The 72089-nt window shown below is 38.7% G+C and overlaps 2 protein-coding genes across 4 annotated transcripts in view; both read left to right on the top strand.

Annotated features, from left to right (window-relative positions):
• Positions 1-1768, top strand: part of NDUFAF4 (NADH:ubiquinone oxidoreductase complex assembly factor 4) — a 3957-nt gene extending 2189 nt beyond the window's left edge. For both annotated transcript variants that reach the window (XM_058836359.1, XM_058836360.1), the window contains exon 3: positions 915-1768. In XM_058836359.1, coding sequence (XP_058692342.1) covers positions 915-1229 — 315 coding nt within the window. In that variant the 3' untranslated portion in view covers positions 1230-1768. The remainder of the gene's footprint in view (positions 1-914) is intronic.
• Positions 1769-27094: 25326 nt separating this feature from the next.
• GPR63 (G protein-coupled receptor 63) lies at positions 27095-55985 on the top strand. Of its 2 annotated transcripts, XM_058836805.1 has the most exons (4): positions 27095-27206; positions 42239-42327; positions 47305-47382; positions 50419-55985. In XM_058836805.1, the coding sequence occupies exon 4, from the start codon at positions 50561-50563 to the stop codon at positions 51818-51820; it is 1260 nt and encodes a 419-aa protein (XP_058692788.1). In that variant the 5' UTR covers positions 27095-27206; positions 42239-42327; positions 47305-47382; positions 50419-50560; the 3' UTR covers positions 51821-55985. The 2 variants fall into 2 exon arrangements, with proteins under 2 accessions (XP_058692788.1, XP_058692789.1); XM_058836806.1 differs by lacking the exon at positions 42239-42327 and having other exon boundaries at positions 27195-27206.
• The last annotated feature ends 16104 nt before the right edge of the window (positions 55986-72089 follow it).

Below are 72089 nucleotides of genomic sequence, written 5' to 3'. Positions count from 1 at the left end.
GGGAGTCCTGAAGTGGCAGATTCCCAGAGACAAATGATCTAATTAAGAGTTGAAAAATCATTCATTATCCAAGCACAGTTTTAGCAAAAAGTAGAAGATATAGTGTACAGGCCAGACATTCCTTTTTGCTCAGAAACAGACACAGGTACTGTAGCATCCACATCAGTTTTCTGAGCATGTGAGTTAATACAGAGTGTCTGTGTAATAATCAGTGGTTGTGGGCACTGATTACTATATAAATACTTCTAAATTTAAGAAAGGTTGAATTGCGTCTTTTTTTTTCAGTGTCATTCACTGATTAAATGTTAATAAAAGGAAATATGAGGAAATGAAAGCTATTTTGGAGATTGGAAATATGAAGGGACCTTAGAGAAGAGGCACTGTGTGTCTACATCTTGCAGTAGTCATGGCAATTAAACTCCATATGACGCTGCAAAATAGCAGGAAAGCTTGTTCTCTAGACAGAGCAAAAGAAGGAATTTCTTTAAGGAGCGAAACTAAAATTTGAAACCAAAAGGAAGGGGAGAGAGACTACATGAAAAATTTTTCCAGTGGTATCAGAAGGATGTTGATTTGTTGTAGGATTTTTTGGTCCCTTCCAATGAATCAGTACCAAATACTAGGGTATCTGGATTTACATTTGCCCACCAGAATCTGTAGTTTGTCTCGTATGAAGGGCTGCCAAGCCAATACAACACTTAGACTGCAGTGAATAGGAGCTTTTCAGCATTTGGTTGGGAGCTGGCACTCTATGTAGAATGGCTGTGGAAGAAGCTAAGGCTGGCTAAGCTTTTTTTAAAAAATGGGGAAAGCTAACAGGAGATGCCATATTTAGGAAAATATATTTACAGCTTAGCTGTATGCATAGTAAACAGAACTGCTGTTGAGCTCTTTTTGTTTTCCTTCTCAATTAGGTAAAAAACAGAGATGGTGAACATCTTCCAAGTAAACAGAAGGAAAAGAGACTTACAAAATTAGGCCACTTGGAAGCTCTAGATGTTAAGAAAGTTTCCAAAGGCAAAATTTCCCTTGTGGAGGCTCTGACACTTCTTAATAATCATAAACTTCAACCTCAAATATGGACTGCAGAGAAAATAGCAGCAGAATACAGTCTGGAACTGAAGGAGGTCAACTCTCTTCTGGAATTCTTCATTCCTTTCACTGTGCATGAATTTCGTAAAGAAACCAAAAAAGCCATAACAAGCCGTAAACCAAAAATGTTAACATAAAAATACTTGCCAAAACCTTTTGTGATCTCACTCGTGTCTTCATTTTACTCTCAAGTATATTCCATGTCTGAAAACTCTGTTGATAATGTGTCATTCAGCAAGGCTCCTTCCTTATGCCAGTGAGATGTATTCAAGCAATTCCATTCTACATCGGATGGCTTCAGTGAAATGCAGCAACTACAGTTTTTAAACCAGAATATGACTAATTTGTGGTATGACTGCATGTCACATGGTTCTGATTATCCCATTCAAATGTTATGAGTTCAGTTAAAGCATTTTACCTTAAAAGATTGCCTTCCTCAGCAGAGACTTCCTGGCACAGCTAAAGAGGTGCTCTGTGGCTTTTGGCACTGTAATTTCATGTTGTACGGTTCTTTCAAGAACCTTGCTGTCAAGGTATGTGTATATAACAGACAGCTGTATTTCTTTTGTATAAGCATGGAATGGTATTTATACTTTGTAAAGGAGGTTAACCACAAGGGCATTTGGAAAATTCAGCTGTGTCAAACGTAAAATAAAAAGAAGGTGAACAGCAAGAAGCTCTCTTTCTGGTGTTGGAACAGTAATGGCTCATATGTAACTCTTCTTCCATTCTATTCTGATTTAGCTTAAATACCTCATTAAGTTACTCAGGGAGTTTGTAGGGTGAGGACCTTCTGGCATAAGTCCCTTGCAGCAGCCCGTGGCATTTGCTGTATGAGGAACAATGCTTCACATTAATATCAAGGTATCAAGGACATGCAACTGGATGTACTGATTGGACCCACTAGTTGGACTTCGTGAATGTTTGCCCATCCTGTTACAACAATCCTTTTACCCTGTGAGAGCCTTGTCTGATCCAAGTGTGGGCTAGATGAAGTCATGTTTACTCACAGCATATATCTAGACAGATGACAAAAGGGTGACACGAACTGTGAGGTAGTGGTGGATTTTAATCCCGATACTGTGACTAGTCACAGCTGTAGGTAAGTTTTGCACTGATGGTTAATCCTGTAGTGAAACATCAGATAAGATGGGGAGACGGGGCTAGCAGATAATCAGAATTGATATATAAGAATGCATTATGGTTGCCTTCCTTTAAAAAACAAACCCAGAATCTTTAATTTATTCCTGTCACTGAAGAAGGTGAATTTAAAGGGTATAAGTCAGTGCCAGGCTTACAGTGTAACTTTTCAAGAACCTTTGTCCAAGTCTTTGATTTGGAGTCTGGTAAATGTCTTACCAAGAAGATGATCAGCTTTGCTATTTCACAGCAAGATTTGTTCACCTCAGAGTTGGAGAACAGTATCTCCAGTACAGTTTGCCACAGTGTATTTGAAGGTTATGTTTGATTAATTTCTGAAGTACATAATGCTGTACAATAGTGGAAGATGACACTGTGTGCATTGTATAAAAATTCAAAATCGTTAGTCTTTGCATGTGCGACTTGTAATTTGTCCTCTAATACAGTGGAGTACAGAGCTGCACTCTGAAACTAATGCACCTGAGTGATGTACCACATTAAGATTGCTTTGCACAAAATACTCCTTTTTATAAAATGTTGTAACAGAAATACTTAATTGTTTGAGTACTGTTCATCTTAATGTGATATATAAGGTAACATTCAGAAAACAGCCATGGAATGCATTTGGTACAGATACTGTTGATATTGAAAATGCTGCAATTTCCTTTAAAATGAATTTTAATTACGGACTGAAGTTTATTAAAAACACACTACAACTAGTACTAGACAACAGTTTAACCATGCCCTTTCACCACCTTGATATGTATTTTGGCATCTTTTGTCTGCCTTCATGAAAGGTCTTGTGATGTGGCTGCACCAAGGCAGTGCTCAGTTTCACTCTGTTTCACTGTACGCTGCTGTGTTGCTTACACCCTCCAGCAGGCATGTACTTCAGGATGTTTGGTGTCATCATGTTCAGTGCCCTAGCCATACCTTCAGGACAAAATCCTATCCACAACTGTGATGATTGCAAAGCTGTTCCCTTGTTTCTATGGAGCCAGGATCTCTTCGTCAGAATATACTATCCACAGTGGGAAAGCAAATGTCCTACAGCAGAGTTGGTGTAGGGATCCATCTCCCTGCAAGCAGTGAACCTGTGGCCTAGAAGGCTTCTCTGGAGCAGAGTAGTTTCTGGAAAAGTTTGTTCACCCCAGGAAAATCAGATGCAATGCAATTTGTCAGATTCTTCTGCTGGTCATCTGCCCCACCTGCTGGGCAGCATCCAACCAGTATTACAAAGGTATTGCCAATGGTACAGGATCATGTAAAACTTTGTACCATTATCTATCCAAATTATCTGATGTCTGAATATTTAGCTTTCACTGTGTCTTCCAACATGGAGCATGTTAGTTGCTCAAAGCTCACAAGAGCCAGGAGCATGGATCTTCCCTCTTTGCTCTGGTGGGAAAGCCTGTCCCTGATTGAGTTTCCAACGCCACCATCTTGTCCTGTGTGGGATGCTGACCACAGCATGTGTACGTGCCTACAGTGTTCCAGTGAGTATGTGTTTGACTGTAAGGCCGTCTTTTGGGTTGATGTCTGGAACAAGACTATTCTCACTGTCACATCTTTTATAGAACTTATATAATTTCTTCCAGTTTCAAGGGGCATTTTACTCTTCAATTATCTTGCCTGGTTACTAGTTTCTAATTGGAAGAATAATGATATTTACGTTTGAAACATGATTTTGTCTGTGTCCCTTTATGTCTGTATCCCTCTATGTCTGTATCCCTCTCCTGTTTGGCTGTCAGCTTAAGAAAGAAGTATTCTTCAAGCAGATGTTTTGAAGAGGTAATTGTGGGGGATTTGTGGGAACCTGCAGTTCAATTTTCAGGTACTTCTATGCAAAGATTTTTTCATGTCTCATTGCCACGCATATGGCTAAACAAATTTAGCTCAGGTGGTTTTGGCCACCATGTCAAAACATTACATTTGGTAATGACAGGGAACAACCTGTCTCACTCAGACTGCTTTGTTATTATGGAATGATAACAATGTGTAGCAAGTATTAGCTTTGTGAGCCTGTAAGGGATTTGTTTCATTTCTAGTGTGGCACATGGTTGACAAACTGCTCATATGTGACATTACTATACCAGTTCTTCAAAAGTCACTGAATAAATCCCAGGCCGCTTTGGGCACTGATACAAAGTGAATACCCAGGAGCAAGCTGAGCCTCATTTGAAAATGAGGGTTACATTCCCGGTGAGACATAAAATTGAATTTCTTCAGGGGAGTTCCAGCAGATATACTGGAATTCCTGGCTTGAATTTTTTGTATGAAAATTTCTTTAGGGGGAGTTTAGTAGCTAACTTACCCAGGTTTTCTTGGACATAGTCCTGTTTCTCTAGCCTTATTCTATCATTAAGTGTATTCCCAGCCTTCTGCAACCAGTCTTTGCTGCTATGAAAACTTCATGTACTTGCGTTCTTGCTCTGTTCTAGATCACATGCAAATGTTGGTTGTATTCTGCCCTTTCAGTAACAACTATTTTACTTCTGCAGAGCTCTCTTGGCTTCTAAGAGTAGCACATCTGCTGAGGTAAAGATGAGAACACTGAGCACATTTTGCGCTGCAGAACTTACAAATAGGACAAGTTTTCAAAAGGAATTTAGCTTTCACATCTTCAAAAGCTACTCTTTAGGGATACGTGAATCCAAGTAATCAGTCTTACCACATACGTATTAATTGTAGCGTGGTTCCTGCAGGCTGATGGCAAGATAGCATGATTGGAGCTGTGAGGCAGGAGTGAGATTTAATTCTACTCCCCATGCAGTTTAGTCAGAGGGACCTTCAGTACAAAATGTGATTTTTCTGTAGCCTCCCAGCACATGGAACTGGTCTTTTAAGCTGCCATTTTTTGCTCAAGGGAGAAAGAAAATGGTATGTGAGAGGTGTATATTAAACTTACAAAATGGAATGTCTTATTTCTGTATTGGAAAATCAAATCAAAGCTCAAGTAGCCATACAACAGGCTCAAAATGCAAAAGCTTAAAAAGGTGGCTGTCTCATTTTGTTACATGTGAGCATCATATAACATACTTGAGATTGCATGAAGCTTTACATTTCACAGCTCTTTCTGAAGCCCCTTTCTATATGGGAGTTTCCTGACTCTTGATCAGACAGTGCCAGTGTTGAACAGACAGGGCAGGCATGACTAGAGCAGATGAGCTTCAGGTGCAGATTTTGGTACTTGAGACTGTAGCAAGTTATACACCAACTGATATGCTATTAGCAGTCAAAACACCCTGTTGGTGCCTGTTGTTAAATCTGTTTCCAGCAATCTACACGTCTAATGAATTTTGTTAACCTTTTACAATTTAGGTACTGTTGTGTTGTTACCAGAGCTAAGTACTTTCTGCTGAAAAAAGCCACAAATCCCATGGTTTAAATTCTCTTAGAAACTTAGCATTAGTTTTCTTGGTCTGAAACGGAGATTTAGATGTACACAGCAGCAGTGGTAAGAAACAGCAGCACATCTCCTGTGTCATGCTGGAGGGAGAGCTCTTGTGCCTCTGCAGGGTAGAGTGGGGTTTGATGTGTCTGCCACCAGGAGAAGAATTTAAAAAGTCTGCTAAGGTGACTCTTTTGTGACTGTTGTGCAAAATCTCCTTTCAGTGTGGGTTACTTCAACTGCTGAAGCTGTTTTCAGGTAAGAATGTTTTGGCCTCCTGAGAGGCCAAATAGTGCTGCATTACCCTGGAGGGAAGCAACTGCGATCAGACAGACTCCACAGTTATCTCCTATAAGGATTCCATGCATGGGAATAGAAAATGCATGATGTCTTGTAAGTATGTGGTCACTGTTTTAGTAAGCTGAGGGAAGTAATGGTATGGTTGCATGAATTTCTACTTTTTCCAAGTTATTCAGTGGCATTCACACCTGGAAGCTGTGATCACACAGGGACTGGGGAATCCCACTGCTGATGAGATGCATATGGTGAAAGCTAGAGTCAGACTTGCCAGGTCTGGTGGAACTGGAAGACTGAGTGTATAGTCACGTCTGGAAGCTCTACTTACACAGAGATTGGAGTCTGGATAAAGGACGACAGCACTGGTAACCTAGGTGAACTGAGAGTGCAGAGCTGGTTATAATTGCCTGTGTCGGAAGAGCAAAAATAGATAAAAGTGGAGTCTTTGAGACATTTTCTCTGACCTAAAGTATGCCCTTTTGTTAATTGCACAGGGCTTTGTTAAAAAAAAGAAATCAACACTATGGCTGGTCAGCAATGTGTTGAGTATGAAGTAGAAGCAGAGCATTGAAGCACTGGCAGAGCACAGTAAGCCTGGATGGTCAGATCCTTGTTCAGCTGCCATATTTATAGGAGTTGTGCATTGCATGTCAGCCTTCCTTGCCCTCTGTCCCAATCTCTGGGGTTCACAGCACAGCACTGTAGCCTAAGGATGCCACAGGCTTGATGATTAGGTGTCCCCTTGTAAAGTGGGGTTGTGGGTTTGCATCTCTCTTAAAGTCAAGCAGAAACTGAATGTTAGGTAGAGCCTATCTTAGCAGTCTTCATGTCCCCTAAGAGCTGGAACCTGTATATCTCAGTTGCATAATTCCTCCAAACCATGAATTTTCTTCATGAGAACCAAGCATAGCAGGGCTGAAGTCCCTCTTGGTGGGGCTCAGGTGGGGTAGTGTTAGGGGCTACAGCCTGGTGGGCAGGGGAAGAGGCTCACTGCTGGGAGGGAAGGGAAGGAAGCCTTCTTTGTCCCTTACCACCCCACCCAGTTCCCAGTGCTACAGCCCGCTACAGCCCACCTCCTCTCTTTTTGCTAGCTCAGGCAATTGTCAGACCACTTTATGAACCACTTTAATTCACCAATATGGTAGAAAACAAACCAAAAGAGATCTTTCTAAAACTGAGAAGAAGAAAGTCTTTACCACTGTCAGCATCAGTGGCTATCCTTTGGCTGGAACCACCATATATTCAGCTTACTTGTAATATCGGACATGTCTATAGGGGGAAACAAGTTTTTAAAATCGGGTATGTTTTTCTTGCACAAAATTTAGAGGCAAAAAGCTAAACATGCAGATGCACCAAAATACTGCTATGAATTTTTTGAAATGCATTATCCCCAGATTATTTATTTGAAAAGCATACTGTTCAAACATTTTTATTTTTTTAATTTGAAAAGCGTATTTAGGTGTGGTGCTATAATATGACATTTCTAAGAACAGTTCAATACAATACAAAATATTTTGTTCAGACACACTTTTTTTTTTACAAAATAATGAGGCTCTTTTTTCCCTTTGGTAAATCTCAAAAATAAATGTTAAGACTTGTGTTTAAACAAAGTTTGTCCCATTCTAGTTACTACCATTCCTACCCTAACCTAAATCCAGTCCTCCTCACACCCCTCTACTTTGTTGACAAATATCATGTCAGGTTTATAGTCCTGTTTCATAGACAGGCAATTAATTGTGTACATTGAGTGAGGCTGATTTACTGTCTACCTAAAGCTATAGAGAAACTGGAATAAATAGAAAGCAAGTGCATTGAATAGCAATGAATCAGTGTAAAACAGGCTACTGAAGATGTCTTCGGGAAGAAATAAAGCCAGACTCTTGGTTTTGCTTCTCTGCAGAGGAGGAAAGTGGAAATAAATTTCATACTGTGTTCTGCCTTTCTCAATTAGCTGTCACCAGTTAAAGATTTCCTTTGTGAGAACAAATTCACAGTTGTCATAACTTAACAAAGATAAATTTTATCAGCTCACTTCAGCACATGCAATTCTTCAATATTAAACCCTTTTTATATTGCCAAGTTTTCATTAATGTAGCAATTTGAGAAATTGAGCCATTTTTCTTGTGATTCTCTTAATAGGTTGACATTTAATCATGGCTTCTTAACTCTTTTGAAATAAATGTACGGTTGAGTACATTTTGAATAAAAATTACTTGAATTTTGCCATAGCTATGATTAAAAGCTGAGAAGATGCTAATAAAAGCAAGTCTGTTCTTTCAACAAACAGCATAAATACCTGCTTGTGATACATAGGGTCCATGACCATATACATACATACATAATTCTCTAGCCTTCAGAAAGCAGTGAAACTGCAATGTTTTGGAGGTACGCGAAAGAAAAAACATAGTTTTACTGACAAAGCAGTATGAGAAACTCTTGTTAGATTTTTAGGCTCAAAATGTGTGCTATCATTTTGATGCTGTGGAACCTGTTACAGAATTCAGCCCTTGCTACAGCATTGCACTCTAGCATAACATGTTTAATGTTACCAAAAAAGTGTAATTAGTTCTAAATCAAGAACAAAAGCTGAACTGAGTGTAAGCCATGCTCACTCCAATCCTCTTACGTTTGCTGCAACTTAAAATATACTTTGTGAAAAATGAACAGCTTCCTCTGTCTTACCTGCTCAATACTTCTGAAAATGAAAGATGAAAACCTAAATGTAGTTAAAGTCAAAATGCAGGACATATTGATATAAATTACATAGGGCTCTTGATGTGCTACTACTCCTTTCTCTCTTGAATTTAACACAGGCTCTGTGACAATTTCCCTTGGTTTTAGTTTTTAACAACATGAAATGCCTTTTCTAAAACAATATTTTCTCCTTGGTGAAATGATAGCATTTTTTTCCCTCTCCTTGACAGATTATCTTGGCTTCCTGAATGAGAGAGGGAAATGGTAGATAAATATTCAAATGTCAGTTTGAAGAATGTGTCATGAAGGATTTTCAAATGTTATGTCCTTTCTACACCTGGCACTAGACATGGATACACTGCGTTTTTCCAGTCTTCATCAAAGATTTGTTTCAAATGGAAGACAACTTGAATCTGAACTAACTTCACGTTCTGTTGGTTTTCAAGCTATTTTCAAGATAAGAAATAAAGGTTACTTAAGAGATAAAAATCCAGTGTGCATTCAAATTGGTCAAACTGTTTCTGGAGTTGCAGAGTGGTTATTTAAAGATGCAGCTGAAAATATGTGGCCTAAAGATGAGAAAACAGCTTATCTGTATTCCTTCACTAGATACACTAGACAAAAATAGAGTTTCAGGCTGTAGAAGAGATGCAGGCAAATGGTTTTGTTGCTGAATCCTTGCAAATAACCTGTCTCTGCAAATCAAACTTTTCCCAAAGCCCTGGTAAATCTATATAGGCTGCAGGTGGCCAGAGATTTTTTGTAAGAACATAATTAAATTTATTCAGGGATGTCTCAAGGGACCTGTTTGCATCATTTGGGAAGGTGACTTACTAGGATCAACTACTAAATGTAAACTATGAGAACAAGAATAACATTTCTCTGTGTTCTGCAAGGACACTTCACTCCGTAGCTCTTAGATAAGTCATTACACAAAACATTACTTGATTTACTACTATGTTTTTCTCTGTTTTGCTATTAGGAATAATATTACCTATTTTTTTTTTCCTGAGGTCTGCTAGCAGCAGAGTAGGAATAAAAAAATTATAGGTATGAGAAATTAATATAGACTTTTCCTAGGCATGCTTTTTACATATGTATTCCTTACCATGCTACCAAAATATTTCTATTTCACTTTTTAATTTTGCTCATAAAGTTGCAGATCATTAGCAGCATCTATAAGGTATGTAACGCTTTAAAAGGTCTGTAATACTTTCAAAGCTTGTCCTTATTCCATCAAGGTTATACAAAAGCAACAGGAATAAGGAGCACTGGGGTCTTACTGACCTGCAGGACCTAGAGGACAGTTTTAACCATGGCTGGGCAGCTTCCAAGTTAACTGCAGGTAGCCATCTGGAGACTTGGGATCTAATGGCAGGACAAATGATCTTGGAAGAAGGACTGAGCGTTTCATTTGGGAATGAGGCAGACCACTTGCTACCTCTAAACATTGGGCACCGTATTGGAAACATTTTTGAATTCATAGAAACTCAGAGTAATTTAGATTGTAAGGGAATAATTTATCTTGTGCAGTCACAAGATACTTGACTGTACTTGATTTGTACTTCCAAAGCTGTAGATTCTACAACTATGCTAACCCATTCCAGCGCTTAACTGTCTTTGGGGGAGAAGTAATTTCTTTATAGCTGGGCAAAATTTCCTGTTGCAACTTGTGACTGTTACCCATTGTTGTTCTGCTAGAAGACTGGAAGATGAAAGAGTGACTCCACATTGCTTATGTCTGGTCAAATATCTTTCAGCATCACCAGAATATTAAAAATTATCAGAAAGAAACTTGGTTCCATCCATCTGTGCTTCACTCCTTTGCTGGGAATGCAATCCTTCCAATTCCTGTTTCTAGTGGGAGCTAACTCTACCACCTCATCTATAAAACATGAATAGAAGGAAAGTGCACTATAATATTGCTTAAAAGACAAAGAAATCATTCAACAGAATATAAATATACAATTTAAGGATTATTCCTGCAATAGTAACACCATCACTCTTCCTGTCAGCTTGTGTGTTTTCTTTATACTTAGTACCAAGCAATGTATTTGTCTCTGGAAAGCAGCAGCCAGAGCTGTGGGTGGGTGAACAAGGAAACGAACAAAAATCCAGGCAAAATTTATCCCTGTTTTTCTCTGTGGTTTACCAATGGAAATAATATTGCCTTATTTTATTTAATGAACAGTAATGTAGAAAAATTATACATAAGCTCACAAATACTCCTCTTCTTTTAGCAACTCCTCTGTAGTAACGTTTTCTGTAATAAGGTTATAGGATCCACATTACAGTCTGAACACTTTCTGAAAATTGTTTCCATTTATTACATGCTTAAAAGATCCATAATTGTTATTCATTTTTTAAGGCATCAAACTTAATGAAATACTGAGAAGCAAATCTGTTACAGACTGTTATAATGCCTTGATTCTATGTTTTAATGGTATTGGTAGGCACACTTGAGGTGACATTTTACTTTCAAATTCTCCCACATTTTCTTAATGACACCACACAAAAAATTCCACAATTTCTTAATGCCTCAGGTCTACATCAGACACATAAAGAAATGTGGTTGCTATTTTTTTGATCATTGTCTTAGGAGCATATACCAAACTGTTGTCATGTCACTTAAATCACTCCAGGAAGACTCTCTGATAGTCCTGTGACATACACACATTCATCTTTCTGGCAGGTGCTGAAGTTCAAATCAAAGGTAAAAGAAAGCCAAAAAATTCTGACCTTCCACAAAATGACTGTGGGAGAACTGGTGAAGTCCAGCCTCTCCCAGTGCAGGGGTGCACCATTTTCCTCCTCAAATGAATGGAATAAGCTAGGCTCTCAAGTCTTGATCATGCAGCTTAGATATGAGTCTTTATTTACATAAATGGTCAGGTTTCCACAGAAAGAAATTATATATGTGATCAAAAACATGTACAGTTAGGTCTTCAGATTCAAACTAAGGTGTCTATAAATTTCTCAGGGATAAGACTAGTTCAGATTCTGTTGTTTGGGAATTTTTCTGGCTGACAAATAAAAACATTGAAATATACTCTCCTGTGAAAGTGTGAAGTGGCACCCTGTGAAGATTTCTGAGAAGTAAAAGGCATGAAAATGTTTAAATCATGTGCTATTGATCTGACCATGTGAGAACACTCGAAAAGTATAGATAATGTTAATAAAGTCAGTTAGTCTAACACCTTGGAGCCTTCCTTTTAACACATGGTGATACAGCATTATGGTTATGAAATACTGTACATCCTGAGTCAGTAAATTTTAAAAAGAGGAAAAAAAGATATGTTGCTTACAGACAAATATGATTCATTCCTGCACAACAGAGAAAGACATATGCAGAAAAACCCACATGATATTATCATTCTCATATTAGATTTTGAGAGCAGTCAAGCTTACTCACGTATGCTAAGCCACATTTGGAAAGACATAATATTCCTGTTCTTTTTTACAATCTCCTGAGAGAGAGATTGTAAAATATCTGGATCATCAGTTTGTGCTGTGTCATATGCTGGCACTGGTGTGTGGGTTGGTTAGATCACAGAAAAGTATAAAGGCATTTCACCTGCCTGTACTGAGGAAAATATGTATATGTGAAATGAAAAGAAGTGTGGCCAGCAAGTCAAGGGAGGGCTCCTCTACTCCAGTCTAGTGAGATCTCACATGCAGTACTGCATCCTGCAGCCTGGGGCCCTCAGCAGAGGAAGGACCTGTTAGAATGAGTCCAGAGAACGACCATGAAGATGATCTGAGGGCTGAAGCATCTCTCCTAATGAGTAAGAGCTGAGAGAGTTGGAGTTGGAAAGGCATGGAGAGGGCTCTGGGCAAACCTTATAGGTGCCTTTTGGTACTTAAAGAGGGCTTGTAAGAAAGAAAGGGATAGACTTTTTACACAGGCAGATAGTGATAAAACAAGAGGGAATGGCTTTAAATTAAAAGAGGGTTGATGTAGACTAGACACAAGGAATAATTTTTTTTTTAATGACACGGGTGGTGAAACCCTGAAATGAGTTGCTCAGAGAGGTGGTGGCTGCCACATCCCTGGAAAGAAGGTTGAATGGGGCTGTGAGCAACCAGATCTAGTTGAAGATGTCCCTGCTCATAGGGGAGGGGTTGGACTAAATGACCTTTAAAGGTCCCCTCCAAACCAAACTATTCTGTGATTCTATAAAGGTTAGCCTATTTCACATGTACCATCACCAACAAGAAAGTAGCAATACTTTATCTCTTTTCACTCATTGTTATAAATAAACTGGATATCCATCCAGATTTACCACATAGGTAGATATCAAAGATTTGTTTAACAATATTTAGTGTTCAGAAAATATTTAAGTGTCACTGTAGAGTAAAATTTGCATATTTCCAATTTTTCATGCCAATGTGATTTGTAAGGCAGCCAACATATGCTAATTAGAGAATTTCCCTAATTAATTTCTGTCAGTGTGCTGCCCTAACATGACTTAAAATATACAGCTTAATGTATTAAATGTATTAGGATTGCTTATATTTCCCATTGTAAAACAGGGAGTAATATGCTATTAACAGCAAGTGTTTACAACAATCTTTATATGCACATATTCTAATTAAAGTGATCATCCAACATGTTGGGCAAGGATGAGTCATACTTCACAACAGCTCTACAGGGAAGAGATCTGAGTTGTGTATTCTTCTAAAGCAACAGCCAAAAAAAAATTAAATTACTTTCTTTTGTGTGAAATGTATTTTCTGCTGCTTATTGAATGCCTAAAGGATTAATGAACATGAAAGTATGAAGCCTGGGATACATGCTGTGTAGGACAAGGGTGGCAGCTGTAATGGAGGGCTAGAGGGAGCCATTTGGAAACCCAACCGTTTTGTTGCTATTTTACATGCATTGTTATCACTCAGGAGCAAGGTACCAGCATTATGCCCCTCTAGTTACCATGGTTTCCATTCAGCCACAGCGCCCTCTTGGAAAAGAAACAACTTTAGTTTTATATTCATTACATATAACACCTAGGTATCTAAAAACCAAATTTGCAACTTGAATTATCTTAAAACCAGAATTATAACTTGACCTATCAACATGATCAACATGATTTCATGTTTGAACACAATACATACTTTCCCAGACACAAAGCATCTCCTCTCACCCCAGCAAGGTTTGAAAATACCCACACTCAGAGATGCCTTTTTTCAAAGAGTGCCAAACCTTCTGAAGAGCACAGGTTTTGATGAACCCTGACAGTGAATGTGTTTCCCAATCCATCTGGCATCACCAACACCCTGGTACCATCACGTCATTAGTGGGCAGTGATGGACCTAAGAGCTGGAGGAGGCTGCTGGGGACCTCTGTCAGCACCAGTGCTGCTGCTGCTCCTGCCCCCCTGTCAGGAGGGAATGCTCTGCTGCTCTGATGGTTGCCATGAAGAAAACAGATCTGCAGTGTGAGGGCAGAACCCTCTCAAAGGGAGTAGTGTCTTGTTGTCTCATAAAAGAATGAAGGTGTTTTGAATACATTTATTGTTAAGGTGTCAGGGTAGATCAACAGCTTCTGATCTTTGCACTTTTCAACAGCTCTAGAAAGTGCAATGTGCACTGACCTGCTCTCTAGCAAGGTGCCTTGCTGTCTCTAGCTATATTTAAATCACATAACTTTGTGATACTTCCCTAGGAGGATCTACAGTAATTTAGTTTGGGTGATACAGCATACACTCAAAAAGCAAATTAAAGGGATTAATACAATCAGAACAATAGCTTATGTTCTCATTTTGTTCTGTTTTCACCTTTTTCATGCAGCTATGATATTCTGAGATATGATGAACAAAAATAGCAGAATCTAGTCTTTAGGTAGCAAATTGCATGCCAATGACATCTGAAGTATGCTAAGATCCATGGGATAATCTAATTTTTAAATGTGGCCATAGAAACAACCAAGAATGAAATAATTATTCATAGAAAAACTATTTCAGTAGGCTTTAAAGTCAGATCACAACCACTGAACAAACCTCTTTGTGATTTTCTGACCCATCACCATTTTGACTCCTACAGATCCTAAAATGCTTGTGTAATGAGCCTCCACCTGTTACTACAAATAATGCAAGGAAAGACACTCCCTACCCCAATTGTCCTTCTCTCTCCTGCCTCTGTAGTTGATTAGAGCTGTGGTAAATCTGTAGTAAATAACCATTGGAAAATGTTGACAAGTTAATTGGGCTCATAACTGCGAAGGCAATGAGACATTTCTCCAACTGTTTAGGTCAGCTTTGTCTGATGTAAGTCTGTTACAAAGGAGACACATTTAATTGTACAAAGAACACATGGAGAATAAATCAACTTTCAGGCTTGAATTACAGTGCAGGAGGGATAATTACCAGAGCAGAACATGTACTTAGAAACAAAAACCTTTTGTAGAACACAAACACCTGGAACACAATTACAACAAAAATTAATGTTGAGTATCTAAAAAAAGAAAAAAATTGAATAGGAATATTGAATAAAACCATTTTACTATTTTAACTATGTGAATTTACTATTTTTAACTTTGCAGTGAAGATGGAGAAGGTCAGCTTTGACCAGATTTCCAAAACTTATTGTGGTGATGCTAATGGTTCACTAGGCATCCATTTTTTCCTCAAAGTCAGTGCACAATTGTGGAGCTGCTTGTATCTCATTTCCTCCGCAGTCCCCATATCCACCCTGGTAGGTGGATTTCATGCATGTGCAGTCTGGAAGGCTTGCTTCAGTTAGAAATGTATACAAATCATTATTAAAAGTATATAAAAAAGTTATAGGTTAAAAGGTTAAAAGTATATATTAACCTATGATGAGCTTTGAGATCTGCATTGACAGAATTGGGGTTTTTTTAAGTAACTGCCCTGTACCAAGTTTTGCCAATTTTGTTTTCAGCTAACTACAAAGTAGCAATTTATTTTTCTTGCTACATATATTATCAGATATTAAAAACCTGTTCCTGGTTTAAAACCTAGCAATAGTATATACTGTGCTAATTAAAATGTGTATGACATTTCTGTCTAGGTAAAATAAACTCAGGTAGGTGATGTGATAAATTACTGAGTTTTTAAAAATTTTATCTCTTACAAAAGCTTGGTGTCCTTGTTCAGCACACCACTGAATGTTTCCATTAATTGAGGGCACTTTGGAACAAAGGACATACATTTGAAAATAAGTAACATCTTCACTTTGGAGTCACTTCATCTGTATGACTTTGTTGAAATGCAAAGTGAGGCTATAAAACCATATAAGTAATTTCTCATTACAACAAATGGCTACAAAGAGGTAGGAATTACAATATTGTTCAGTTCCAAGCATAGTAAAGTCTTTTGTCCCAGCTGTCAAGAATTGTATTACTGCCCTCAAGCATCAAAGATTTTTAAAAGAAGTATGGGGTTGCTATGGTTTATTTGGTTTGCAATTACTGAACCTTTGCTGCAGGTTTATAATATTTTCTCTACAGAAAAGGCTTATAGATTTCTATTTTAAAAAGGATGGAAATAAAACTTTTCATCCAATAATAGGACTGGAGGATTTAAAACTTCCTGAGTAAAAAACCTATAATACAGTTTTTCTCTTTGAGAAAAAAAAATCTGTGTTAATGTAAAATCTATGATATCTTAATCAAATATTGAGGATTGATTTGGAGGAATGTTTTCAGCACACAGGCATTTTCTTTAGCATTTGTTTCTTATTATTTTCTGAGAAGAGGAAAATGGACAGCAGCTTATATATTTTGCCTACAGATAGAATTTTCCAGATATCCAGAAATCACACTGCTGATCCAGAATACAGTGTATTATTGTTGATAATTACAATTTTTCTACTCAAGAAGAGAATGCTGTTTAGAGATGCATGAAATAGTCCCATAAATCATCTGTATACCACTTTGGATTGCCACTAAATAAAAATAATATATAAATCTGCAGTGTTGATGTTGTTTTTTGTTAGGAAAAGCCCTCAGTACATTACTGAAGGAGTTTTTGCTTAAACTAGCTGATCATTATTTTTTCTGAATAATTCCAGAGGAAATTGTGGTTTTCAATCACTTGGCTATCAATCATGGTTATTATGAGTTCTTCTTTTGTTCTTATTTCATAGTTTATATAATCTTAGATATGACCACTGTGATGCTCTAATGTGATCTAAAATAAAGTGATGTAATGCTTCCTTAATTTCCTACTTCTTTGAAATGCAGAAGAAGCTTAGGGGAAAAATAAGGAACCCACTATTGATCAAGTGATTTCCAGTGAGAAACAATCCTGCATAATCCTTATAAAATTGCCACAGTAAATTACTACTTTCATGTTTCAAGACTGAGTTCTACTTCTAGACTGCCTGTGGTAAATTGTCACCAATTTGTTGCCTTTTCTTTAACCAATGCTTATGGTATGGAAAACCAACTGTATTCCCCATGAAGATACTTACAAACTGTGGTGCATTAATACAAAAATGTAATCTCTGTAATACCTATACAAGGAAATGCACACAGTGCTAGTCTAGCAACTATTGGAGCAGGACAGGAAATATCTTTAGAACTACAATGGTCAGGAAAATGACAAGCCTACTGAAAATATCAACTATTCCAACAGAGATGTTCACAGCAGCTCTAGCATGAATCCTGTCCTGTTCATTCTGTTGAGAAAAAACACCCTGGGGGCTGTAGAAGTCTTTGTTTTCACACCCTGCAGACTGTTCTGAGACCTGCTGTATCTTTTAAGTACATTGATGTTATCATGTCAAGCTGTGACTGAAACATTTGCTATTAAGGCTGAGCTAACACTATGATACAATAGATCTTTTCCATTTCTAGTTTCTCTGTGTGTCCCTGTAGGCCGGAACTTTGCAATGAGGGCACTAAAATAGCAAACAGGCCTTGAGGAATATGTAGCTACAGTGCATTGCAAGTCCTGCAAACCAGTCCTTCTTTTAATGCATAATTAAATTGTGGAACTCATTGCCATGAGATGTTATGGAGGCCAAAAGCATAAGTAGATTTAAAACAAAGTAGAAAAGCATCCCAAAAAAACCAATACTGAAGTAAAAGTTCATGTGTAGTTAATAAACACAGCAGCTGGGATGTAACTCGTAGGAAGAACAAGTGGTTTAGGAAGTTTGTAAGTCACTCACTGCTGGAAAGCAGATGTTATTATTTGGTACATTTTGGTTATCTTTGCTACATTTGGTTGTCTTGATCCTGTAAAGATCTACTGACATTCATTGGCCAAGGTGTCAAACACCCATTCAGCAACATTTCAGCACTTGCAAGGACCAGCAGAGCGGCTCAGAACCATCCAAACAGGCCAAGAAGAAATGGGCATCAGATCAGCATGGAAGCAAGCACAAGCCTGTATTGCCCACTGATTTTTCCTTCCATCTATCAGGCATTTCTCAGTGCACCACAGAAAGCATCTCAGAATGCATATATTTGGAAAGCAAAGCGTTTCCAACCTGTTCAGAAATGTTACAAGCCTAATGTTTCAATGGTCCTCTCTGCAAGGAGACTGTAATTCAGATTGAAGCAGAAATAACTGGTTGCATGGATACAGCTACTGAGCTGTGTCAGTCACCACAGAAATGGCAGAAGCTGTTGCTGTCCTTTCTTTCCGAGTTCACTTGCCTCTGGAGCTCAGTTGTGGAATGGCCTTTGTGGGCACTCCTAATCTACTCCTGCACAAAGTCAGCTAGCATCGTTTAACCTATTGTTTAATGTATTTTGAGCTAATCTTGCCTGACCTTTTGCTGAAGAAAATAAGAAACACTTGTATGAGCCTTTCTGCCAGCTCTAGTCTGATGGCAGTGCCCTCCAGCAGAAAAACAGTTGTGTCTAAAACTTCCACCGATGCTTTCACAAAAGTTATGTTAAATAATTCCATAGCTCAGTAAGGGCTCACTGTCTGCACAGGCAAGGTATAGTGGAGAAGAATGTCGATTTTTTCCTTTTAATCCCTAAATTAGAAATGCAGCTAGGTCCCACACAAACTGACTAGGATGCTAAGACTATGGAATTCAGGACTGGGGTTTTTCTTATTTGGTTCTGCACAAGAAATACAGACTGCAGGCCGTGTTACAGTCTTCTGATTAAGTTGACAGAGCTAGAAATCACATGTGTCATCTCAGAGATGATCATCCCAACAAGACTTCTGCTGAAAAACTGTTCCAGAACCTAATTCTTCTGATAATTAGAAACATTTTAAATTTCAACCCTAAATTTATTAATAGCTCTTCTCCCTCTTTGATGATTGCCATCTCACTGCCTGTGTTCTTATAGGCATCAATCATAATATTAGAAAGGACTTTATTTCAAACTTGTTTACTTTTAATAACACAGAGTTGCTTTAAAAAAACATAGGGCTTTCACATTAACAATCCTGTCTTCTCCAGTAATCAGCATTCATAAGAATAGAAAAATGTGAAAACACAGATTTTTTAAATAGGTATTTTATGTATTCTTTGGATATTTTATAACATGCCCTAAAACCCCCAAAAGATAGCACCTTCTTTTATTTGCTATAAAACGGGATTTAAAATGTCTGGATTTTTAAAATACAAAACCAAAACAGCAAAGAACCTTATAAAAGAATAGTCTGCTGTCTGTGCAATTGCCTTTACAGCTGTATTTGTTACTTTATATGAATACTGAATTGAGAAGCGCTAATGTGCCAAGAAAAATGTAATATGCAAAATGCCTGATTTCTATAAAGCAATTACTTCTATAAGGAAAATAGATTTTAAAATATTTCCTCAGCCTGTATCTCTTTGTTTCAACTCTAGTGCAAGACCTTCAATTCAAAGAGTGCATCATATGAGGGATATCTCCACACATACACACGCAAGCAGCTCAAAATCCTCTGATAAAAACCTCCTAGTTCACTTTCAGCACTTATGCATCTAAAAACTGTAAATTAAATTAAGAAAAAGAACCAAAATCTAGGAAGACTTCAATGATGCTTAAGGAACACCCCTTCCTCTCCTCCTTCCATACTCAGCATAGAGATCACCAGTCCCAAAATAAGCAGCTGGCTTTTCAATCTTAGGTCTCAGGCACTGATCCAAAGGCAACTCTAATTTTCTCTGCTGTCTTCCCAGCTAGGATCTAGTGTTTTTTTCTCCTCATCTACCTTATAATAAAGATATGTTTGAGCTTATTTAAATAAGAATTCCACTCTACTCCAAGTAGAGTTGTTCCTTTGGAAGATTTAGAGCACTGGGATCAATAGACATATTCATGCATTATAAAAAAAATGGTAAAAGTAATTGTTCACAAGATCTAAAAAGAAATTTGTCTTAATGTCTTGAACAGGACATGAAAAAGGTAGGGAAGATACATAGAAGACAACTGAAATTATTAAAGGGATTAAAGGGAGAGGCTGTCTTAGGAGATCAGACTCAAAAATTTTCAACTGGGAGAAGGCAGTGCTGAGACTTGTTCAAGCTTTATGAAATCATGAAGGTGGCTATAAGGAGGAATATTTTTCATCAAATTTCAGAGTTTGGCTCATTCCATGGAATAAATTAAAACAGATAAAAAGAACACATTATTTTACAGTGACTAGTGTATTTCTGGACTTGCTTCCAAAGGAGGTTGTGGAAGCAGACTCCAGCAATAGGTTCAAACAGGAACTGGATAAGTTCATGTCCAAGTCCAAAAGAAGGACAGTGAAAGGACTAGGCAAGGATTTATCTCTGTAAGAGCCACAGAAGCTAGGGGAGTACAAAGAAAAGAGTTTGAAGAAGGTGGCGAAGCTTGTGTGCACTCTGTAAATAGTTTCTCCTACTGCTGCTGTTTCTATTTGCTTTTCTGTTTTGAAAAAACAGAATTTCGTATTAGCAAAACACTGAAGACCCCCAAGGGAGGGAGAGGGCTATAGGTAATGAAAACAAGGATGAAAAACAGATGACAACAAACAACAAATGATAGAAAGGGAAGAGTTACAGCACTGAAAATACAGAGCTAGGGAACTGGAGGAGGGCATGAAGCAGAGAAACCCTGACATCACTCATCACTTCTTGAAGGCTAACCAAGGAGCCCAGTGATGCTCTGCCTGGAGATGTGGGAGGATGATGAAATGAATATACACAGGTTCCACTGTCATTAGGATCCCTCCATCCAGCTTCCTTCTTCTGGTGACATGAACAACCAACAGGGTCTGGAAGCTGTTAATGAGGAGATCCTGCAACTTGAAAGGGTCTTGGTTAGGGAGTGTATAAATAAAAAGTGCAGAGGGAAAAGCACAACTGGAACTTCAATGAGCATTTCTGGAGGAGAGATGGTATTTGATTTACACTCAAAATACCTGATGTGTGCTAGGGTTTCTTGCCACCCTCTGAGAAAAAAAAAAAATATATATCCACAGTCCAACTCAGTGGGGCTTTTTCCCCATTCATGGATGTCCTTAGGACATTTTTTTCCTCTCTGAGGGGTGTGAATTGTAAAGGCCTCCACGGGTGAAAGTCACTCTTGAGCTACTAATGCTGTTCAAAAAATGGTATGGCATATTTAGGACAAAGGGAACTTACAGAGAGTTTGAAAACTTAGCTAATCCCAGGTGCAATGGGTAAACTATTTTAAAGAGAGAACTAAAAAACATGTGCAACATCTCCATAACATTCTTATATTTTCATTATAAGTCATTAAACTGACTGAACAGAAAATTTTGTTTTAAAGTACTATTTCATGTTTTTTGCTGAAGTTACTTACCGGTTCAGAGAAGGGGATTCCAACACAGGTATTTCCCAGTGGTAAATGGTATTACTTAATTCATGGTATATCTTACTTAATGTAATGCTCTCTTTCAATGATAAATGACTTTTTCACCATTATTTTTATAATGGAGGATCTATGAAGCATTTGTTATTGGTTTTCAGTTCAGAAACCTTTTATTATAGAGATAACTTCATGAAATTAAGATCACGGGACATTGATTTTGGTTCTGAATAAAAGGAAATTAAAATGTTTCTAATAAATATCATCTATGTTGTCCATCTTCACTTCTAGCATCTTCTAAAAGTCAAATTTGCTGATGAATGAATGGCAACAATTCTAACATGATACACAGAATTAAACTACCAAATTTGTGTGATCACAAAAGAAAGGTGCTTGTGGAAGAAGTCCTATTTTGTTACTCTTTTCTTAGAGGGTAGCTGAACAAAAAACTGGACGTGCTCAGACACTACACTGTAGATAGCTTCCTTCACAAATACATTGGAAAATCATTCCAGCCAGTTTCACTAGACTGTAATGTAAAGGTCCCAAAGGATTTGCTGAAAACTAAGACTGCTAATTTTAATTCCTATGTTATCAGTAAAAACAACTGTTTCAAGACAGAGATACCAATATATATCATAGAGATCCTACTGAAAATTGTATCAAGTAACTGAAGTAGATATAAATCTAGGCTGAAAGTGACACAATAGAAAATTTCCAAAAACAGGCACAGATGGGATAGGAATGGGGGAAAGACTACACTTCTTTTATTACACCCTAATCATGGAAGCATTGGAAACACTGAACTGGGAGGAGGGGAGGGCAGAGAGTGGGGAAAGATTTTTTGTAGTTTCTCTCTAGGAAATTCAGGAAATATATGTCCTGGATGACAGAACAAAAGGAAACAAATCAAAGAGTTTATCAGCTTCAGTAATACTGGACATAGCCTCACTGTCCAGCATATTAACTACAAGAAGAATTTTGCTGGTTCTATTATGGGAGAGTTCAAATGAAGAGAAGTGTTGTGAGTCTCATTCATTTCTTAAAACTGGGATATGGGATGAAGATACATGGTGCTCTGAACTGAGCTTTAAGAGCAAAATACTGTATTGGAGACTATTCTGTACCATGTTTTCCACTTCCCCAAGCTCCTTAAATTATTATAATTACTGAAGAATTTAAGTTACAGCCCAGACACTACGGGGTCTTGTAGATTGGAAATTGAAAGCTGAATTTTCTCAAAACACTTTTTTCATGCTGATGTGGATGGTGCACAGATGCAATAGAGCTTTGGTTTATCTTGCTTCAAAGGCAAACAGTAGCAACTGAAGCAGCAAATGGCCTTTGAGAGGCAGGTGAATTTGCGAGGTTTGTTGACCATCTTTTCATTTTTGTTATAAGAAATAAAAGAGGAATTACTTCAGTATCAGTCAGATGGCCAAAAGAGGACAAGAGACACTGAATGTATGGCAATACCTGAAATTGTATATTAAACTATCTCATATTTGCTTGGCAATGAGAAAAAAATTTGCTGACATGCTTTATCTTTCTCTCCTCCTCTCAGAGTGAAAACAGGATAGAAAACAAAGTAATGAAGCTGTGAGGAAATGATTAGTTGATATGTGCTCCACTGCAAACACAGAGAATTTAATTTTTCTAGAAAAAAGGTGTGAAAGCATTTTCATGCTACATTTCAAACTCAGTAGTTCCAATTCACCAGCCTTCTGCACCAATTCTCAGGTCAATGTCATGAATTTCCATTTCAAAATAGCAGCCTGTTTTTCTACTATAATCCTTACTCACCCAGTCTTCCTTCCTTTGTTCCAGCTGCTGTGGTAAGCAGAACAAAATACTTGTGTAACTTCCAGCACATGAATAATCCACCAAGGTCATACCCCAGTACTGTCTCTTCCTTGTTACACTATACCATATTTTTTCATGTCTTCAAATTCATTCTATTACAAAGAAAAAAACAGGCAAAAAGGATGATAAGGGGGTTTTTTATGTTGCATGTAGTAGAAACTACATTTTGAAGTCTCTTTTCTCCTGGACACAAAGTTCAGAGGCAGCCTTGAAGCTCAAGGTTCTGTTGGGATTCTATACAACTCTCTGCTTAATAAAGTAAATGCAAATATAAGTTCTCTTAACATCTAACTTTTGTTCTGCTCATCTGCATGTTTTCTTGCTACTGTTAGAAAAAACCCCAAACCTAAGAGCATTGTTCTATCATCCATGCTGAATGCTTTGAAAAGGTAGAGTTCCTTTTGGGGAATCTTCCCTGTTAATCCTCCCCCAACATTATTCTTGGCCTGTTCTGTAAGAATAAAAAAAAAAAATCTGTGAGGTTTGGAGTAGACAGATACTTAAGATAGATAGATAAGACCAGTAATGTCCTGATTTCCCCCCGCCACAATACTAATGGTTTCACAAAAAGGTCTGGTCATTTGCTCCAAGTTTTTATATACAATATTGAAGAGCATAACAGAAGGAGTCTAAATAATGCCAAAATGCTCATGTAGGTTTCTTTCAATTGAGGACTGTTTCAAGAATTCTGACAGTGTGCACAAAGTGAATTAACATAAACATTATGTTACTTACATTGTAATAATAGTAACAATTTAATGTAATCAGTGCAGTGATGGAGTAGTGAGTCATTGCTTTAGGAAAATGACCAAGGAGTCTGGAAAAGGCTAACAAACACTTGTAGTCAATGAAGATTGCCTGCCTTTAGTATACATCAGGAATTAATGAGACCTGTCTCCACTATTAGAATAGTAGACTGAGACACTCCACTTTCAAGACCTGGTTTGCACTGAGGCATTAGTTAGATCAATTCTACCTCACCAGACAGTTCAGTCTGGAGCAGTAAAGCACACTAGCCTTCAGCAAGCTGCTGTCAACCCCCTCCCTGGTAAATGAAACAGAAAAGGCCAGTGCTTCAATTGCACTGCTGTTCTACGCCACATCACAGAGAGAGGCACAGATATTACTGCCACTGCAAGAGAGGGGGGAGTTATGGGGGAAAAAAAAAAAAAAACAAAAAAGAAAAGAAAAAGAAAAGCATAGTTCATGGCTGTTAATTAAGTTCAGTCACCTTGTGGAACCTACTTCTGGGGTGAGGTAATGCAGAGGATTCTCATTTGTACAATAGGATTTTCTCCTAACTCCTTCCTATGCAAGACCTGTTTTCCCCTGCTTCTTTGGGTCTGAATGACTAAGCTTTTCTACAGTCTTTTTTCAATAAAACCTTTTTGCTTCCGCCCAAGGAACAATTAGAATAACTAGCCCTTTGTATTTTAAGTTATTCATTAAAGTTAAATGGCTTTATCTTCAAGGTTGTCCTAGGGCAACTATTATAAGGTTAACCTTTTTATAGCAGTGAATTCAGATAAGTTTCTCAATTTTCTCTGAATCTGGTCAGACACAAATATGTATGACTATGCCCTTGCTATGGTTCACAGTTGTTGCCTCAATACCTATTTTGATTTCCCAAAGCAGCACTGAACATCAAGGGGAAAAAGGTCAGAAGCCATAAAAGGCAGTTTCAGAAAGACATGAGTGAATCTCATCACTCTCTTTTTTTTTTTTTTCTTGTGAAGACAGTGATCCTCAATACACTGTCTAGATACAACTGGGTTATTGTACTTAATACAGGGGTAACAAAAAACCACCAAAACCACACAGACCAAACCCCAAACCTAGTAAATTCCTTACAGAGCAATCTTGCTTAGCAGAATCTTTACCCCAGCCACGTATTCTCAACAGATCACCATCCCCAAATCTCTCCCAAATCTGGACTGTTCCTTGGAAATATCACCTAGAAAGCAGATTATTTTCTTCTTTAGTTTCACTTTTCAAATTAGGCTCTTCACACGCTTTCCTAAAACTCCTTCTCAAAACAAAGATTATGTGAAGCTCATATCTAAAAGGGACATTTACACAAATCCACTGGGTACAATTAGGCAAATTAAGACTTAAGCAACTTCTTGTATCCATTGCTATATGTAATTCTTTGCTTTGGCAGTATGAACCAAACATTGTTAGGTTTAATTACTCAAACCACTACAGAATCATTTTAAAACATGTTGTTGTCTCTTCCACAAGATGGAGTGCAGTGATAATATCTGAGGATTTTCAAATTGAATCAATATATCATGTCTCCCATATGCTGAAAAAACCCTTTAAAAACTTCATCCAACCACAGCAAGACAAATCAGAAGCCCCTGTAATGCACGTTAGTTGTGCCTGTTTCAGATGGGAGGAGTTCAGAATGCATCCCAAAAAAACAAAGCCCACAGGTTCTTCTAGGTCTTTTTTTTTTTTTTTTTGCATTCAAAATGAGCAGCAGAACTTAACAGTGATGAGAACTGAACTTTAATGGGATATAGCAACCGAAAGATAATGCTCATACCCACTTGTAAAAGAAGATTTAAGAATAAAGAAATAATTTTATTCAATCAAGATTTTTGCAAAGAAGACAGAAAGAATTGTTTTTTCTCTGCCTTGCAGTTCCCAGGCATAGCCTTGTGGGTGCAGGGCTGCCAAACTCAATCAAGAGTTGAACTCCTCAAAAATCAAAGCAATATCAGTGCTTTGATTAGCTGTAGCTGCTAGCATTCTGCTGGCATCCCATCAGCTGTGTGCTTAAGAGATCCATTTGGGAGAAGAAGCTTTCTTATTCTCTTCTTTAATGGTCTGAGTTCACTTTGTGCAGTTGCGATCTGATGTAGAGAGAGAGATGTGTTTAGTGGCAATCAGGTAAATGCACTTTGAATAGGGATTGTGAAAGACTCTTCCTTCAGACACCAAGCTCTGTAAGAGAATATAGTTTTAGTATCAATTTACATCATTTCATAGTCATTTAATATGATATAGTGAGTCTTGGCATATGGCCTTGCTCTTCTCAGAAAAAGTAGTCACCGTATCCCAGTTTGGAAGTGATATGGCTGCCAATACCACATACTATGCAATATCAGCATTGCAACTACATCCTATTTGGAAGATCCTCCTTATCAAGTTAGCTGCGTGGGCAATGAGGAGATATAACGGCTTGTCTTAGTCCTTAAAAATCAGCTGGAACAACTCTGTATAATAAAGTGACGCTTAGAGATATATTACTTTTCCTTTTATGTACACCAGGACTGCAGTACCACTAAGCGCATACCGTATTGATGTCCCTGCCTGGCAGGAGGCTTGGCGCTCCTTCGCATTTGTTAATCCTGCTCCTCAGCATCTTTTACCTGGATTTCTAAGGAGACGCCTCCAACTTTACAGGAACAGCCCGCTCGGCGCTGGGCGGTGAGAAAGGACACGGGAGGGTTGCGGGTCTGCTGAGCCCAGCCCGCGCCGCCCGCGGGAGCGGGGCACGGGGGTGGCGCGGCCGCTCCACCGGGAAGCGCCCACGGCCACCGGGGGCGGCGGGTGCCGCTCGGCCGGAGCGTGCGCGCGCCCCCGGGAGGCGGAGCCGCGGCGCGGGCGGGGCTCGGCGGCTCTGCGGCGGCGGCGGGCGGGACGGGCGGCGCGGGGCGCGCTGCCGGCGGGCGGGACGGACCGAGGGAAGGGAGGGAGGCGCTGGCTCGCCTGCCTGGTCGTCGGTCCGCCGGTTCCGCGGCGCTGCCCGGGCAGCAGAGCCGCCGCCGAAGCAAATGGGGAGGCGGTACTGAGCGGGCTGCCCTCCGCGGGAGTCGGCATCCGAGGGCAGCGGCGCGGCGGGCGAGCAATGCCCCTCACTTCTCTGCTTGCGCTGCCCTTCCTCCTCCCGCTCCCGGCTCTGAAGCTTTTGTTTTCCCCGACCGCTGTGATGGCAGGAAACTTCCCGGAGGGATGGGCTCAGGCCGGGCTTGTGCTGCGCCGGGCTCCGCAGGGCTCCGGCCACACCGTGAGGTGAGGCGAGGCGAGCGGCGGTGTCGCGCCGCGGCCACGGCAGTTGGGACCGGCTGCTGCTCTGCCCGGCCGAGGGGCGGCGGGACGGGCGGCGGGAGCGGGGAGAGAGTTGCCCTGGGGACCCACGGCTGTGCCGCTTCTCCCGGCAGCGGTCTCACCGTCGGGAAGGCGTTCTAGCCCCGGGCATTCGTGCCCCTGGTCCAGGACTGCTTGGGGATCGGCGCCCCGAGGAGGCTGCGTGGGCACCGGGAGCCGGGCGCCTCTTCTCCCGGCGGGGCCCCGGAACCGTCGGCTGGCAGTGGGGGCGGGAGCGCTGCCGGAGCCGGGTGGGCGCGCTCGGCCGCCTCTCGGAGCCCGTGGAGCCGCCTGTGGGGGCTTCGTCTCCTCCGGCAGCGGTGGGGCCGGGCGCGGGGGCGGCGGGCGGGGGCCGCGCTTCCGGCCGGGGTTCCGTCCCGGGAGCTGGCCTGGCTCCCACCGGCTCCCGGGACACTGCTTAGAGAGGCACGGGGGAGCTCTCTGCTCCTGTCACCTGCTCGTCAGGCTGCTGCTGCTTGTGCTCAACTCTTGAACCTGTCGGTGTAGGTGCCGTGTGTGCGTGCCGCTCCTGGAAAAAATAAATAGAAACATCTCGCTTGGTTTTGATTGTTTTTCATCTACTTAAAAGAGTATGTAATTTTTGTTTGCGTGTGCCGCGTGGTTTCCCAGGCTTGTTTTGTAAAAGTCAAATGATACACTGCAGCCTAGTGTATGTATATATGTGTATATATATATATAACAATGCATATGATAAAGTTTTTCTTGTAAATGAACAAAAACATTTTTCCAAGGAAACAGTTCGTTTGCAGAAAGATACAGGTAACATAAGAATTTTTAATGATCAGAGCTAGGCAAAGTGGAAAAGTGAGATCCGTGCCCAAGAAGGTTGTTAAACAAAATTGTTTGTCCTTACTGAAATGGATAATGAATGCTTAAGCAGTGGCAAATGGGTTTTGCATATTGCATTTTCTGTGGGACATATTGCACGTTCTAACATTAGAGCAAAGGCGTCAGAGGCATCAGATTATGAAAAGGGCAGTTTTAAATAGACCATTTCAAGTTAACTGAAAATGTAAAGAAATGTCAAAGAGATTTGTTTAACGATTAGTTACACAGAATAGCTGTGTATTGTCAGTTTTCAAATATGGGGTTTTTTGTTCTTTTTGCACAGTTATCTATTGTGAAAATGTATTTGCCTATGTTGCTGTAGCTCCAGCATAATAATATAGACCCACTAGTATTACATTCTTGGTCTGCAGAAATAAATTTGGTAATGACTAGTAATTAGAAGAAGAATAATTTCTAAATAACTTCCCTTTGAAATATCTACTGCCAAATGATCAGCACTTTAAAGTATGTTCTCTTAACTGTTCTACCTTTCTTTTTTTATTAGAGAGTAGCCGTCCTGTAAGAATGTATCCTAAATGTATAAAACTTTTTTTTTTCAAGTGAGAAAATAAATGCGACTCAGGAAATTAGTAGTTCATATGCCGTGTCTGCCTACTCAGAGGAAACAGAAAGAAGGCATGATGAACTCTACGAGTTTCTAATTTTCTTCTTGTGCGCTACAATGCGTAGGTGACTTTTGTCAGGTGCTGCTGATCAGGCATTGCTTGTGTGCTTCATCATTGCATTTGCCACTTTTATTCCTCTAGGCATAATAAGAGATAAAGCTTGGAGAGGCTATGATCACTTCTCTGTAGTTAATGAAATGCACCCAAGACCATTTTCTGGTTCTGAAGCTAAGTGCTGTGGGTTAGCCCTTGTCAATGCTGTTTAACTCTCTTGCCTTCCAGAACAGGAAATTTGCATGGGAGACCTGTAGCTGGCTTATGTTACAAGGATGCTGTGCTGGTGTGTGGCAGCTCAGCAGTCTGTGTGACAGTGAATTCCATTTCCAGGGAATGATTCCTGGCATTGCTTGGTTTACTGGTGTGGACATAGTCTATCTGTAATGTAGTCTATCTGCAGGTAGCCTCCCTTAACTCAGTACTCAATTGTAGTGATCTAATTTCCCTGCATTTAAGATCTCTGGCACTATAAAATGCTGCTTTTCATAGTCAGCTGCTTCGAAGTGCCAGGGCTGCTTTCTTCCTTTTTTCTCTGCTTGTGCATGTTGGTGAAGAGGGAGTAGGTGAAGGTTTGGTGGTTTTCTCACTTGTCCATAAGGGAGAGGTGAAGAGGACCAGGAAGAGGCTTACGTGACTTGTTCTGGTTCTCTGGGAATGTGCTCCCAAGGGCAGTGCATGTCCTTAAGCAGTCCTGATGGCTAGATGTGAAGGTGTGAAGGTCCGTGGCCTGCAGTCAGGTGCACTTCCATAATTATTTTGTTACAAGTAGCAAGTTGGGCAGATCAAGTTGGTTTTGGTTTTTTTTTAATGCTTCAAAGGATGTCAGACTTAGTTGTTAAAAATGAGGTGAGGCAAGAGGAAGTATAACTATCATCTAAGAAATCCTACTTGTATCCAGAAGTAGAGTTTCAGGTAGAAAATTGTCAGGTTGCGCTGCCTCTCATAGACGTATAAAATACTTTAATAGACTGGTGTACTTGTTATCTCTGTAATTTGCTGGCATTTTTTATTTTGCTAACCTAGCTAGTAGCACAGTTTGAACTTGAATAGGAAAGTTGTTTAACCATCTCATTTCCAGCTGAGGATAATACCTAGACACGTGCGTAAATCTGAAGTATATGATGGGACTGGGTTAATGCTCTGAAGTGCTTTCCCAGACAGGCAGCTTGGCCTGTGTGAAAGCAAATTCTGTTTTAACGGACCAAAAGTCTGGTTTGTTAAGGTGGATTTACACTTAAACGTGTTGGAGGTATCTGAGGAGTCCCTTTGGTTTGAATGGCACTTTGAGAAATCTCTTGCATAACTGTAACCTAATTTACCTCAATCTAGATGTTTATTATACACAAGCTGTGTTTAAAAGAATATTATTGAGACCACATATGCGCAGAAGAGTTTGGAAATTTAAAGCTTTGAAGTAACGATGATGTGGCCTGTGGGAACTGTGCCTTATATTATCTAAGACCCAATTTTTTTTCAGAACGCTTTGCATCTCGTGTAAGGCAACCAAAATTAGTGACTGGTTACAACTTTTGCATCTCTCCTGGATTTTCTCCTCCTTGTAGTACCTAAAGCAAGGCTTGAATCATGTTGATTAAATGTGACATGGAGACGTACAATAATTGCGGAGAAAGCATGGTTTTGAACACTTTTTCACCTTGGTAAGCAATGCACCTTCTGAAAGAAGATGGATTCTGTGTGGATAAGTAGTATTTAGTCACATAGTTAAAGCCTATGTCAAAGGGTTTAATTGAAGTCACAGGGTTTAACTTCTACTTTTCAAGTCTTCAGAGCTTGACTTTCAAACCTTAATTTTTTTTAACATAGTTTTTGGGCATGTAATTTTCTCAGTGATTTTTTTTTACGCCTAAAAGAAATAGAAGCGAAAGGTGTATTTTTTTCTGGGATATTTTTGATCATTTCTGATGTTGTTAGCCGAGTGAAAACCTCTAAATGCCAGCTTAGGCTGTAACTGCCTAAAATGTAGTAGTAGGTCATGATCCATCGGTGGTTTGACAATAAAGAGACATAGCACCTTTATACATTGGTTATGAAATAACCCCCACTACCTCCTATTTTTTTATGTAGCACAATATAACTGACTTGAAGCGTTGATGCACAGTTCTCATTCTATTTGCCGCAGGGTGATGCCGTCTGGTGACTTTACTGTTGTTTTCTCTGCAATATTTTACTTACCTGTTTCTTCCTGCTGCTTTCTACATTTTTGTGCCAAATCCTTTTCTTGGTTGATTTAATGAATAATTTGTAGTTGTTAGTCACTTCATTTGGCCAGTGTGACTATTTTGTCCTAATCTAGTGTGCAGCCCTATGGTTGCATGGGTCAGGTCAGCTGGCCAACCAGATCAGGTCTAAAAAGCAAAGGGGAAACTGGCTTTCAGATCCAGTGCTTGGATTTTTCAGGCTGTAGTGAAGAAATAATTGCTGTTCTAACCTGGGTGAACTGAGGCTGGGACACAGAATGACAGAATAACTGAGATTGGAGGAGACCTCCGGAGGTCATGTAGGCCACTGCTCTGCTCAGAGCTGAGTCAGGTTGAAAGTTAGATGAGATTGCTCAGGGTCATGTCCACTTGAGTATTTAATATTACAAAGGATGGAAATTGCACTGTATGTGTGAGTAACCTGTTCCAGTGTTTGACCATTGTCACTATGATTTTTTTTCCCTAAGGCCTATTTCAAGTTTCCATTCTGTAGCTTGGGTCAATTTTCCTGGTCCTTTCCTGAAGAAAGGAAGAATTCCTTCCTCCAAGAAGAATGAGGTTCTTGTGCTCTTAAAAGCAGCAGATATTTTTCTAATATTTTTCTAATGCTTAATAGGACTTTCTGTTAAAAATATAGATAACTTTTGCCAAGTACATAAAAACCAATTCTTTTTGCACACCTTATTCAGTAGCAGGCTGGACAAATCAGTTGGATTACTTTTTTGTTTATGGGGGGAAAATAAAAGTCTTTTGCTAGCCTTTCTTTTTGAGACAGATGTTTGAATTTTCTCCTTTCTCACACATGATCATTCATTGTATTTTCCATCAGATGACTGCCTCATTGTGTGTGGTGAATAGATGCTGATGGTTTAGAAGGTAAATCTAAGTCTTCAAGCTGGGCTTATGAAAGCCAGCTATGTCATCCTGTAATTTTTTTCCCCACCTTGTTAGGTGTATGGACCCCCTGCATGGGAAATTTGAACCCACTGACTACAGGCTACTTTTGAGGGCTCTGTTAGAAATGATCTGCAGAGTACTACACTGACATTGAGGTAGTCTCAGCTCACCTTTCAGGCACTGTCAGTGGGGAGAAAAATAAGCCTGCTCAGAAAGTAGTTTTATTCTACCTATGGCTATATTATTTGCTCAGTGTCTCTCTACTTTGTATCATTACAGTCTCAATGGCTCTTAGCATTTCTATCCAGCTTTCAGGACAGCTACATGTTGGCAAGGTCAATCCTTAGTGAGCACCTTTCCAGTCCTTTATTTTCTTGTCATTGTTCAGTATATGATCACATGTCTTATTTGCAGCCTATTCTGAATGCTTAATAATTAACTTCAGTGTGTATTTCTTTTGTGCTGATGTTCATGTCTGTATCTCAGTTCTTCAGGAAAAGTTAAATTATCTTCATTACCTTACTGTCTTGTGCAAGTTATCCTCCCTTTTAAAAAGGCAAAAAAGTGATGGGGTGAGGGCAGAAAATTTCACAAACAAGAGGTGTTCAGTTTTGATTGCTGTGAGCACAAGGGAAAAACCATGCAACAAAGCAGAGAAAAAAGTGTGTGTTTTTAATAGAAATCATGAAATAATAATCCTGTCTTTCTAAAGCTGTCTTGGAACTTCAAAACCTGATACTACTTAGAAGTGGTTACTGCTGCTAGTTTACCACATCAATAGTGTAATTTGTAAAATAATCCCTTTCAAAGGATTATACAAGGTTCATTTTCTATAATGATAGAGACTGATACCTTGTGAAAAATAGAGATGACTTTTTTTTTGTCAAAGACTTGAAATGTAATTTGAAAAGACATTATAAATCTTAAGTCCATATTTTCAGTAAATAATACTTCAACAAGCCTTTTATTGCTTGATTTTGATTTTGACTCTTCTGTCAATTGTCACTTCTGAATTTTCTCTAGACCATTTTTTGAATCTTACATGGGACTTGTGAATGTGTTTAAAAGTATTGAACAGAATATACATGTATTTTGACAACTAACTGTATATGCAAGTACTTTTGCATATATAAATTCCAAAGTGCAGATAGTGATTTAAAATTCATATCCAGATTTCCTGTGCTTCATCCTATTACCAAAGTGGCTTTAAGAACCAAGGTAAATCTTCGAACAAAAATCTAAACTTCCCACATCTAGCCAAAGACACGTTATGAAACTTAGAAGAAATGTGTGTGCTATATTTGTACTTTCATTCTCTTAACAGTGCACACATGCCCACTAGTACCCCAGGCCTTCATATGTTTGAGTACTCTGGGAAAATCATGTGGCCTGGAAAGGAACTACCTTTTTATTTTTGAAGCAAAATCAACTGAATTGCAGTGAGGCCTCCCACCACATGCCTTATTTCTGGTTTGAAGGGTTGTGAGTTGGTAGAGCTGAGAAAAGCTAATTCTATCCTTTACATGACTGAATTCATTCAGCATGTCTGCTCTAGTTCCAAGTGTGTCACTTAAGATAAGCAGGTGACATTTAAAAGAAATTTGGCAATATTTAATAATGATTCATAAAGGTATATTGAGAGAATTTATAACAGGGAGAAGTTGTGCTGTGCATTACCTATACTGGGACATCTGCATCTGCCATCAGAAATTGCCATTGCATTTATTGTGCTGATAGGGATGGGGTTGAGTGCATTTGCTGACTGAAGTTAGGACTGTTTTCCCTCCCTATTCCCTTCATTTTGATAAGAAGGCAATTTCCAAATGCATTCATCTTTTCTGGAGATATCAAGTCAAAGCATGAAATCTCAGGTAATAGCACTTACGCTGTTAAACTATTAGATCCAAATGAACTGGATTAAGTGTGTGTTTTCAAGGCTGCCACAAATTATAGACTTGAGAAAGCATCTTCATGGTACACTGCCAATATGGTGATATACTTCAAGCTATTATCAGCAAGGCTGAAAATAAAATAGCCCTGGTATATTCTTTCTGGTTTTTTGCACTGGTTGTTTGCAAAGTCTGTCTCTCCTCGTGGATATGTAGCTATTTGAATAAATAATCAGATTCTTTGTTTCTTGATGCCAGTATAAATGAGTGTGAATTAGGCATTGGGTCAGAGACTAATCAATTGCTTTTGTGGTCCTGCAAGATTTCACATTTCTGAAATGATGGGAAAGATGGGTTATCTTAATTCTGTTACAGTGTTCGTGGGATCCTTGCAAGCTCCAGAGCACCCTGAGGATCCCAGCATCTTAACTCCAGGAAGGGGGGCCCTGGTGAATCACTCTGTTGGGAGGCTGATGTCAGCTGTTGACAGGACAATTTCTGTAGTTTGCTGAAACTACAGAATTGCAGAATGTAGCTATTAAGTATTATGTTGCTCTTACATGGAAGCATGAGTCAGATTTTCAGGCAGACGTGTGCAGACCATTATAGGTACCCAGAGGTGTTCATACTTCATTACTGTTACAAAACAAGAGAAATAAATAGGTACGTGACATGATTTAGGTGAATTCACTTTCCAGAAATGCGTGTTCTGTCTGACTGCTGAGTAAGCTTATGTGCTTACCTGAAAGCTGTGTGGAGATTAGGTGAGATCAGTCTCAGCCCTAGTAGGAAGAAAAGGAAGAGGGGGATGATGTGTGTAAAACCAGATGCTGGTATGGAAACAGACTTCCATAAGGTCTGAGGTTGGGGCTTCACATTGATGAGCACTTGCCAGTTTTGGCAGACATTGCCAAAAGGCCTATTGGGTGCGATGCTCAACCTGCACAAATCTCTCTTCATTGCTATCAGCAGGTCAGGCAGTGTGGACTTGCGTGCCACCACTGTACAGCCGAGTCACGCAAAGTTTTACAGAACTGAAATGGTTCACTGCACGCCAGAGGTAGTCTGTGGATTAAAGACTGGCTTGCTGTTGATGAGTTTTTGAGATATAGGCAGTGCTGGTTCTATTCTACATAACTAGATATGTAAAATATCCTTTGCAAAATTGAAGTTGCCAAATTCATGCAAAATGGTGTATTTTTAAGATACATTCTTTGATTTTAAGTTGTATCCATTCATTCTGGTTATAGAAGTCTGATGTTATCCAGTTTTGGGAAATTGCTAGTTACCCTCCAGTTCTTCACTTGGATTTCCTGAATATTTTGAACCTGTTATTTTTACACTAATGTTTAAAGTTGTGGACTAGATTTTTAGTTTTGTTTGTATAGATGATGTTTATAGTTTAGATGCAAAAAGTTGAAGAGTAAGTACTTTTAAGACAAGTCGCTCTACTCTGTAGTGTGATCAACTTTCATCAGGGGTTTTTTGGCTGCCATTAATGGCATTACATCCTAGGTCTTACAAATTACTTCTCTTTGAAAAGTCTTAAGAGAACTGATTGACCAGGTGCAGTTCTGAAAGCCTCTTCAGCAGGACATGGTGAAACAAAGATGAAGCATTTTCATTTCTGAAACTCTTGGTGGAATATATTCTCAGTATGGGAACCAGCTTTTCAAACTAGAGCAGTGAGAATTTGCATGTGTGTTTTAAGGACATTATTGCCTTTTCAGATTCATTTATATGCTCAGTAATCACGATGGCAGTTTAAAATATAAATGGTTTTGAGCCTATTTCCGGTGTACAGGAGGATATGGTTTGAGAATTTAGCTTTCTGCAGACAGATGGATTACAGTGTTGCTAAGGAAACAGACTATAAATGAAGTGGCAACTGGGTGTCCCTAGAATATCAGACTGCTTGAAGCTGGTATTTTAAACTCATTTAGGTGGGTAGCTAGATGATGTGATGAGAAGTTAATTTCCTGTATTTTATGGTTCATTAACTTTCATTGCTTTATTAGTATTTACAAAACGTACCTTAACTTCCCACTCAAAACTACCTGGATCACTGAACAAAAAATGGCTATGGAAATTAGAAAATGGACAGAAGCTGTACAGTGAAACAGGTTCTAAAATTGTCATTCAAACTACTGACTGGTAGATATCTAACAGTGTATAAAGACCTGGCAGCAGTATGGTCTGACTGAAAAACTGATATGAGGAAGTGAGCTGAGTTGCTTCAGAGTACTTGAGAAAGAACAGAGCTTCTGCAGACCTGATGAAGTTACAGGTTTTGAACTTTGTGTATAAACATCTATATTATAGCTATTTGATATGTACATGAAGTTGCTCAGAGCAAGGGAATTGAATTGTGGTTTTGATACTTGCTCTGCCCAAGAAGATACCTGGCTCTTCTTTTCTAGTGCTTTTGCTGAAAATGTATCAGGTTTCCAGACCAGGGTTAATGACTGATGCAGCAGAGGTGGTGTTTTCTGGGCTTTTTTTCCTTACCAGTGAAAAGGGCAGACATCATACCTGAGCCATTCTAGCTAAGCATGCAGCAAATAGTGATAAAGACTTAAGTAAGCTGAGCCTGCAGGACAGATAGCAACCTTTCCTGGTGATAAGGTGGTCTGGGAGGAGGATGGGCAATGGTTCAGTGTGTGGAGCTTCAGAAACTTGCCTTAGCTACTTCTGTAACCTAAAGGTCTGGAGAGCTCTTGGTAAGACTGAAAATGGTAAGAACTTGCCAAGCAAAGATAGTTTGTAAGATAAATATGAAGTGGAAGGCTAAGGAAGGTTTTCAACTATGTACAGGTGGTTGGTAGAATTTCCGTTCTATGTGTTGTAAATTGAGATTAAACTGTTTCCAGTAAAACATGTTCTGGACAATGTGTCATTTTTCCAGCAGTGTTAAACCTTCTCAACATGCAGTGTTTGAACTATTATTTAGAGTAAGTACATTTGAGAAACTGTTTCTGGTCTTTTCTGTCAGGTAGACAACAGAGGTCTTTGTGAAGATGGCATTAAGGCACTATAATTTTTCCCTCCATTATTGTCAAAACATGGATTTTCCTCTATAATGACTCCTTTGCTGAGGGGCTTTGGAACTGAGGAAGTTTAATTGTCCTAGTGGCTGGGTGCTCCCAATGCCTTGAATCTTTCCTGTAAGTCACTCTCTGTGTGCTGATTGTATGGTGGAAGGAGCAGTAGGACCCATGAGAAAGTTGTCGATAAAGAGATTTTTTCTTTTTTCGACCTGAGTTGAAAATACAGGAGAAGCATCACTTCTGATTTTGTGTGTTGGTTTTTGATGTCTTATGCTGAATAATGTTAATTTCAGCAGTATCATTGTGGTCTATAAAGGGATTTATGGAGAGCATAGAGGCAAGAGTTTAATTTTCTGATCTCATGGCAGATGTCATTGCACTTGTTTTCCTATAAATCATGCCCATAACTTTGAGTTGTTTCTAACTTTGGTGTGTTTCAGTGTTTTAGAAGGTTGATATGAGTCTCTTGGTCTGAATTTTTCAGCTATTACGAGTAGTTGTAATTGAATTAGAAGTTTTATGTTACACTTACGCTATTTAGAGTTATTCTGGGTGCAGGATGATAAATTCTATACAGTATTTTCTCAGGTTCAATTTCATATCTAAGTAGAGACTGAATAATCTCTGTAACTGAAGAAACACTGCAAAATTCATTAGCTGAGCATACTTAAACAGCCTTTGGTTGAGTAGGGAAATGTATCTTTAGCTACCAAAGTGGAAGACAACAGGAAATAATGGATTACACCTTTCTGGTAAGGTAATATTTCTCTTTGTAGGTTTGAGGGATGGTTTTATTTTTCAATGGATTTTTTTGGTTGGTTGGTTTGTTCTTTTTGGGGATGTTTTTTCAGATTTTTGGTTTTTTATTTCTCTACTTTTTAAAAATAGTGTGAAAATCTCTAACTTATTACTGAAGGAGCTTTTCCATAGAAAGAAACCTTAATTTTGCAGGTTGTGAACTCAGAACTGCTGTAACTATCTATGGAAGGCATTTGATTTGGTCTTCTGTTTGCTTAAAAGGTCCAAAGTAGCACAGAACTAATGAGCAGTACAAAATCCCTTCAATTACTGTTAATTTATTTGTAACAAGTAATAATAAGGTAGTTTAAAAAAAATGGTTCCTAAAAATTATTTTAATTCTTCAGTTGATGCACATATTTGTTTGCTTTGCATTTTTATAATTAAAAAAAAACAAAACAAAATTGAAGTACTGATCTCTAGTATTACATGAAAGAAAAGTGTACTTTTAAAATCATTAGACTAGCTCATTTAAATGTTTTTTGCTTGCAAATGTTAATTGGTTTTTTTTTTCCTCTTTGGGAAAGAGGCTTGCATACTACAAGCCCTGCTCGTTGGATCTGTACAGAAGTTATTAGTGCCTGTATTGCATAGGGTCTGAATGTCTGTAATATGTCATCTCACTGTAATAGTTGCTGTTTTAAAAGTTTTATTCCAGTTGTCTGACATGACCCAAAAATAATTCTGAAGCTATCAAATTAATTAGATGACACAGGTAACTATCAATAATTTGATAGTTTGTTTATTCCCTGTTTCTGTATTGGGAAAAATAAGTTACTATTGTAACATGTAGCTTATCTTTAATAGACTAATTTAGACTAAAAGCAAAGTATAGGGTAAATCTGGGGGGAAAAAAATCAAAGGAACCTTATAACTGATTATTATTTTGTATTAAGCATTTTAGGTTTGTCTTTGGTTGAATAGAGATGATAATAAGTATTGGAAATAAATGCACATGTGGACATGTGTGTATATGTATGAGAAGAAAGGTTATAATAAAAATAGGCATATAAAATAAATCTTTGCTTAGTTCTCAGATAAATATTACCATTGCAGCCTTTGAGCACTCTCAGAGCAGGATGCTGTGAAAGCTAGTCCTCTCATTTAACTTGCTACCAGCACCTCTTCCATGTGAGTAAATGCCAAGAAGTGAGATCTGTAACACCTGTATTGCAGCAGCAAGACTTCTGGGCAGGCACAGAACTTGGCTCTAGCATGACCTGAATCCCTGAGGGAAAAGTAGAAGCAGGGCTGATCACTTTGCTCTGGGAGCTAAATCAAATCCCAGGGACTTACGGGCAGCACATTGTGTGAAGAGTGTACACATCTGGTCATTCTAATCACTTTTTCATTAACATCCCTACATCTTTTTATAGAGAGATGAATTTTTGTTAAAATAAATTTTGTTTCAAGAAACAGGTATATTTCTGTGGGAGACAGCTTAAATTCCACCAGTGTAGAGTGCCGCTGCTGGCATTACTATTTTTATAAGCTGAATTTTATAAGCCTTCACAAAAGAAGACCGTGTGCTAACAGCTGTTGTCCAAACTACTGACAAAAAATTAATCTTCCTCTGTTTTTAGCAGAAGGCAATGCAATAGTGTATGTTGTATGTAGGCACTACAGAGGAAGTAAGAATGATGTAATGCAAGGAGCCTTTAGATCTTTACCTTAATGTATATGAAGGTGGAAAATTTTCACAGAGCTCAGTCTTTCATTCAGAGAATACAGTGGAGAAGTTTTTGTAGTTGAAATTCCAAAATAGCCTTAGGACAACTCTCTTAAAGCTTTCTGACTTGAAGGAGACTTTTTTGCTTGCTTGTCATCTTCTGATGGACAGACTCTTTTGTGAAGCAAGCTTTTGGTATTTCACTTTATTGTTGCCTGTGGATTGACTTTATATCCCAAGAAAATATTAGGAAAACTTGATAAAATATGGCTAGAGACCAGGCATGAGGAGATGTAGAGAATTGTCAGTAAAGTACGTAACAAAGCTACGACTTATTTGAAGAGCAATTCCATAATATTTCTGATCTTTTCTAGGCTCCTGCTAAGTCTTTAATGTAATCTGAATACTTGTGGGAAACACCTTTAATTATGTTTAAGATCTTTCTGATTTTAGTTGCACAATTTCAGTTCTTTGGAAGTGACAGCTACTGATTTGGGGAATCAAAGTAAGATGCATTTTTTTCTATGATCATCAGTAAGTTTTTGCACCGTTCTTGCTTGTGGCACAGGACCGACTGCCTTTAATTGAAATACTTCTTAGTATGTGGAAGCTAAATCAATGTCTTAAGCCTTGATCTGTGTTCCCCAGCATCTCACAGCTTCAGGCCAGAAATGTGAAGCTTTTAAATTTGCTGGCCAAGGTCTGCTTTAGTCCAGTTTATTCCTTTTGCTTTGGGACTGGGGAGCTGGGCTCAGGAATGAGTGAATGAAGGAGGAAAAAGTCAGGACTGCCCTTTCAGTAACTCTGCTAGGTGTAAATACTGATATCATCAAGGTTGTAATTCCAAAAGTAGAGCTCTTTGCCGGGTCAGGAATCCTTGCACTCAAATTTCATGAAGGGTTACAAAGCGTTTCCCTTCTGTTCTTAGAAAAAAGTCTGACTAATCATTTATAATGGAGTAGGAAAAATGGAATTTCATTATGAAACAGAGTTAACCCCTAACTGTCAACAGAAAACTACCTAATGCAGTCTTGCTCAGAAAGCTCTGCAAGGTACTCCAATTTAATAAAATTTTCCAGATTTATTCTGAAAAAGTACCTCTGTTTTTTTCCTTCTTGGACTCTTGAAGTGAAGGAATTTCCTAGTTCATCGTGATGTTTCTTTCAGATGCTTATGATTTTAAAGATACTTTTATGTTAGTGAAAGTTGGAAATATTTTCTATGATCATGTAAGTAGAGATTGGAAATGGCTTTTGTGTCAGAGGATGCGCTTATCTGGTGGGAAGATCTTACAGGTTATTGAGGTATTTAATCTTGTCCAGGCTCCTGGTAGTTTTCTACCTCCTTGCAAACCTATTTACTTCTTTGACACTTGAGAAAGCAGAAGAGGGAAGATTACCTGTTTATATTACCTCACTAAAGAGGGAACAAACCAAATTGAGAAAGTCTACAATAATCCAGTGGCTACTTTTAATTTCTTTTATACATAGGTATGTCTGAGAACTGTTTTCCTTCCCTCTTTGTTCTGTGGAATAAATGCAAAGACCAAATTTTTGTGCTCATGGAAAACAGCTTGTATTAATAGATTATCAAAAAAACCTTTCAGACACCGGCTTCCCTTGTGGCTAGATAATGTGTTGTGCAAAAGGCATATGTCACAGCAGACTCCAGTCCGGCAAATCAAGCCTTATGTTTTGGGTGTTTGAAGTCCATGTTGAGTTGGCTGCAGGTATAGAAACTCAGCACTGAATGATTGGAGGGGTCAGTACATTATGGGTGGTCTTAGAGCACAGCTTGTTGTTACTGCTTCCCTTGCTGAAGACCATTGTAAACTCGTTGATTGGTTTCCCCTTCAGCCCCTGTGTGCATCATTTATTTAGAAACCTGTTCATGAAGGATCCTGGTATCTTTGTTCCAGTGTGGAGGTGACTTAGAGATGTTCCTAAAGCTTATTCTTGCAGAAATTAAAAGTTATATAGCCTTTTAAAAACATGCATGTAAAGTGTCTCATATATTTGGTCCTCTTGATTGATACATATATATATATATATACAAAAACAATATTTATAAATAGGTCACTTAAAACTATTAGTGTGACATAAACTCAATTTTCAAGGCTCACTGAAATTTTATGCCTTCCTTCTAAGAGTATAAGGGGAAGCTACCTTGAAAATCTGCTTTCTCAGTTAAGAACTGATGATACCTGATGATAACTGATTCTGTCGTGAACTCATGGTAGAATATGCAGCTTTTTAGCTATGTTAGGCCCAGTTGCAGAAATGATTTAGCTATCTGAGGTATATTAGTAGTGTAATGATGATTGATTGGTGCAAGCACATGTAAAGGAAGTGCTGAGATCCTGCATTGAAACTTTAATGATTTATTCTTCCTCTCTAGACCTGTTTTCTTATCCTTTGTTTTTCCAATGCTGTTATCTTTACTGCTTGGGGAGAAATTATTTATCTTCTTTATGATGCTCGGAGTAGATTTAAATGTCATTGTTTTGAATGTCTTTAGGGATATAAAGATCAGGATGAATGGTAAGAATTAATTTTAATAGATCCAGTAAGACTTACGGCAGCTGGCTGCTGTGTGCTTGTTTACAAGTGAAATAAGGATAGCTGAATGAGACCTGAAACCACGTGTTCTTCCAGCCCTGACAGACACTAGTATGAAATGGTGAGATTCTTATGATCCATAGGTGACATAGCTGAGGATCTCTTTGGTTTGATGAAACTTTGATGCCTTAGTCCTTTCTGAAAAGGGGGCATCCACTCTGCCTTCTGTCAGGACACACAGCATATTCCACTTCTCCCGGTAAAAATAAAGTTTTATTACAGGGAAAATTTTGCTATTCTGCTTTTGTCGTGTCTTGAATGTAAATATATCACTGTTTTTTTTGGCAGGTTATTTGGGAAGAGAATAATAATTAGCTGAACAAAACAGCACAAGATGACTTATGATTCCTGCTCGTCATGGGAACCTGTCTGGATTGGTATGCTTTGGGTTTTGTGTGTTGGGATTTTTTTCTTGCTAAACTGACATATAGTGATTGTGTGTGTAATTCAAAGATCCACTTAAAATTTAGGAATCTGATTTTTTAGGAAGTTTTCAACTTCTTAGTTGCATGTTAATAACTAGGTGAAGACTATGAATTAAAATAGTATGTTTTCTATAATGTTCAATGTTTGCTATTGTTCAAGGCGCTACAGTTCTCACTCAGCTCTTCATCATGATTATGGTTAATGTGACCATTAAACTAGTGGGAAGGTTAAAAGTCAGGGTAAATATGACAGAGCTAGGAATGAACCTAGAACTGCCCAAATCCTTTCACATGATCTGCAAATGATCATAATTGAGAACATAATTTTTCCCAAGAGCTAAGAAAATAGAATTTTTTTTTACATTTTGAATATTTATGGTTTACAGTAGTGATAATGATTACCATGACTGATGTTCTGTGACAGTTAATGGCTCTCTGAATATAGGTCATAAGGAAATATCATCGAGAGGGCAATTAATTGTACCAAATGACCCAAAGCAGGGGTGACTGTTTCCCACAGCACTTTCCTATGAAAATTGCCAAAGCAGTGTTTATAGAGTGGAAAAAAGAACAGTTTCCTAAATTAAGGTAATGCCTCTTGTGAATAGTTTTATGGGTCATCTACTCATGCAGTGTAGTTGATTAGTTTCAATTTAGGTTATAGGTAAATAGGTATTAAAACTGAAAACTGCTGGTTCCTTTTAGGTGAGTAAGAACATTGTCTCTGCTGCTTTGTGCTCTGACTCATTCTTTTCACTGGTGTTAGCAGAAAGGATTCCATTGTAACATGTTCCTGCCTGTGCTTAATTGCATAGGGAGCAATGCTTGATTCATATTTAGAGGGGTGTATGTCCTGGGCTGCTTTGTATGATAATGTGGTGTCAGCATATACTTGAGTATTTTCATGTGGCACATAAATTCCTTTGAAAACAAAATAAGCCCGTGTCCTTCATGCTTCTTTTACTGTTTTTCCCCTAAGAATATTTTGCTTTTTAATTTTTTTTATGTTGCAAAAAATAATTTTTTGCCAAAGTTTGCCTGTAGAATAAAACCATTGATAGTAGCTATAAAGTATGAAGAAGCTTCTGAGACCACTTAAAATATCCCAAAGAAATAGAATCACTCTACCAGGCAGTGCTGCCTTCATATTTCTGAATAAAAATGATTTTTGTGTGCTGGATGAAATCTTGGTGCTGGTCAGTGTTGCCAATATGTGCTTGCTTTTAGCAGACAGATTTATTAAGTCACTGACCATTTTGGCAGCTGTTCATAGTGTGTTCTGATCTGCATTAAACTTTACTGTTATTATGGCACTGTTATTTTCTCTCTTCTGTCTTTTTTGGAGTTCCTGGCTTTGATGTCAGCTTTGCATATAACATATAATCTTATATTTCCAGTTGAGCATGCTATCCAAATTTTGAACAGGAACCTTTTAGCTTCTAAAGCTGTTAAAAACAGGCACCATAGTTCTAGCAATAATTATATTTGATGAATGGAATTTGTGTGTTATTTAGCTTTAAGTATGTACTTCATTGAAATAATTGTGTCTATTATGTTCCATAAAAAGAAAGTTGTATATGAGTGAGAACCTTGCTTGAGAGAAAATGTGCATACACAGTAAATTTCGGCACTGATACTGAAAAAAGTGATTGCATGAAGCTTTTTTGCATCTGAAAAGAATCTGTGAGAATACATGTTCCAAAAGTGAAAATGCTGTGACAAAAAGGTACCTATCTGCCTCTTGCTTGAGTACCTGACCATCAGCAGACTTACCCATTTAAACTATCAAGGCATGGTTGTCTTTTTGCAAGCTGTGTGATTACCATTCAACAAAGACTGGGGCTTTGAAATTACAGGATCTGCCTTTCTCAAGGAGTGAGTGAGGACTGAAATGCTGTTGTTGTGAAGTTATCTTCTTGGTTTCTTTCATCTTTTAGTTCTATCTTTACATAATTTTGGAGAAGTTGGAAGGGTAGGGAGAAGGGTGGAGGCACATGTTTAATAATCATGTGCATGCTCATGGAAGAAGGCCTTTAAGTAGAGAGAAAAAAAAAATGAGAAAATGTATATATGGTGGCAACAGAAGGGAATCTCTTGAGTTTATTGGCTGAATTGGTCAGTCACTTCCCTGAAGGATGATTGTTGCATGAAGGATGATGTCCAGGCAGGCTACAGCTACCAGTGACTGACACGGGACTCAAGGAGATGGGCATCTGCTCAGGAAACCATTTATTCAATACAAGAACCAACCCAGCTTAGATCCAGAGAGAGAGAGCCCCAAACAGAGGCAGGGTGATGGGTTTTGTGGGACAGAACCAGGGTGGTATTTAAGGTTGGGGTCTAATAGGAACACAGCAAGGGAGAAACCCCAGGGGCTCAAACCCAATCAGAACTCCTTGGGCTGCCACCCCATGAAGGTCCAGGGTGGGGCAACTCTTCCTGGACTCACAGGACCCATCCCTCGAGGCAGGGGGATGGAATCCACTCTTCCTGGGCTTTAAAGCCACGCCTCTCACTTTAACAATGCTTATCTGAAACTAAATCTTTGCCTCCCTGGGCGGGGGGTGTGTCACAGATGATAGCCAGGAAAGAGCATTGCCTGCAGTTTAGATAAGTGTATATACAAACCAGTATCTGAGCATTCAGATTCCATTTGCACTACACACAGATATTTCATACTCAGAGTGATAAACAGAGCACAGAGAAGAGTGCTGCTGGAAGCCATCAGGAAGCAAGGAACACAGGAGCAACATGGGATCCAAAGCCTGCAGTCCTCTTACTGGGTTAGATGTCTTCTTTGCAACAGCTGATCACTGCCCACTCTCTCATCCTTCTTGAAAAGATATGGCTGATGGCTTATGCAACAGCCAAATGGCTGCTGCTTGCTTTCCACTTTAAGCACTAAGCTGGGCCCAGGCAGCAGCTTGGATGAGGTCATTCTCCTCCTCTTTTAATGCTGCACAGAGAAACATGTGAACTTCACACAGAGGGGACAAAGGACAAAAGGGGATGTAGCTATTTGCATAGAGAGCTGGGATGGTGAGAGAACATATGTGGGATTATTTTTCTTTCTTTTTCTGGGTTTGTTAGGAATAAACTATAGACACTTGTGAGTCCTTTGTCCTTTGCTTTATACTGGTTGCTACTGACTTGAGAAATGCAGGGTAGCACAATCTTTTCAACTCAGTTAAGGATGCAGAACGCTTTTACACCTTCTTGCCTTGTCTGGTTCCTTCTGTAAAGAAGGAAAATTTAGGATATAGCAGTATTTTCTGAAGCTATGATTGTTTACTATGAAACATTAGCAGTTATTTCTCTGGTTTTTGACTTTTTCCTCTTTAAAGCTTTTATGATACATGTTATCATCTAAGCCTCTGCTGAACTTCATACTTCAGAGTGTAAGGTTGAGTGACATAAAGGATGTAAACTTGAGTGAGCAAATTCTGTTATGTATATTTAAAGCTAATCAAGCAACTGCATGTATGTGCTCAGGTGCCTGTATTCAAATCAGAAGGCCATGTATCCTTTGGAGTCAGCAGAGAGAGATGGGTGATTCACCTCTTTCTACACAGACATCTGTATAATGATATGAAATATGTCCTGAATGCTGTCAGAATTCACAGAAGCTCTATGACATCCACAACATCCTGTGGCAAGTGTTTTCATAACTACTTGTGAAATAATTTCCAAATGTGAGCTCCTCAGTTTTAGAGAGTCATGGACATAATGAAGAGAGTAGACTGAAGAGTTGCAAAGATGAAGAGGCTGGAGCATCCCTTCTGTGAGGAAAGGCTGAGGCAGGACCATTCAGCCTGAAGCAGAAAAAGTTCAGGGGGATCTTATCAATGTATATAAATACTTGAAGAGGACAGAGCAAAGATCTTTTCAGTGGTGCCAGGTGATAGAGGCAGTGGGCAGAAACTGAAACAGAAAATTCCCCCTGAGCATCAGGAGACAATTTTTATCTACTGTAGCCCTCTACTTAGGTGGCCCTGCTTGAGCAGAGAGGTTGGAGAAGATGATCTCCAGAGGTGTTTTGTGATTTCTCTGACTGTTCCTAGTCCTGTTATGAGACACAGCAGTCACTCATAACTGCTTCACTTTCCCTGTGCTACTAAAAACTTGGTAGACCTGTATAATTCCTTTTTTCAGTTGCTTTTTAAGAGATCAGGTGGTGCAGAACTGAGCATAGTACTGAAGAGATGCCAGATGTGTATTGTAGCAGGTAGTTTATCTAAATATACAGTGTATATACCTAGCTTCTGGTTTTCTTCTCAGTTCCTTTGCTAACAATTCTGAACACATGGCTGATGTTTTCATAGAGCAGACTATGAAAATTTGAAAATCTGTTTTTCTTCTGGATGGTAATTATTGGTTTAGTATCTATCACTGTGCAGATAACTTTTTTCAGTACAGGCATACATTTAGCACTGAATTTTATGGGGTAGACTGTTAGCTTGCCACTAACTCTCAAGAGATCCCTCTGTACCTTTTTGTAGTTGACCTTTGTTTTTATTAAATTGACCTGAAAAACAGTTAATTTTCAGCAGCAGCACATGTCATGGTTTTGCATTTCCCTCTTCTCCTCTATATATTAAAGACCCTGAACCCCAGTAAAGTTTTTATTTGTAGGATCATTCTGTAGGATCAAGGTGACCTCTTTTCTCTGTGGAACAAAACTCTCCTGTTTTTGTTTCCTATTTGAAACTGATTATTGTCTGTACGAGGGTTTTACATTTATCGAATGGCAGATTAGTTTATTTTAGAGCCTTGGTGGAAAGACCTAGACAAAGCCAGTCAGAAATGCAGAAGTTACCTTTGCTGACTTACTGGTTACACAGCTCTAAAAGACACTACCCATGGGATCTAATTTTCTTGCTCCAATATTTTAAAACTAGAATTATTTGTTGAATTTATGTTCTTTTGCAGTCCCTGCAGAATGCTACAGCTTCCTTTCCTTCATCGTGTTCTCAGCTTGTGGAGTCATAAACCTGAGTGGAACTTTGGGTGAGATTTTCTTGTTCATTGCTAAAATATTTCTTATTTATTCTGGAAAATTCTGTTAACCTTTTTCCTGTTGGTTACATATTTTATTCTAAAAAATGTTAAAGAAAACTACTAGAGGAAAAGTTTATATAGGTCAAAGAAAGAAGAGCTTTGGCTAGTATGTATGCTTTAGCCTCTAATTAACATTGAGGTTTTCTCTAAAGGAGTTAGTATAAAAATATAAATTTAAAGAGAAAGAATGGAGGGAAAGAAAAAAGTTAATGGAGTTGTTCATTTTTGCAAAATGTCAATGTACATAGCTTTATATACTTTTGCTGAGTTTTACAATCTTTGAAATATAATAGGACAAAATAGAAAATTATAACTTCCATTCAAGCACTAAGACCTCTAGAAAGTGGATTTTTTATGACTCTCTATTGGGTTTGTGTGACAAGGTTTTTGTAGTAGGGGGGCTACAGAGGTGTCTGTGAGAAGCTTCTAGAAGCTTCCTCTATGACCATTAGAGCCAGTATCAGTGGAAGGGACCCACACGAGTGTTCAAGAAAAACTGCAGCCTGTGGGAAGGACTTGTATTGGAGAAGTTCATGGAGGACTGTCTCCCATGGGAGGAATCCACACTGGAGGAGCAGAAGACTTTGAGTCTTCCCCCTGATGAGGAAGGAGCAGCAGAGATGACATGTGGTGAACTGACTGCTACCCCTGTTCCTCTGTGTTGCTGGTGGGGAGGAGATAGAGATAATTAGGCAGAATGTTAAACTCAGGAAGAAGGGAGGGGGTGGGGTGAAGGTGATTTTAAGATTTAGCTCTATTTTCTCATTACCCTACTGTGATTTAATTGGTAATAATTTAATCTCATTTCCCCAACTTGAGGTTTTGCCTGTCATAGTAACAGGTGAGTAATCTCTCCCTGTTCTGACTTCAACATACAAGCCTTTTGTAATACTGTTTCTCCTGTGGCCAGTTGAGGAGGGGAGTGAAAGAGCAGCTCTTGTGGGCACATGATATCCAGCCAGGATCAGTCCACCACAAAGGTCAATTAAATTAGGATGTTTATTATAATATCTTTTTGTGATACCATTGAAAATTAAAGGACACAGAGAGGTTAACAATTTATCTGAAATAAAAATGCTGATGGTAGTCTGGCACTGGAAATCATCTAGTGATAGAGCTTACAGAATGAAAGGAATAGGTCATAGTGCTGATGCTATTTGATGAATTCTTGACAGCAGCCTGAGCAGGCTTGCTTTCAGATTGCTAGAAGTCCAAAGTTGGGGCATAGATCAGACTTCGTTGTCTTACAGTTAATTTCTTTGTTGATGAAGTATTATCCAGCAAAGGGTAAAATTTTTATACTACACAAAGCATGTGGTCCTTGTGTAAATTCATGAAAAACATTCCTTCCTCCTTTTATTTTTGCCTGACTTTGATGCTAAACAGAACCTGCATAAATACTGTGGCCAGGGTTTGTGCTACCATAAACTGCTTGTGTTAGTAGCACAAGCTTGTCATTGTGTGCGGAGATGGAAGAGATTGCCCTCTGAAGATGCCTTTATCCCTTTTCTAATGATAAACACAAAAACAGCCAGAAGGGACTATTGCAGTCATCCAGAATGAATGAGGTGAAGCACACTTTGTTTCTAGCTGTAGTGATTGTTTTTTGAAAAGGGCATGCTGGTTTCCAGCATGATCTGATGCCATTGTGCTCTGAGAGTGCTTAATTTAATAGTCCAAGATAGAGGGGAGGAGCTAGCACTGAAAAGGTGAGAGAGCACTCTACTCCTTTGCATTTTATTTGTTAAGAATAGGTGCATACAAATATATGTAACAATGCAATACTAGTAGTAATAGTGCAACAAGACAATGCTCGTAAACTATAAAAGGAAATGTTTCATCATGTCAGTTCCTATAGGGGGACTGCAGGAGGGTTGCAGACGGACTTTCTACAAGGTCAGGGCAATGGTCTTAAGCTGAAGGATGAGAGATTCACTAGATATTAGTAAGAAATTCTTTACTGTGAGACTGGTGAGGCACTGGTACACGTTGCCCACAGATGTTGTGGATGTCCTATCCCTGGAAGTGTTCAAGGCCAGGTTGGATGGGGCTCAGAGCAGCCTGGTCTAGTGGAAAGTGTCACTGCTAGAGCAGGGGGGTCAGAACTAGAAGATCTTTACAGGACCTTCCAGCCCAAACCATTCTATGACTATGATAACAAGGGAGGCAGTTCAGCACAATGTCTAAGGGTTAGATTTACAAGGAAAAAGAGAGCACACATGGTTAAATTATATGGGGATACCAAGATGAATTAACAAAATCCTGCCCAGACCAGTGGAAGCAGGAAAGCTTACTGCTGGGGGAAGGGTTATAGTGACCAAAGAAGTGATGGTTTCCTGCACCTTAATGTGATTCAGTCCCTAAATGAAACAAATTGAGAAATGATTTTATCCTGTGGACAAGTTATATCATAATAACAGGTTAGAATGTTTTGCATGTTTTTCCTGATATGTCTGACTTGGATGACTGACATGGACCCAAGGATTCTGTATTATATGCAATAACTTGGATAAATAGGCTTTCAGTGCTTACCAAATAGGGAATTTGACAAATAGGCAAATATATATACTGATACTATTTAAGCTATTTAGAAATATTATTAAAATTTCCACCTGTAGGCAATTTCAAAACAAAATACCAAAATTAGTTCAAAAACAACAAGATGTAACTAAAAATACTTCTTTGATTTATTCACTCTTAATCAGTAAAGTTTGTTTTCAAGCACAAAAGTTCTCCAGCCTTGGTTATGGAAGAAAAAAAGTGTGGTGAGTTGAGAGTATTTTACAATATCAGGAGTAGGACCTATGAGAGAAAGGCCAAATATTACAAGACTTGTGTCTGGTGCTTAAGTAAATTGTGTCAACCTGAAGTGTAAACGTTTATTAAGGATACTATTCTCATTAAGGAAAGCTGAGTAATCATTAGGTTTCCACTGGTTTCAGAGAGTTTTACTTTGTGTATTTACGTTTCTTTCTTCTTTTTCAGATGGAAATACTGACATGAACTTGAGAACTTTGATTCTTTTGAACCTTGAATTTTGATTGTTAAACGACCAGTTCAAAATACTACCTGAACAAGATGAAATGCCTTGAAGACCTTTGGTTCTGCTTTCATTTTTCCTGAAGCAATGGTTTTCTCAGCAATGTTGACGCTGGCCCACTCTGGGACCTCAAATGCTACTTTCATTGTTTATGAAAATGCCTATACGAATTTTACCACTCCCCAGTTCTTGCTTCATAGTGGCACAACACAGCCATTGAGATATGGTTCAGGTGCTGTGCTCACCACTGAGAGAAGTACTTTCCTGGTAAACACCACAGCTATCCTGCCATCACAAGAAGTTTTCAGGAGCTTGAGTTTGCCACTCCAAATCATTCTTTCTGCTGCTATGATATTTATCCTATTGGTTTCTTTCCTTGGAAACTTTGTTGTCTGCCTGATGGTCTACCAGAAGGCAGCTATGCGATCTGCAATTAATATCCTCTTAGCAAGCCTGGCTTTTGCAGACCTGCTGCTGGCAGTGCTGAATATGCCATTTGCTCTGATAACAATCATTACCACTCAGTGGATTTTTGGGGATATATTTTGCAGAGTTTCTGCCATGTTCTTCTGGCTTTTTGTCATAGAGGGGGTAGCCATTCTTCTTATTATTAGTATTGACCGATTTCTTATCATAGTTCAGAGGCAAGATAAACTGAACCCCTACCGTGCAAAGATTCTTATTGTGATTTCCTGGGCAGCATCATTTGTTGTCGCTTTTCCGTTATCAGTAGGGAATCCTAATCTGCAGATACCCTCAAGAGCACCTCAGTGTGTTTTTGGCTACTCTACAAGCCCAGGTTACCAAGCCTACGTGATAGTTATCTTGCTAATTTCTTTTTTTATTCCATTCCTGGTAATGCTGTATTCTTTTATGGGCATACTCAACACTGTCCGCCACAACGCAGTTCGTATCCATAGCCACCCTGATAGCATATGTCTCAGCCAGGCCAGCAAACTTGGTCTCATGAGCTTACAGAGACCTTTTCAGATGAATATTGATATGAGCTTTAAAACTCGTGCCTTCACAACCATCTTGATTTTGTTCCTTGTCTTCATAGTCTGTTGGGCACCATTCACCACTTACAGCCTTATTGCCACGTTCAACAGCCACTTCTACTACAAGCACAACTTTTTTGAGATAAGCACTTGGCTCCTTTGGCTCTGCTACCTCAAGTCTGCACTGAACCCACTGATTTACTACTGGAGGATTAAGAAGTTTCATGATGCATGCTTAGACTTGATGCCCAGATTCTTCAAGTTCTTGCCACAGCTCCCTGGCCATACAAGGCGGCGCATCCGGCCCAGTGCCATCTACGTGTGTGGGGAGCATCGGTCGGTAGTTTGAAGCTGTGGCTGTTTGACAATGATTGTTGTTTGCTGGGGTCATTAATTTTTAGGCTTTAGGTTGAATTTTATTTTGTTTAATATGGCTTTTTCAGCGTGGCCATATCTTATAACTTGATTAAATTTTCATTACTCTGTGCAATTTTGGGAAGATGGAGGGAACATGTGGCTATAGTTGGGTTTACTACCAGAATACAATGGAAACAGAATAACAAATGTTACCTCTAGGATTCCATGAAAATCCATTCTTTTAATGAAAACTATATTTGGAACATCTTGTTAGGTTTATGCTTATTAGGCCTGCAATTTTATCTAATTGTAGGGACTTTTTTAATGCTGCTAAGAGACGGTGTATTTAGTTGGTGTAATTTTTTTGAAAACTGTTGCTGCTGTCTGCCAATATATTAGAGCCAAAAAGTCTCATTAGATTATTTCTATCTAATTTAATGATATTTCAGAAGTTTTCATGGTGACATTAAAAACCTTTTTTTTAATATTTCCATTAATATTTTTGTGCACTTTACAAAATTTACTATATAGTTTGTTCATTTGAATATTTTGTTCTGTATTGAAGGTGTATTATTATTGCTTTTATTATTATTTGTTATATTGGTGAATTTCAATGAAAGACCTATGTAAGCTCTAGGAGGACAATTTATTTTGGTATAGCTACATGTACAGTCACGGGTTTTCTGGTTTTCTAACAATTGATCAAAATTACCTGCTCAGTTAGTTAGAAGGAGAAAACAGAGGAATGAAAGAGAAAGCAACAAAAATACCATGACCTGAGATTTAGGCTAACATATGGTTTAGAAGAAGAGTGTTCATGTTAACATTGTTACAGGGTGAAGGGTGACTGTAGTTGGTACTTGAGGCTGTTACAAGTTATCCAAACCTGATGATATGCATGAAAAACTATCTGAAATAGTGATGATTTTTTGGGCCTGCAATTTATACTGTGTTGGTGTAATGTTGTTTCTGCTTGGAGCTCATATAAGGCTAGGTGTGCTCTACACTACTGAAATCATGATGTCAGGCATTTGTTGGGATAGCATAGTAGGGTAAACCAGCACACAGACAGCAAATTAATCATAATTAAGGTTAGGGCTTAGTCTACATAGTAATTACAGGGAGAAAAAGAATCCTGGACTTGTTTTACAATTGAAGTATTAGATCAAAACCATAAACAGTCACAGAATCATACAATGGCTTGGTTTGGAAGGAACCATAAATACTATCCTGCTCCAACCCCTGTGCTATGGGCAGGAAGGACACCTTCCACTAGACCAGGCTACTCAGAGCCCCATTCAGCTTGGCCTTGAACTCTTCCAGGGATGGAGCATCCACAGCTTCTTTGGGAAACCCATTCCAGTGCTTCACCACCCTCACAGGGAAGAATTTCTTCTTATATCTTTTCTAAATCTGTTCTCTTTCAGCCATTACCCTGTATAAGAGGCAGCCAGGAGAGTTTGCTGGGGGTATAAGTTAAAATCCGCTTTCCCTCTGATACTACTTCACATTGATTTTTTCATTACCTCTTTGTCTCTGTAGTGACTGCTGTCTCAAGGGTTTACTTGCTGTTCTCATCTATTAGGCATCAGCTTCTCTCCCTAAAATGCCAGACTGCCTTTCTGATTAATGTCAGACTGTGTTGATATTCTCCTGGAAAGCAGAAAGACAAAGATTTTCCTTGATGATAGCAAACCAAACTCAGATACTTTTATGTTTGTTTTTTTTTTTTTTCAATCAGCTAAATAAAAACTTATTGTGAGACAAGTAGAATTAAGACTTAGGCTTGGGCTTTGGAGACAGATCCCCAGTTGCTCTGAGGCTGGGAAGAATGCTGCAGAATCAGCTTTTTTGAGGCTGTGACCGAGAACAGAGGTATTTATGTACAACAAATAATGACTAGAGCTAGGGTTTGGGGTTCTCTTGCTTCCATCTGTCTTTCAATGCCCCAAAGCATGCAGACCTCTCTATTGCTCTTCTACCAGAGTAGCAAAAATAGCAATTTTGTCTACTTCTGTGTATCTACACTGTACACCTGTGTATGAAGGAAATGCCTTGTCCTATGTGGGTGTCCAGGGACTGCTTGCTTCCTGAGGGCAACAAAGTGTTCACATCCCAGATATTTTTTAAACGTCTTCAATAAAGAACTAATTTAAGTTAGCTCTGTTCATTGACAGCTATTGGTAAAATTGTTGTCATTATTTAAATTATAGGAGTTTAAAAGGAACGATTTTGAGTTCAGGAATTTAATTAAAAAAACCCAAAAAAGCTGTCAGCTGAGACTGTGGGTTACATATAAAGGCACCTGGCAGTGGTGCTGTTATTGATGTCCATGCCTTCCCTTCCTGGTCAGTTTTACTGATGATGGTATAGATTTTTCTGATCTAAAGGAGTTCCACTATAAAGCAGAGTGTTTTAGTGTGTCTTTGTAGTAAGGCTTTTATTTTTCAATCACATTTACATTGATAGCACAAGTTTATGACCTGGTTAGTATGGGTTTTCTGTTTCAATGTTGTCATACCTGTTTATCTCTCAAAGCAGCAAAATCGTGCTTAGAGTTAGTGTAACAGAATGAGAGTGTACATTGTCTAAATGGCAGGAACAGGTATTTTTGCTGTCTTCCAGCTCTACAATGCAAGAGATTTGAATGTTGTTAAACATGGTAATTCAAGAAGGAAAAACTATGAGCAATACAGGAAAATTAGTGAAATTACATTGCTGAAGGAGGAAGGAAAAACATTTTGTGGGATTTTCATGATCTCTGATATGTACTGGCTGTGAAGTGTAAATTGCAAACACCAAGGACAGTTAATTTGTCTTGATAATTAAACATTTGTTTACCCTGACTGTAACAAGGTTTCTGGTCGAAGCTGCATCTACTGATCCTTGGAGAAAAGAAACCCAAATTGTGTTGCCCAAATTCAGAGGTTATTTCCACAGTGATACAGTATTCACACTTACCAAGTTTTTTGAGGTGATTGAAGCATATAGTGAACAAAAGGGTGTTAAAAAAAAAGGAAGAAGGTGGTGTAGAAATATCCCCAGGGCAATTGTGTGTTTACAGAATCATTTGAGCTATTGTGTCTATATACTGTCCTGAGAGCAGTGCCTTGATAATTACAGCTGAAGTCCTAGGACCAAGTCGAAGACCTCTGAACTGCTCAGTCGTGCTGTCTGTGATCCTGCCGAGAATCCTGCACAACCTTGCTGAGATTTGTAATGTTAAAACACATACATATTGGCAGAAGTGGATCTCCTGAGGAAATTTAATGGTCTTGACCAAGACTAAGGATTTTAAAAACTCAGACTGATCCTTCTTGACTTTACTGGAGAATTATATTTTTCTTTCTCTCCAGAGATGATAGTCATTACTAATCTGTATTCCCTCATGTTCTATTTTCAGACATCTTTAGTATGGAGGATTAAATGAATGTATTTTGAAGTATGTTGCCGTTTAATTCATTCAGTCAAAGCATGCTGCTTACAGAGTTCTCAATTGTACAAATCTGTTGCTGAAATGATTCTTTTGTACTCAAAATTGTGTATTTTTGACATTCCTTGTTACTTATGTAAAAACATTTCTGTATATAGAGAAGAAAATTGTTTTGCCTCTTATTGCTTTCTGTCACTATTTTTTTCACTTGTATGCTTAATGTTTTCATATTTTGTTTTGGACATACACATAAATAGCTTTAAGATTTCAGTGATATTTCTGAAACCATTTGAGATTCTTAATTCTTAAATCATTCAATAACACCCTTCTTGAAAAAGATTTAAATTTATTTTAGTGTAAAAACTAAAAATTCAGAGCACAAGTTTGTTGTGGTTGGAATGGCGAGGAATATGTTAAGTCCAGTTTTCCAGGAGCCAATACTTTTTTTTTTCTTCCTTTTTTTTTTTTTTTTTTTTTGAGGACTAGTAATTTTCTGATGTGGAGAAACCTTGAAATTTTGTTTTAAAACAAGCTATTAAGTAGAATGGCATTGTCTTTTCTGTACATAATACACCCATGAGAATATACCTGAGAAACAACAAAAAAAAAGAGAAAAATAAACATTCTCCAGAAATGTAGCAAAAGTCTTGAGAATTGACTATCTTGTTTGTACGTGCACTTATTTCTTTTATTTAATGCCCACCTCCATAGTTTCAAACACTTCTTTTGTTTATTAAATAACCAGGATTGCCTGATTTAGGTGGTTTTGTTTAAGCCAAAATGTTTCTTTCAAAATGTCTAAAGCATTTGCAGAATGCTCCTTTCTGAGACAATGGAGTAGAGACATGTCAATATATCTAGAACAATTGGAGTAGTATCCAGCAAGCAGAGAGAGAACCTAATAAGAAAATAACTTTCCTAGAATACTTCCTGAACTGGGTACTAATACTACCTTTTAGCTTGCACTAAGTAATTAAGACTATCTTGCTGTGTAATAAAGCAGGCAGTAGTAGTGTGGGGCATGATTCATATCAACACAAGACTGTGACCTTTATGATTCAAGTACTGCATGTTTGTATATGATGGATTATCCCCCATATTAGTAGAGTGAAAAAAGTTCAGCAACTCGGCTGGTTTGTGGAAAACATTCAGCTTGACGATGATTTAGCAGAAATGCTGCTGGATTCATTTCTCTAAGTGATAAAGATGTCCCCAAAGAGTGCCTGAGAGGGGATAGATATTCCTGGTTGCTTGAAAATGGCTGTGCTCAGCTGCTGAAGTGCCTCATTCTGAGACTCCATATCTCTGCAACAGCCACCTTTTCTCCCTCATTCTCTCCTGGTGCCTTCCCATCCCTCTAAGGCAGCTCCTTCTGTACCACTGTGTTGCAGCAGGTACAGTGGTGGCAGGAGGAGGTCCCTGGGCAACCTGTGGAGGCAGCAAACCTCTCACCCTGTGCCACTCTTTCCTGTCTTCAGTTCAGATTGGACCATCAATGACAGGCTGAGGATGATTTTTACCACCTCTGGTTTTAGTATTAGTGCCATCATAGGGGAGGTGCTACAGTAGCAAATATGTTTGCCTCTAGTGCTGATGCAGGATCCTTGTTTTATCCCTAGTAGTGTTAGAAATTTTATTCTACCTCATCTTTCAGTAACTGAGCTTCATCCATCTTCAGCCAATTCACTGGCCTGTGTCTCTCTATGAGTGTTCTGGGCACAGGATCTGCCAGCGAGCTTCCAACATAACAGAACTTCCTATAGCTTGTTCTCTAAGCAAAATGGCATACATGGAGACAACCACAACTCTGTTCAGATGTAAGTGGTAGAATAGCCATAAGTCAGTGGCTGCACTGTGTGGTGGAGGAGAATGTGAGTTGTAATGGGACTTTTTAAGTGCTCCTTACAGAGATAGTGTTCATTTTTAAAACTGATGGATGGATATTTATGCAGAGACTCTTGGGTTGTGTTGTTTTGCCTTACTGTGTAACAGTGGATGCAGCTTGATACCAAATCATTGTAGTACTGCTGATAAGTAACATAGTGTTCATAAATACCAAAGTAGAGCTTGTTCCTGGTTTCTGTTATTATCCTGTCTACATAATCGGCTTTGCCAATGTGCGGGCACAGAACATAGCAATAACAAGATATACTTCTCATTTAATCGGTGCTCTGCCTTCAATAGGTTACTGCAATCCAAACCTCTGTGGCTGAACTGAAATAAAATTAAGGCTTTTCGCCGTCATGAGTAGAAATTCCACTAACATTTCCCTGTCTTTTGAAAGAGAAGGTCTAGTGAAATAAATGACAGTTCCTCCAAGAGTCAGTTAATCTGATCTCCAGAGGGGATGTAGTCACAGCTGTAATAAATTCAACAATATCTTCCTTTCATTTACTGGGTTTAGGCTCTGTGTCAAAGATGGAATTTTTGGTGGCAGAGGGTATTGCCTGAACACCCAGGATGGCAAGAGGGAGCCACTGAAGCCTATGTGAAAATCTCAGTGCTGTAGTTTGAGCCCCACTGTTCTTTTAGGTGTCAATGCTGCCTTTTTCTGTAAAAGTAATTCCTTTCAAAGGAAGAGATGAAATGACATCTCTTCCATCATCTCTTTGCTTCTTTATTGACACTTTAACTGTGAGAATAATAATTCTGAATTTGGTTCCCTGGACTTGGGTTTCTTTCCTCACTGAAGGGGAATTGAAGCTGTCATTTATCAGTCTGTGTTCTGCGTCTGATCTATAGGAAATGAGCAGAACCATCAGCCCCTCCTGTGAACTCTTTTACATTCAACACTCCATGGGTGGGAGAGAAAGGGTGAGTGTGGGAAGAAAATGGGAGGATGTGCTCCAGCCACTGTTTGGTACCAGATCTTGTAGAGTTTCAATTTGGCTGTTGGGAGAGCAGCAGTGGAAGCCAGGCTCTCTCCGTCAGTGCAGTAACTACCCCAGCCCAGGTGTCTCCTGTCTGCTGAACATTTAATTAGTCTTTAAAACTGAAAACAGCTTTTACAGAGGTGAGGGAGGGTGCCCTTTCTGTTCCTAACTAAGATTAGGTAATAATCCACCAATTCAAGAGGTGAGGAGAGACTGTTGAAAATCCCCTGGGATCCTCAGAATAACTAAAACCACATCTCCTTCCTAATATTTTCACTACTGAATTATTAGGTTAAGGGAGTGGTCTACCAAGACTTTCTGTTTCATTTATGGACTTTTTTTTTTGCAGCTTAAGCTGTTGGTTGAGCTCTGAAAATGCCTATGGTTGGATCTTCTCTGTGGCACGGATAATGTGAAGCTTGTTTTATCAGTTCTAGTTTGGGATGGGCATGGCTTACTGCCACCAGTGCTGCAGTGCTTCTGGACATACACAGAAGCAGTATATGTATATATGATGAGATAAATCTCTGATACTTTAGCCATCTATAGCATAGACAGCTCCACCAATCACTTGAGGCTCTTTTGCAGCTGGCGGAGATGAGTGGATGCTTTCAAGTTTTTAGGAACTCCTCTGGAAGGTTACCTTCCAAAGGAGAGAAACAGCATGAAAAAGCCCTGAACTGCTTTTTTGTTGTTGTTGTTGTTGTTGTTGTTGTTGTTGTTGTTGTTGTTGTTGTTGTATTTCTGGTGGTGACTCCACTGGAAAAAAAGATTGGACATTGTAGAACTTGATTCACTTCCTCTAGTGCTTCTTTGTAGATGTGATGCAAACTCCTGCACGTCTAACCATGGTGTGGATTTTCTAAAATTAGACTGGGCTGAGTTTGGTCCAATTTTTCAGAAGGAATTAGAGTCCTTTCCTTCTATGTGAGAACATCTACAGCGAGAGCTAGTATTGTTAAGTTCTGTTAATTATTCCATTTCTGTTGTGTCAAATTTAGAAATCCAGAAGACATCACTGCATTGGCTGAGCTGCTCTCATATTTATTTTGTTAGACTAGATAGAGGGAGCAATGGAAGATTTGTAAGACTAAATTTAAGTAAGAATGAACCCAAGGGACTCAAGTCTTGAGGGGACCTGACTTTGCAGCCTGCTGATTTGGGCAAGATAGAATCCTTGAGGACAGCCCTAACTGCCCGTATGACTTCAGATTTTGTTTGGATATTACCTGATGTGAAATGCAGGAGCAATCCTGTAAACGTCGGTGGGAGCTGAAGCTTTACATGTCCTGGTCTCCAGGCAGCAGCATCTCATTAATTCCTGTTCCCCTCATTCTGTCCCCATGAAGTTTTGTGGCTTCTTGCATTGTGCTGTACTTCCCAGGTAAGTGGTGGGAGAGGCACTCGGATTTCACTTTGCCTCTTCAGCAGCACTTGCTGAACCATCCTGCTGAGAGAGAAGTCCTTTTCCATGTGTTTTAAAGGAGATGAGTTCTTTATTGTTAGATCCTTGCCATCCTTCACAGGAACTGGAAATGTAGGATTCCAGGTAGGTGCTGTGGGGGATAGAAAACAGGACTTCATCAGGAAGGTGTCAGTCCTGCCAAGCATTTCTACTGAACAGCTGCTTTTCTGTCGCCTGAATGACTTGCGACAGCCTGCTGAGGTGTCTGACTTCACTCACAGGGCAGCAGGTGTAGGTCCCTATCTCTGACCCTCGCAATAGAAGTCTGGAACAATTCTGGTGCCCTTCTGGTCCTTAATGCCTCATCTCTATCATACAACAGGTGAGTTTTTTAAACTAAAACAGGTCTTCAAGAAAAAAGAAAATTTCTAAAAGTATTTTATATTGAGATAATTTGAGATGTGCTTTTGTTAGCACAGTAATTAATTCATGTGATTTATATTACACAGGAGGGCAGACTACCTGACTACCATAACTTTTACTGGCTGTATTCTGTATAAGATACTGATTCCACTTACATGAAACTTAATTTTATCAGTGCTATTGTCAAGGTTAGCCTGACTATTTGATAGAAACAATCTCAAACATAATTTAAAGAGGATAAAGAAATGTTACTTTCAAGAGGGTAATTCATCCTAGGTCAACATTGGTGGCACTTGATTCTAGAAAGTTTGCTTTTCTAATCAACTTTCTCAGAGGAATTCATTAACTGAAAACCTGTGACTAATGAAAGATGTTTTGTTCTTTTGATGTTCAAGCTAATTTCCATGAAGGTTACTACTACTAAGCAACAGATTCTGCAGAATGTCTCCTGGGGGGCTGAAACTGAAATATGTGCATAGAGTAAAGCAAAACACAGCACAAAAACTGATGAAATAGTCCCCAGACACAAAGGCCACAAATAGTACCATGGCCGGGGCCTGTTTTGGAGTCTCCTTCCTTGAAAGCTGTTTTTTGACCAATGGGAAAGCTCCTGCAGGAGCAAAAGATCAGCACAAACCATATCATCATCTGTGGTGAATGTAATGTAAGGTTCAGCCTCTACTCAAATGTAGAGGTACACCAGACCATGACCAAGGGGGAAAAAAAGCCTAGTCCCAAATATATTTCAGCATCCATAATTCTTCAGAGAAAAACAATCACCTAAGTAATATTCTTTAGTAATATTAAAAGAAGAATGATTATTCCAGCTATGAGAGCATAGGGAAATGAAATACAGGAGTGCTTTCTTGAGTCACAAAAGATGGTATCTTCTTCTGTGCAGCTTTGTGTTAGAGTAGAAATACATGTTTGCACCTTGCTTAAGTAAAAAGCATATCTGGATATTCAGCATTTTGAGGATAGAGATTTCATTCTGTTCTCTTAATTTGCCTTTATCCACTGGCTTAGCTAAACCACAAGGCACAAATGATAAAGGGGGAAAAAAACTCCAAACCCCTCAATTTCTTCCAATAACCTTTTAGATGTTTAAGTGAGCTCCTTTGGTCTTGTTGTTTTCTTTCTTGTGTTCAGTTTGCGTGACCTTGTAAGCGGTGTAATTTTCTAATGTAGAATTTCAATATTTGTTCAATAGAATTCATAAACTTTAGAATATCATGCAACTTAACCCACTAATAATGATACATGTAGGATATGTACAATCTGGAAATAAGTAAAATATTCTAAATGTTTGAGTTAAAAATATCTCCCCAAAGATGAGAGCAGAATATACAAAGCAGTTTTAGCAGAGAAATCCAAATATTTTCTAACTCCTCTGATCATTACATTCACAGTCTCTTTTAAAAATATGTCTTCTGACACCATGAAAGAAAGATTTATTATTATCCAAAGTTTTATGAAGTGACCAGTGAGGCACAAAAGACACAAATTTTTAAAGAAATTAAGTAAACATGACCTCTAGTTAGATGCTTCCTTGTCCCTGGAGGTACTGAGGGTCAGCAGGTGTCTACACTTCCAAGATATGTGCAGTAGGTTCTTAGGACATATCTAGGAGCAGCTGTGTCCTCAGCTGACAGTGATGGAGGTGCTTAACTCACACCAAAGCCCTGCCAGTGTCCAGGCATTTAATGAAACTACTGCCTACTGAGGTGATACAATCATCTCATGCCTACTCTTTTCCTCAAGAACACAGGACTTTAAAAAACACATGTATTCATTACACAAGGATCTTAATTCAGGTCTCTCTTCTTCCACAGAAAGCCCTTGCAGCCATCGTACTTTGTAGCAATAACTGGTTTTGTCCTTAATGAGTATCTCAACACAGTTTAGTATTGTCCCAGGAATACTCTGCAGCTCATGTTTGGCTGGCTGTTCTGGGAGGTGTCTTATCACATGGGAATGATGGTACCATCATGAAGCACTATCTCAATACTCAAACAGGTAAATAAATTGAAAATAGAATTAGAATGACCTGAAGCTACAGATAACGTTCAGCTTCAGGTCTGTTCTCATGTCAGTTCTAAAATGGCTCACACCTTTTCCAGAGCGTTCTATAACTTGTATATAACTTACGTGATGGATTTTTTTCCAGACGACTGATTCTGAATGTTAAACCTTACCCAATTTAAAGGGATCGAGATTTTAGAAAGGGCAATCTCTTTCCCCATGACTCCTCTGTGAGAGTGCATGAAGTAAAAATAATCATGGACAAAATGCATGGGAATCTGAACCTATTATATCTCTCTCACCCTGATCTGTGTAGAAATTTTACAGCTCAGTTTAAAAATCACCACTCTCTTTGCTTCTATTATGTATGTCAAGTGACTAGATGGCTTTTAAGAATGAATGTGCAATCAAAAATAAGTTCTCTTTTTCAATTTTATCTTCATTTTATATCGCAGGCTGTAAATCATTTAAGCAACGGTTTGGAATAAATAAGTTGTGGGAAGTCTGATTAATTGATTATAGTAAGTATAGCTTTCAGTCTTACAGCAGTAAAGATTTTGCAGTGTTGCCACAGGTCAGTTGCATATCTGGAGTGATATGTATCTTTTATAAAAATGTTGAGAAAATTAATGGTTTTCAAAATGTTGATGCTAGCACTACTTGAAAATTGGTGTTAGAGTGACTTAGAGCAGTTATTGTTTGTACTGGCTTCAGTACTTTGGTACATTTTGTTATTTCCAAAACTATAAGAAGCAAAGAGAAATATGTAGTTAATGGAGGGGAAAGTGCATAAATATACATAATCTGTAAACTGGGAAAACAGAATTCCTTAGTTCTGTTGCTGGTGGAGTAATTATTCTCAAGAATAATTTGACACAGAAAATTTTTGATTTTGTTTCTGCAGTAGGTCCTAGTTTTCTGAACTTAGGCAGACGCCAGTGTAAAAGGTGTGACACTCTCCAGAACTAAATAGTTTTTTGGATGAGTGCACTTAGAGCATGGTGCTAATAACACCAAGATTGTGGGCTCAATTCTCATATCTACCATTCACTTAAGAGTTGAACTTGATGACCCTTGTGTACCCCTTTCAAATCAGAGTATTCTCTGATCTATGATTGTGTGTGTATGTGTACTTACATATTGTTGTCATCAATGTCATCACTGTCATTTATGTTTACAGACTTATCCACACTAAGGTCCATAAAATGAATCCTGTAATTTAAAATTTGCCTTTAAAGATACATACAGCCACAGTGGAAAAGGGAGGGCTCTGTATACTGTTACTCATTTCTTACTGCATTTTGAATATGTAAAAATAATAAGATTACTATAATCCTCTGTAGTGGCCTTCCTAGTTAGAGTGGAAAATGACAAAGCTGTAATTCATGGTGATGTAAAATGCATGTCTTGCCCAAGGAAGGTGGTACCATTTTCAAATGACCTGGTTTGCAAAACTGTTTTGGGGTGGAAGGTAAAGAGCCTGAATCATCATGCCGTATCAATCGCTATCACATAAGATCATGACACAGGCACAGCACCCCCTAGAGCCAATCTTCTGATTGAGGCCTGCTCTAGACAGAGGGTCTAAAAGCAAGCATGATGAAAATATAAACGTGAGTAAATATTTCTAACATGGAAGTATAATGGCTCTAGTAGTGCAAAAAAACCTGGTATTTGTAATGCACTGATGAACTATATATATTTTTTCTTATCCACATTTCATAAAAATGTCTTCGTCTCAAGAAATCAAATTTTGTCATTTTTCCAATGAGCTTATCTAGCCAGTGATATTTTAATTGAACTCGTTTCTGGTAAGGGATATTTAATCATAAGCTTCTATATGAACTGTGCCTCAAACAATAAGATGCCAAGTTCAGAGTGCAATAGAAAACTTTGTAAACTTTGGTTTACAAGTGTGTAAAACAGTAAAATATGCATAGTAAAAGCTGTGCTTTTATTGCTTTTCTGACCCTTTCATTCAATACTAATACTGCAACAACCATTCCTGACAAATGCAGAGGAAGTGCAATTATGGCTTAAGTAGTAATGTGCTTGAACTTCTGGAAAAATAAACTTTTTCTAAATATGTCTTTCAGAACCTTCTGCTGCCCAGCATTTTCTGCTGTTCCCTGATATTCCCCTGAATCTGAGGAATTAGTTTAAACATGTTTGCCAGAAATTTGGATTATTGTCTTTCAAGGTAATATTAAAAATAGCAGATGCATGACTTTTTAATGTCTCTGATCTTTGCTTGCCACCAGGACTAGTGCAACACAAGGGCTTTGGCAGCCTCTTGGTGCCAGTTCACTCCTGTCCCACAAGAAGGGTTGCATGTGGTATGAAACCTCTTGCTGCTGAAGAAGCAATTCAATGCATACATTGCTATGAAATATCCTCATGTGAAACTAATACAGAAGATGCTTCATTTTGAGAATAAGGGCCTATTATTTGCAGTTTCTATATATTGAATGCTGAGATATTTTATTAAAAAAAAGTCCCTCTATCACCAGTAGGGATTAGGAGCTGGGAAACATCCACCATTGTTAAATATATAAAAATGTATTTCTAGATATTTATATACTTATACATATTATGAATATATTGTAAATATTATAAATATATTTCTAAACATATTATACATAAATAAATAAATATATTTATTGTACTTATATATAATATACCTTCAGGGGGTATATATCCAGTTCTACCACTTTGAAACATTCATTTGACAAGGCAGTGAATTGAATGTGGATTTTTCTTTCTTCAGTCAATGTAGGCTGGTGGGTTTTAGAGACAGGCTGGATGTTTCTTGAAGTTCTTGGTGCCAGTGTCTTGGACCAGCATGATTTTGTGCTGGTTTTTATATCTTACAGTGAAATGCACATTGCTTTAAGAGGTTTGTATTTGAAAGTTAATAATGGGACTCATTATGGTTTCCTGAACTATGTGTCTCCTTTCCATAATAGCAATGTGAGAAATAAAAGAAACAGCAAAATGTTACTTTGTTACTGCATTTACCTGCCTGGTACATGTTTTTTAAGAGCATTTGCTTTGAATTTTGTCATGAATAAACTGTAAGTATTTGCCAGCTCTGAAAGGCAATGTAAGTCTAGGAGAGTGAGGCAAATTAATGCATCTTCTTTTGTGTCAGTTTTTTTAACTTTTTTATTTTTTTATTTATTTTTTTATTTCTGGATTCTGGGAAATATCAGATAGTTACTGTATTATGGATTCATTTTACCTAACTTTCAGTGCTAAAAGATTAGACATCGAATCTAAACTACTCCCATGTGCTCTCTAGGTATCTTCAGGTGGTGAATCATCCCTTCTATCCAAGAAACTTATTTTAGGAGGATGAGTCATTATTCAGAAATGCCCACTGCTTGAGGAGGGTAAGCTTAAACTTAAGGAGAGTTAACTTTTGCTTCTCCAAAGTGTGGTAAGATGAAGTTAAGAATTTGCTTCTCTTCATCTGTGACTTATTACCATGTTTGTTTCAAAAAGAGAGAAGCACAGAATTACACTGTGATTGTCCCATGGTACTCACTTAATAGTTTTACTGAATCAAGTCCTGTATGAGTCCTATACATACCTGTATGTATGTGATAGTCTCCTCTACTCAGAGGTATAAAGAGGCAGAAGATTGCTTTAGTTCAAATTTTGACTTGCCAGTGTTGTCTCATCGTTGTTTTTTCTTGCTTCTGTGTCAGCAGCAGAAATAACGAGCACCTGTTTTTCTCCTGTATGACATTACTTAAAGTTTGCAAATGACCCCTGAAATTTTTAGGTGAAAGTTCTCAGATGCTTCAGTGTGATTCTTATGACAGGCCTTGCACTCACCCTCACCATTTTTTCAGGACTCATCATATTTTACTTCCTCACAGTAACTCAATCCAGTAATTTTACCTGTAGCTAACTTGCTGTGTCTTTGAATCATTACCTTAAGATTTTGACTTTCAGTTGCTAAAAAAATAAGTCAAAGCTTCTGTTATGGCAGATATTTCAGCATTATCATAATAATAAAGATGTTGCTACTAACGTCATATTCTCTATCCATTAACTGTATTGTTAGTGACATTTAGTTAGGTTGTTTTATATCACTTCCTGTTATGATACAGTTATGTGATATTGTTTAAAACATTTTTTTTAAAGAAAGTACTAATATAAAATGCAGAACAGAGGAAAACTTGTCTAAAAGTTTCTCTCTTAGCTCCAAGCTGTGTCCAGCAGCATTTTTCTCTTTCATCTACCCTCTCCAATGATATTTTTAATATCTTCAGCAAATCAGTCTTTCAATTCCACCTACAGAGAATTGTCCTCACAATGCAGGACCTAAATATAGCTACAACACAGCTTGTGATGTACTGTGGTGCAAAAGTACCGTAATAGTTACTGTAATGTACTCTGGGACCGTAGTGCCAGTCCAGGTTGCTTTAACCTAGTGATGTCTTAAATAGGAAGAAGAAAGACTGTCCGGTGCTATAGCAGATACTGTTATTCCCAGCAAGTGTGTGCGGTAAGCAAGATGAGTTTCCAAGAACTCTTTCTAAACTTTAACAAGCTGCTATCAGCACATTTGCAGACACATCAGAAGGGTTTCCTGCAGCATCTGTCCAGGGCACTGAATAGTTTTTTTTCTGTTGATTAGAGGTCAAAATGGGGGTCAGTAACTAGGCAGGAACTTCTTCCTTGCTGGAGATGCTAAAGGCCTAACTGGTTTTAGCCCTTGCATGAACTGATACATTTATTTGAAAAGTGTAGGGGCTGCAAAAAGGTCAATTTTTAGAAAAGCTACTTGTGCACAAGGAGGCATTTTCTGCTCTGTCATTGTAGCTTTACTGTCTGAGCAAAGGCAAATGTGAAAAGGAAAGAAATACAGATTATATTATGGTTCCCCTGCTGTATGGGAGAATCATGAAACAGGGTAATCCATGTTTCTGTGGGCACAATCCTATAATATGAACACCAGCCATGGGAATGTGTAGATAAACCCATTTGCCAGATATTGCTGTATGACTCCCACTAAAGCCAACAAAGTCACACAGCTGAATTCATACCCCCACTGCAGAAATGCAGTGAGGAAAGTTTCTAAATTCCAGACATTGCCATTTTAACCTCGCTTATTACACTGTGTCATGGCATACACTTCCATTAGTCATAGTCTCATCAGGAAATGGTGAGTGTGCTTCTAAGACTCAGGCTGAAGAGAATTTAATGAATTTTTAATGAATTGTATTGGATATGTTTCATGGTTTCAAAACAGATTTCTGAAGCTATAAAATAACAGGTGGTCTTTCCAAATGTGAAATCAATTAATTTTTAATATTAATTTCATAAATAGATTCTGTAGCCAAGTAGAAAGTACGACAGTGAACTTGAGATTTACTACAAACTCAGTAATTTTATTTTTTAACATTTAGAAATGCCATTGCCTTTGAGAAAGCTTGAAAGTTGCAGAAGTGAAACAAAACTCTAGCTAGGATTATAGATTTGAACCCATATGAATAATTTAGATTAGAGGCATCAAAGACCAAGATTAGGAGGGCTTTCAGCAGCCACTAGTGTTCTCAGAAACTAATAGTGAGTTCCAACTACCCTTACCAGAAAAATCCTAAAATGGAATCTTTTAGGGTTTTCCCCAGAGCTTGATATGGGCAGCAGAATCAACTCATCTTGTTTTCATCCTTTAATACGTTTCTACTAAGAAAAATACTTATCACAGGCTTTTGCTGGAGAGTGAGAATGATCACAGATTCTTTAGCTGCACTCTAAGATTTCTCAACTTGATTTTACTTGTGATCTCCATTGAGCATGAGAGTACACAGTCTGAAGTGAGATTTCATATGCTTATGAAGCCATTTGAGACACAGAGTGGATTGATTTGAAGACTGGTGTAACCTTAACCCTCTGTAGCTTTGTTCCATGCAGGGTGAAATTGGATGTTTGAAGAAGAACATTCAAAACTTTCTATAATATCCCATAGATATCTTATTTTCTGATTAAAGAACCTGATATTGGAGAAAGAATGGAGACTTTTCCCTACATATTCAATATACTGTGGCATTATATGAAGATTATCTAAAATAGGATGCCTTAAAGCAGATTGCCCAGCAGTTAAACAGTGGTCAGAGTATTTACACTGATCTGTCAAACAGTGATTTAAACACCATTGTAGATAAATATTATTTTTTCCAGAAGTATTAGGTAGGTCTCTAGGGAGACTTTTTCAAAAGAAATATTAGGTGGGCCTCCAAGGAGATTTTCTAGTCTTTAGAGAGCTGCCAAACGGGAAACAAATTTTATTCCATATTAAACCTGAATACATTACTGTAAAAGTGGTTATTATTGGTTTACCTCAGTGTACTTCTGAGTAGAAACTGGCACTATAGATTCTGTCTGGGTGGGTGCTAAAGATGAACAGATGGATGCCTTTGGCCACATTTTTTCTTAAGCAGTGAATGAAATGGTAATGACGTATTTAAGTACGACAATTTCTGTAACTGAGTCTCAGAAGCAAAAAATGTTAAATCAGTGCATATGTCTTCCTAATTTATAAGCTATTCTGGTCTGCCTCAGGATGACTGAGCTTTTCTGCTTTGCATTCTAGTCTAAATTTACTTGTTTTTAATGTCCCCACCTGGGTTTGACATGGAAAGCAATAATTATTCCTCTGCTTGAAACCACAGGCAGTGTTTGGCATTATGCTGGAGTGATTTATCTCCCTTAGATTAAACTGAATATTTTGAGTGAACACTGCACTGTCCAAATCAAATAAGAAGCAATCACATTGTCCTGAAATTTGTAGGGGGGATTGTGTTGTTCTTGCTTGTTTAATGGGTTGGTTGACTTTTTATTTTTAAACAGCAAGTGAGAGTACAGGACTTCCCAATGCAGGAATAAGAAATGTAAATGCTGCTTTGGTAGGGAAACACTAAGTAAAATTTGCAGAATGGCTGTGCAACTTTAAAGTGGAAGGAACTTTTCTCTGTCAAGATTAAGATTAGGCATAAAAGATTTTCAATGCCTCATTGGTTTATTTAATTTTAGAATAGTATTTTAATAAAGCAAATTAATGATAAAATAAAACTACAAATTTACAAATTTATAGTCTGTTATACTTTTTCCTTAAAATTGAGTTAATTGTCAAGTATGGCTGCCATCAGTTTCTCAAGATGTCTATTAATGTATTTTTTTACAGTAATATTCATGGAATAAATTTTAATGGTTGGTGTCCTGGATTGCCAGTAAAGGCTCTGTGTGTAGCTGTCAAAGTGTCATACAAATGATATAGATGATGCAAATTGTGCAAAAAATGGTGAAGTTGCTAAATTGGCTAATCTCTGCTTTTGATATTTTTATCTCCCATGTGTTCCAATTCTTAAAGAGGTTATTAGTTTTGTTGGAATTGGCGATGACAGAGGGTGACACCATCACTGAAGTAGCGGTGGTGAAAAATATCTCCTTATTTTAGCCATCTGACTGCGTGGGGTTTTTTTCTTGAGGTCCATCTGCTAGCACTGGCTCAGAAATCTTATTTAGATGCATCACAATGCCCTTCCATTCCAGAAACTGCATAAATGCAGTACTGAATCACAGTCTTAAATCTAAGTGGGTGGAAAGCGCATTTCATTACACTACAGCTTGAATTCTTCAATTTCCTTTCTCTATCTTCTGGGAGGGCTGAGTGCTATTCTAGCACTGGAATTAGACATAAACCTTAAAAAATCCTTCTTCACTTGAAGGGAGCACCACAGGTTGCCTGGCTTTTGCTCTGGTCTCCACTTGCTTTAGACACAGCCATTTATCTCCAGGTTGTTTCAGCTGCATGCAAAGCTCGGCAGAAGTAAATCCCATCTCTCCGTTTCATGGACTTCTCATGTCTCCCCAATGCTGGTTTCTCTACCCACACTTTTCCCTCAGCTTGTCTGCATCACCTCTCTAGCGTCATTTGTATCAGCTCTGCCTACTCTCAATGGCAAGGGTTCAAGGGTTGCAAAATTCTCTCTTCTTTGACTCACTGCTCAAGGGGTGGGCACCCATCTGCAATGGAAAAAGGCTATGCCTAAACTTGGGACATCTGTTCAGATTTCGAGCAGTCTGCCCTCATTGTCTGGAGCTCAGTGTCTATCCCCTCAGGGCAAGGGAAAGAGTTGTTCAAGGTTTCTGTAGAGGACCAAGAGTCACAAACCAGTCTCCTCTGGTGGGTGGATGCCTCAGTTAAGCAAGCAGAAACATCAGGATCAGCTTGCTTATGAGCACTAACATCCCTTGGCTAAACATGAGTCCCATCTCTGCAGAGTCAGTGCCAGACCCACAACCTCTTCCTGCTAGTGGAGTAACACCAATAAAGACAGGCTATCAGCTTGTGATGTGGCAAGTGATGCATACTACTCTGTCTTTTCCCTCTTGTTTCCTAGTGTAACAATAGGGGCTCTCCATGTTCCCTGTCTGGATAGAACATGCATTTGGATGCTTACCTGACATTTGATGGATCTTCCTAAATGTCCTGGATTTCTGGATGGCCTGAACACCACAGAGCCAGCACCTATGGGGCCACTGCCACTATCCCATGAGTGTCTGTATCACCCAAGGGCAAGGTGAAGGTGAGAATCTTGTCCTTGCCTCCAGAATCAATAATGATTCTTATCACTGCTGGTGTTATCCTGGGACAGAGCCAGCCTCTTCACTTCTTTGCTCACGGGCTGCCACATATGGCCACAGAAATGTCCTTTCAGGACATAAAGTTTGGGCCACAGCAGAAGTTATGCTGTCTGTGCAGAAGGCTGGTGGAAACAAGCAACCAAATATCTCTTGCTGTCTCCTTTTATCGGTTTCAGATCTAGAGAAGTAGCTTTGGTGGTGTCCAGAAGGGCTACAGTGACCAAAACTTGGCTCTACAGTTAAAATTTTACAGGGGTCTTTAAAAAAAACAACTCTGCTAGCATCGTGAGCTTGCAGCCCAAAAAGTCAGCTGGATCCTGGGCTGTACCAAAGAGGTGTGGCCAGAAGCACAAGGGAGATGATTCTCCCTCTCTGCTCTCATGAGATCCCACCTGGAATATTGTGTACAGTTCAGGTGTCCTCAGTATGAGAAGGATGTGGAACAGTTGGACCAAGTCCAGAGGAGGCCACGAAGTTGCTAAGAGGACTGGAGGGCCTTCCCTACAAAGACAGGCTCAGAAAGTTGGGGCTGTTCAGCTTGGAGAAGAGAAGGTTGTGTGGAGGCCACATGGCAACCTTCCAGTATCTGAAGGGGCCTACAGGGAAGGCAGAGACAGACTCTTCACTAGAAACTGTAGGAATAGGATAAGGAGTAATGGGTACAAACTAAAAGAGGGGAAATTTAGGTTAGATATTAGGGAGAAATTTTTGAGGGTGGAACAGGTTGCTTGAAGAGGTTGTAGATAGATGTTCCATACCTGGCAATGTTCAAGGCCAGGCTGGATAAGACCTCGAGCAACCTGTTCTAAAGAGGGTTTGAACAAAGTGACCTTTAATGTCCCTTACAATCCTTAACATTCTATGCTCTTGTAACTCAGACAAGCAGATTTCCTGTCAGACTTCTCAAATGGTTTCACTGGGAGAGTAGGATACAGTGTCCAAACTCAGAATGGGAAATGTAATCCTATCAATCAAGATGGGAACTATTGGTTTTTTACTACTTAAATCTTTGTCACTTTGTCCTACTGTGCCTTACTTCAATTTATCCAAGATGTAACTTCATACTCCTTTCCAGACACTTTCTGAGTAGAAAAAGAAAAGTGTTCTTGATGGGTTTCTTCTTGGCAATGGTATAGCACTGAGAAGAAATGGCTCTCCCCAAGTAGCAGGGAGCTGAAACCAAGCATTTGTGGAACTATGAAGCTTGCTGGAGACAGCTCAAGATGTTTGGATGCTGAAGCCTCCCCGTTGGATCTAAATGACAGCCAGAAACAGATCTTGAGTAACCTAGAGCGGTGCATGTGCTGTTTGGACAGGTGACTAGTACCAGCCCATATAACACACCACATCTGACCTTTTCTCATTTTCTTTTCAGTGGGGTCTTTTTTTTTTTATTATTACTTTCTGGGCTTGTCTCTAGCATATCTCATTGCTTTGCAGTATT

Source organism: Poecile atricapillus, chromosome 3, assembly GCF_030490865.1.
Source record: "Poecile atricapillus isolate bPoeAtr1 chromosome 3, bPoeAtr1.hap1, whole genome shotgun sequence".
NCBI classification, from domain to species: Eukaryota; Metazoa; Chordata; class Aves; order Passeriformes; family Paridae; genus Poecile; species Poecile atricapillus.
Note: the sequence above shows the minus strand (reverse complement) of the source record. Positions and strands in the feature narration are given on the sequence as shown.

Bases quoted from the DNA above. Each gene is read 5' to 3' on its own strand.
- GPR63 (XM_058836805.1), top strand. From the start codon at position 50,561: ATGGTTTTCTCAGCAATGTTGACGCTGGCCCACTCTGGGACCTCAAAT.